Source organism: Malania oleifera, chromosome 1 (assembly GCF_029873635.1).
Source record: "Malania oleifera isolate guangnan ecotype guangnan chromosome 1, ASM2987363v1, whole genome shotgun sequence".
Lineage (NCBI taxonomy): Eukaryota > Viridiplantae > Streptophyta > Magnoliopsida > Santalales > Ximeniaceae > Malania > Malania oleifera.
The window spans coordinates 36652960-36725048 of NC_080417.1; the positions used below are offsets into that span (position 1 = coordinate 36652960).

A 72089-nucleotide genomic window follows, 5' to 3' on the forward strand; every position below is an offset into this window, starting at 1 on the left:
TCATTGCAAAACTCTTGAGCTTGTCTTGTGGTTTTGAAGAAAATATTTTCGACAAGCTTTGTTTTCAAAATATCTCGTGTGCTTGGTTTTTGAAAATCATTTTCAAGATTTTTGATTGTGTGGTTCTGATCAATGATATTGCACGTTGGGATTGAAACTGTTATTTGATTCAAAGATCACTAACATATACACTCTCACACTTTGATTGCATATTGACATTATCTTGAGAGTTGTGATATTGTTTGCACTGAGCTTATAGTTCTTATCATTTTAAAGAGCATTAGTTATTGCTTGTGTGTATAGGTACATATTTGTTTAGTTGAGAAGCATTAGAATTGTACACAAATTTATATTCAATGTTGTATTCCAGGTGTGGCCTGAGGAGGTGTTGATTTAGCCCGTAAGGATCTAGTTGTAAATATTGGGGTCAACCATGTGAATGTGACCAAGGGCCTTCTCCGCCCCATAAGGAGAGTGTGTAAAGGTTGAGATCAGTCCTGGGAATTTGACTTGGTTGTAACCGGTGCCGCTCCACCCATTAAGTGAGCAATAGTGGTAATCCTCAGGCTTGCGAGCTGAGGCGGGGACGTAGGCAGTATTGGTCGAACTCCGATAACATTTTTTGTGTCTTCTTTTAATTTTCGCAATTTAAATTTCAGCACTTGAATGTTTATGATTTATTATTGTGAATGATTGGGTCTATAATTGCATAGACTGAACTGGATGTTAAACCTTGGAGAAAATTTTTTTAATACCCAATTCACCCCCTTTTGGAAATACACCAATTCCAACACAATAAATATATTCAAAATCTTGAACCCTTAAAAATCTTCCCAATAATGATATTCAAATGTTATAACTCAAGGAAAGCAATGGTTAAGCTCAACAAGATTTTTGCAATAAAACAAATATGAGCTTTTGAAGTCTTGCAATGAAAGTGTAAGATTCACTAGCTAGAAATAAGTATCCTCCAAAAATATTTATCAATGAATCTAAATGGAGAAACTTTAGATTTTACTCTCAAAAAGATGATTTAAAAAAACAATGAATAACAATGAGAGTAAATGCTATTTGGAATGAAAGATATGCCCAAAATAAATTTGTCAAAATTAAGTGTAGGAGAGTGTAAGAATGAAAAGGACCAAAAATATTTTTGGGAGGATTTTATCTCTAATCTAGTTCTTAATTTTGAGTAATGAAGGGGTATATATAGAGTTGGGTGAAAAAATAATCGTTGGGGACACAGAGGTCATTATGGAAAAAAATTAATGATGTTTAGTTAAATTTAACCTTAGTTAATTGCGGTAAAAATTGACCAACCCGAGAGGCTCGATCGACCGACGGATAGGGTCGGTCACCCGAGCGCTAACACAATTTTAAGGCTACTTTTTGGGATTGGTTGACTTTGGACATACTCGGTCGGCTGAGCTAGGCGATTTCCTCAGGTCTTCATGGTTTCAGTTGCCCAGTGAGGGTTCGGTTTGCCGAGATTTGAACTTCAGTCGACTGAGGTCAATTTGAACTAACTATTAAGTTGGTTGAGGAAGATGGAAAAAGTCACATCTTAGTTTCGGTCGACCGTGGGCAATATATTCAAACTATGTTCGGTCGGCTGAGGTTAGGTCAACATGTGACTTCTAACTTGTTTGGTCGATCGAGACATTTATAATGCCAAAGGTTCGGTCGCCCGAGGCTTAGTCAAACTTTTGACTTTCTGGCTTACGGTTTGTTCAGTCGACTAAGCTAATTAATACTGGAAGGGATCGATCGACTGGGGTTTTAAATTAAGCCCAAAAATCCAACGTCGGTCAGCCGAAGGTCAGCCAAAGTCTTTGCAAACCCTATTTTTGACCTTAAGTTATTTTAAAAACCTTTGTATGAGTTTTAGATTTTAAGAAAAAGGTTTTGAGATTAGGTTGGGCCCCCTAAGGTCAGGTTTGGATCCCTATGGTCAGATTATGGTCATTTCTGACCTTGCCAATCCATATCATGCATGGCATGCAATTATTATAGACCAAAACCAAAAATGCATTTACAATAGAAATATGTGTCTTCTTCTTCTTCTTCTTCTTCTTTTGCTTTTAACTCTTTATGGAATCTGTCATATGATGTGAGCTTTAAGTTCTGTACGGCCTCCATTCCTTTCCTTTTGTGTGTGTTTGAAAAAAAGATTTGTTCACATGCTGAGTACACACATAAGATACTGGTATTTTGTTAGCATCAAAATAGAGATTGGACTTAAAAAAGCCAACAAAAACTAAGGTATCCAAAGCCTTTGTTATCTTACATTACCTCATTAAAGATTTTGGAAACCCCTAGTACTAAAACATAATTGTAAGGCAAAGAATCATTCCCGCAGACAGTGATACATGATCAATATCCAACAACTTTAATTATTCATTACAATCCCTCAAAACTAATGTATGCGGGCCTTCATAGACTTATGCTTGGAAGATAAGGAAATTGAATTACACAAACAAATTAAACAAAAATATTAATTTCCTCAATAATCTAAAATCTTGCTTCTTGAGCATTAGAATCTTGAAATTTTGAAGATTTGCCCCCAATGAAATCACCATAAATAAATAACTAAAAATATAATGTTAACATTTGTAAGTTAAAATAATCTCTTGGTAATAAATTGCATTATTTCTCCACTATCATAAAGAATTCAACCTCAAATTGTAAAAATGCAAAAGATGAAGAATGAAGACCACAAATAACTTGAAAGAGACCACGACTATTTTCTTCCTCAACTAACTCAACATAGTGTGGGTTGAGCCCCAAATGCAGTGGTTCAACAATTTCAGTAGCAACATCTCTAACTACCCTTTTCTCATTGGTTAACCTCTCTTTGAATAAATTGAAAGGAAGACTTCTCTTCTAACTAACAATGTTTCAGCATATAGAATAATACTCATTCAGAATCACCAAATTTCCACTTTACCTCCCACCGTTCACTAAATTTAAACATCTGGATAGGACCTCCTTCCAACCTCAAAATAACTGTTTTGCGAATTAAGGCACAACTACACTCGTTTTTTACAAACCCACCATCGCCTACTACTCTTGCAAGAACCTTTGTTATTCATTTGTAAACCCAACTCTATAAGCTTATCATTCTAATTTTCTTTTGTCCCCATCCAAGTCTTTATCTCGCTAACTTTTGTAATGAGTATTTTTCTTCAATTTTCAAAAATGAAGGCAAACATTCCCAAATCCATCTAACCACCAAATAAGGGAATCTAACTCCATTAGCTAAAAATCTGGGTTTTCTCCTCCAAGCAAACAAAACACCCTATCCAAACTTTTCTACTTGCAAATTGAAGGGTTCTTTTTCAATCTGACACTATTTTGTAGAAGTTTCGCTTCCATACTATATATGTGTGCTCATTTATTTGAATTCTAATTCCATACATTAAAGAACTTTGATAGTTTGTAACTAAATTTTTCCTTAGCTCATCAACTTAATATACTGGATTATCTTATTAAACAAATGCAAGAATTGTAACTTCCAAATCTGAGATGATTGGCCCGACTGATCATGGGATGAGTCCTAAGACACCTTATGCATCGGACTCTTTTTTGCGTGTTGATATTCCCTTGGGTTTTGCACACCTATGGGCTAGTATTAGAGGATGACAAACCTATGGAGGGAGAAATCAATAAGATATTAGGCTTTGGTGTAGATTGAAGCTTCTACAACTGCTCTACAATAATAGATAATGTAGGCACGGTGGGAGGCGACTCTTCTAATGATGTAGTGTTTGCAGTGTGATAATGCCCAGACTTCAAACTATGTTGTTGTCCCTTAATAATAATGGACATTGAGCTTTCCAATGACCCTTCTGCTTACAAAAATTGCACTCATAAATGGCAACTTTTTGATGTCAATTTTGACCATTAGAAGATTGCTCATATGAGATAGCCAAAACAGCTTGAATAGGAACTGGGAGAAGACCTTACTCACATGTGACTTGAGACGCACTTCCTCTACCATTAGTTCACTAACAACTGAATCAACAACCATCTTCAAATGCAAAGAAATTAATAGTCTCTGGCACCAAGAAGTCTCAATTACTCAAGTTCCTAGAGAAAAAAATGATCAGTAGTTTTAGAAACAAAACATCACTGCAAACATTTATTGATTTCAAGCAACACAAAACAACGATGTTCATAGGAAGAGAAAGAAAGCATGGGAGAACAGATAGGTTACGTTAGGTAGTGAACTCGGTTCAAGGCATTTGTCATTGTTGGCAACAGTAATGGTCATGCACACAGAGATTAAAGTTCGGCAACGATAGAGGATTCATTGAAACGACGGCAAGGTGGCGACAAAATCATCAGTCTTGGCATAAAGTGCAATAAGAGGTGGCTACTACGATTCATGGCGCAATTTTTAGCAAAGCTTTCTGTAATAATTTTGGAATCACGATGGTGTGATGATACTAGATTCAATTTTCAACAGTGCGACGATCTGCAATTTTTTATGGTGCAACGACTATGTGGTGTGACGGTATGCAATTTCTGACAGTGCGGTGCTGGGAGATAGGTGGGGTTGTGTGCGACACTAGGAGGTGGTGCAGCGGCTACGACTCAAAGGAGAAAGAGATTAGGATCGTTTATGCTCTGATACCATGAAAATATTCATGATCCAATGCAAAAAGAGAGAGAAAAAAAAAAAAGAAAGGAAAAGATTTAATTGAAAAAGAGAGAGCGTTGCTGTGCAAGAGGCAAGCTTAATTACATAATTGAATACAATTGGAACTAATAAACATAACTCTAATAATGATACAAAGACTAAAGTATCTCTTAACTAGAATATTACTTAAACATATATATCACCTATAACATACAAGGGATGTAGTGGTGGAAAAAAGTAAAGGGAGAGACGTAAATAATAACCAACAAAGTAATTTTTTGATCATTATTAACCAATAAAGGAAGTTTCAATGTTTTGAAGAGTTCTATTTGAGAGATTGTGCCTTATTTAAAAGTTTATGTATGTTTTGATTAGTTATATTTTGGATTCTTTAAAGTATGAAGATTACTAATAAGGTGAAGGTGAATAAACTTGTATCCAAAGGTATTCTTAAAAAGAAAAAAAATGTATCCACTCTCATTTCTTAATTAGTTATCTTTATGCACACTTTATTATCATTTATTGCACAAATAGTTCACTTGAAGAGTTTTTTGAGAAATTGACTAAATTAATTAGAAGATGATACTTTTTCTTTAGTTAATTTTTTATAAAAAATATTTTATTTTTTTGACCATTGAGATTTTGTATAATTTTTTAGATCACATAATTGGTTTTCGTGTGAATCGTGTGATTATTAAAATCGATATTTGTTAAGAAAATACGTTATAAAAAAATATAAATGATTATATATCATGTATTTAACCGAGTTGAAAGTTAAGGAGTTGTCCCAAGAGGGGGGTGAGTTGGATTATTAAAATTTTTCTTTTAATTATTTTCAAGAATCTTTAATCACTTGTTGATTTATCACACACAACAAAAGTTTAGTTAATTATTCAATCCACAAATCAACACTTCAACATAAATAAACAAAACTCAAACAATCAAACAACCCAAGTAATCAATCAATAAAATACCAAACCAAGATATAGTATGCAACTCTTTGGTAATTTCAGTCTTTGCAAGAACTCAAGATATTTGTTTGTTTGTAGCCCTGTGAATATTTGTAAGCCCTGTATTGATGGATTTGATTTCTCAATATGATGCACAATATGAAATCCAACACTCCTTCCAAGAACTTGGACTTAAAATAAACTTTCAGTTAATGAGTCTTGGGTGTTAACCAATCAACGTACTCTCTTACGGTATCCGCAATTTGTATTGATCAACCAACGTACTTCCTTTCGATTTACGCAAATCCTAATATCAAATTAATCTTTAGTTTATTTAATATCAAATCCACGTAGTGTATATGATCAAAAATTAAATTCAACCAAGCAGTTAATATATGCTGGAATTTAAAGAGAGTAAGGAAAGAGAGTGACACCACGTTTTTTACGAGGTTTGGCTTATCCTCAGCCTACATCGTTGCCTTAGGCCAATACCACCTAGGGATTCCACTAGAACACTCCTTTCCAGACGGAGCAAACTGTTACAAGTGACACCCCACGCTCAGTCATTCCTTCAATAGGCTAGAGCAACACCTCTTCAAGCGATACCCCATGTTCGATCTAATGATCCAACAACCTGGAATCGTCAAAGAAACCACAAGACAAGAACAAATTCTTTGTGTACAAGAGATGCTCTCACATAGAGCTGGTTAGTGCAATTTAAATCTATATACTTCAATCAAAATCACAATATGGAAAGATGAAGCACAAAAAGATATTATTGGAGTTCTTTCTTAGTTGTAAAACTCAATTAAGAACACAAGAACCATGGCCTTTAAATCAGAAAAATATCAATAGTGGAATTTAGAAATTGATTGCACAACAAAGATTTTAGAGAATTGGGAGATTTGAGAGCAAGAAAGCTTGATTGCTATATTTTCTTGGTGTAATTAATCCTTAGCCTTGGGGGATTATTTATAGATGAGAAATCAAGTCTATTTCGTGTTCTCCAAGTGACTTTGAGTGTTTCCCAAGTTTATAAAAAGTTTGGAGCACAAGAAATAAGAATTTGAATTTAAAAATTTTAAAAAATATGTCCGTTAACAGTGTTCAGAAGACTGAAGTGTCGGGTTTAGTCTTTTAAAGTACTTTAAAACACTGAAAAATTCAGTCTGGAAAACAGGGTCAGAAGACTGAAGTGGATTTCAGTCTTTTGAGGTGCTACTGCCTCTTCAGGATTCTCTAGCAAATTCTTCAATAGACTGAACTTATTCTTCAGTATTCTGAATAAATTCTTCAGTCGGCTAAAGTTACACTTCAGTCTTCTAGGCAGATAAAAACTTTGGTTTGCTGACAGCTTCGACCCCCTTCAGTATTTTGATCATAATATTTTCTATATAACTCTAAATTATTCGTTCTTAGTATCAATAGAAAGCTAAGAGAAAATACCACAACTTTTATGTTGAACACTTTTTAAAATAAGGAGTGTTTGATATATAAAAATGCATATCAATATGGATATAGAAAAAATAACAGCATTTGGAAAATCCTAGTTTTGGTGTTTTTCATTCCAAAAATAATTTTAACCTTTTGAAATAATTTTTGACCTTATAAAAATATTTCCTAAGTATTTTAAAAGGTATCTAGATCTAAAAAATTAACCTAAAAATTTCATGCATCCATATTGAAATTATTTGAAGTACTTACATAAAGACTTCTTAACACTTTGACATTCTTAGCACTTAAGTCTTCATGCTTGTCTTTCTTTGGCTCCATCTTGTATTCAAATTTCAATATACTTTAAGTTTTTAGCAAGGTTTCTTTGATATCCATGCTCTCATGATCTTCAAGCTTTATTAGATCATCTTTGAATCCATGCCTTAATATTCTTTAAGCTTCATTTGATTATCTTTCTTTGGAATATAAGTTTTCAATGATCTTTGTGAGCACTTGACCGTGTATTCACATACTTAAGTCCTGAAATATCAACACTTAATCAAATATGCTAAGTTCCTTTAATTTGTTATCATCAAAATAAGATTTTAAACCTTATAAGGCCAACACAAGTGTATATAAAAATTTAACTAAACTCATCAAATTTGTATGTCAATAATAATCAACTCAACCAAACTCAAATTGCTCAACTAATTCATTGGGCTATTTGAATAGTTGTGTTTATGAGAATTCACTTTTATCTAAAATAAAATACATATTTGGGTCACCATTAATTATTATTTTTATAATATATGAAATCAAATAGAGCACCTATGAGTCATATTGAATCGATTTTTTTTTTTTTTGTGAGTAGATTTGATAATAACTTTGAATATGGAATTCAAAGTGATCAATCACATCGCATCGTATTTATAATAGGTAAATGTCTTTTTTTTTTAATCTTAAATTGTCAAAAATATTCATAATGAGAAATTAATTACAACTAAAAAGATCTTATGAGCAAAATTTTCATTGATTCTGAGAAGAGGTGGATAAGTATATGAAATGTAAAATGAACTATCTCATTGAGTAGTCAAACTCAATTTATTTTTAGTGGACCAAAAAACTATATACAATTTGTGACAACCAAATTATATATACCTTCAAACTAAAAATTAGAAAAAAAGTATTAAGTTCAAAAAATTCCTTTCATTATTCTTCATTTATTTTTGCTCCATCTTTTGGTATTTCTTTTCAACTTTAAACTTTAAATTTACTCATTAAGGTGAAAATTATATATACATGCCTATATGTGTAACAAAATTAAAAATATTATTGTGTTGAACCCAAAAGGTATTATTTTAATTTAACTTAAGTTTATCAAATTTATTCAATCATCTAAATTACATGTACAAGTGATATTTGTTTGAGGTATAAAAATAACAACAGTAAATCTCAATAATAATTAGAAATTATTGGAAAAATGCAACACTAATTCTAATTGTTATTTTTATTTTTTACTCTAATCAAAAGACAATGTGATTATTATTATTATTATTTTACATCTTCGTAGACACACACACTCCAATTATGCAAGAAAATTTTTTTCTTACTTGACATTATATGAAAATTTTTAAATCTTATAATTGATTTTTTGTGTAATAAAAATTATATATTCACTAGAAAAGTCCACTATCTAAAGTATAAATGACTGTACAAAATATAATGTATTTGTACAAATAGATATATAAACTTGAACTATTAGAAAGAAATATAGAATTCATTAAAAAAAAAGTGTTGTTATATATTTAAGGTCCTTTGCATATGCTTAATTTTATGAAAAAGAAAATCTTAAATTTAATTAATAATTTGTATTTAGAAATGTTAATTGAATTGGCTTTAGATGTGGGAATTCATAAAAATTCAACCAGAAAAACAACTAAATAAATATACTTAATTTTTCATACTATTGATTATATATAATTTGGTATTCTTTAAATTTGATATACCCCAAATATATCACTTGCCATAAGTCCAGAAGTGTGACGCCCCAATTTTCGTACCAATTTTTTCCCAATAAACAATAATAAATATTTACACGTCATCAACAATATTTATAAATCGGCCACGTCAACAACCCTGTTACTACCCATATGACCTGACCCGCATTGGGTATCTAGTAAATAGTCATTTCATTATACAACCTATCAGCAGAATACAATATATTTATGTAATGACCCGAAGTATAATGGTATTTAAATAATAATTAAGAGAAAGGAAAATGGGAATAGAAAGAGGGCACAGTTCGCGTTTGTCGACGACGCGGCAATTGGGCTCATCGAAGAGGGAATACCTCGTTGACAAGAAAATACTGAGGAGGGTTCTGGAAATTTTGAATTTCATCGATGATGGGTGAAGGTTCGTCGACAAAGCTCTTCAGGGACTCGTCGACAAGGTGACGTGTCTCGTCGACGGATCCAACTCTATAAATAGCCTAAAACTCAGATTAAACGCAGAAAAATCAAAAAATTTCTTACTCTCTCTCTCCTCTACGGTTCCTCTCTCCTCTCTCTTCAATTTCGGCTCTGTCGTTCGCTGGATCGACGATCTGAGGCTACCACGACGCTCCTGGGGAAGTCCTCTCCAAATCTGCCGGAGCGGATCGTTGGTGAGAGCGAGTTGAAATTCATTCCTGATTCAAAGTAAGGCTAAATATTTAGAATTTGATCTTTCCGTAGTTATAGGAAAGGTTATTCACGAAGAAATACTGAAGTTTAGTTATAAGAGTTGTTGAATTCAGGGTGTCGAATGGGAGACCCTGCGGGTGCAGGACGAGTGAAATTTTTAGGGGGTTTCTTTCTAGTATCAGGTAAGGGAATAAACTAAGACAATTATTTTTCATGCAAATTATATTATTATTATTTATCAGCAAAATTATTTTTAGGAAGCATGTGTAATATATAAGAAGAGATTGGTAATAATGCATGTTTGGGAAAATACTACTACTATATTGAAATGCATATATATGTATGAGATGCTAGAAATTATGATTTTAGAATATAATGTATGGTTTTATACAGTAATGTGCGGCATGAATATTTCTTTACGCGGGAAGTATTATGATAAGGCAATTTTATGAATAAAACATGTTTTTCAGAGATTATGAAATAATACAGTACATTATGATTTTAAAGTACATGATAAAGGAAATGGGAGAGAGAACGGAGAGAGACAAGAGATAACCTGAGAAGTACCAGGGGGGCGCTCTGATTACCTTCAGAATTTTGAAAGAAACTTCAGGTAAACATATATATATATATATATATATATAAAATATTTATTTATTATTATTTTTTACATTCTCAAACATATCATTTTTTGGGGCGTTACATTCTCTAAGAGTCTCGTTAAAACCTAGATCCTACACCCCTAATGCCCAAAACTCAAATCCTCCAATTCGCGTTTTCCCAAGATTAAATAATTCATTTCCCAAAATAATACTCATATAACCTTCCCTAGGTTCCATACACTCCAAATTAACATTTAAACTTATATTTAACACCCTTACCTAGTTTTCCTGAATTATGCCTGCAGGGTCCTGAAATTACACCTGCGACGCTTACCCGAACCCTGAATTCAACAACCCAAATTCAACCTCAGAATGCTCAATATTCTAGAATTTCTAAATCTACACTAATTAAATAATAAATAATCCCTTAATAACCCTTTTATCCTAATTTTGGGATTATGCCTACGATGACCTCATGAGAAATCCGCTTCGCTAGACTTGTAGAAAATCATCCTTAGATTCTCGTGGTGATGTCCGATCATCAATTAGGCTTAAGATTTATGAGAAATTAAGGTAAGAGTGGGAATTTAGCTTACCCCAGGAGATATGCCTACGCCGCTCCTATAATAAATATGCTTCGGTAAAAATGACGGTGGCGAAAAAGGGAGTCCAGAAATATATTTTCTGATTTTCGATCGGGCGAAAATCAGTCGAGAAATTGAAAGAAATGGGAGAGAGAACGGAGAGAGATGAGAGAGAACCTGAGAAATACTAGGGGGGTACTCTGCCTACCTTCAAAATTTTGAAATCCTGTAAACATATATATATACTTAATAATATAATAATAATAACTTTTAACCTTTATATATATATATATATATTATTACTTAATTCATAATTCTTATTATTTAATCAATTAATTTATTATTCAATTTAATTTTAAATCTTAAATAATTTATTTATTTATTTTACAATCTAAAACATATCATTTTTTGGGGCGTTACAAGAGGAGACTAGAGCCCAGCATTGATGAGGGCAGTTACCACCTAAGTCAACTACTCGGTCAGAGCAATTGATGCCAGCTCCATGATGACCAGAGCAATCTACGCCAACGCTATAACAACCAGAGCGATTCACGCTTGCGTCATAATTTGCCAATAAATGACACATCACCCTTGGGTCAAACTCCATTACTATAAATGGGGATTCAGAAAAGAGGTTAAGGTATCTCATTCTAAACTCTACTTTACTGTTGCATAAAAAACCTCAGAAGTCAATCCTTGACTTAGGCATCAGAGAGATCCCCCGGAGTACATCTAGGGTCCTACAAGCCTTGCTTAGTTACCTCTTTTCAGGTGGTCGTGATTAGGGATCGTGAAGGTTGTTTAATTTTTGGCTGCAACAGTTGGCACCGTCTGTGGGAACTTCTTGAGAAATTTTCTCTTTCAATCCTTGATCATGACTACATCAAATAATTAGAGGTTGATGCATTGGCTCGATTGAGATCGTCCGAAATGCCATCGTCTGACACCTAGACGTACTCTACGCCGTCCGATCCATCACCGATCGGGACCCTACCCAGCGCAAACTCTTCATTTGTGGCCTTGGATGGGACACTACGATAAAGAACCTCCGCAATCTCTTCTCCACCTATGGGGACCTCGAAGAAGTCGTTGTGCTCCTTGGCAAGGTCACCAGGAAAAATAAAGGGTATGAGTTTATTACGTTCAAGCATGTCAATGATGATTTGCTCGTGTTGAAGAAGCCAAGTAAGAAAATTAATGGACGAATAATCGAGACCCAGCTTGCGATATTGGGAAATTCCGGATCTAATGCGAATCTGACTACAATTGATGTTTCTATGTGCAAGATTTATGTAACCAATGTGCCTATGCTCAAGGTATGATTTTTTCTCCATCTTATAATAATAATTTAAAAAAAAAACAAATAGATGCCACAATTTCAACGCTTGAAGAGTTCCGCCTTAATGACTAATAATAATTAATAAGACGTTCAAGTTATTTAATTGATGGAACAATGACCTATGCATCAAATGCATAGTGGGGTCATGATAGCTGCACTGCCAGTCAAATAAATAAAGCCAACCTTTGAAATTCAAATGGGTTGGCGGAATCACCATGGGATTGGCAATAATGACTCTTACACATTCATGTGCGTTGAAGAGTGCTCTGAATAGTGAATTTGAAATTACAATAGGAAATTTGAGTTGAAATTGTAACGCACATTGAAATTGCACAATTGTAACAACTGCTATCGGCAAAACCCCAAACAGCAAAATCGAGCTCCTTAGTGACATTCTATTGAGTACCTGGAGCTTAACCAGCTGAACAATCCACACCATAATCAAAACAAATAGTAACAAAATCACAATTGCCAATGGTAGACATCTTGTAGATCTCAATCTCAAACTACAATCTGTCACTGCACTCACAACCCCATGTCCAAAAAATCCAACATGGGACTTACAGATCAACTGAGATACAATCGAGTAATCTGAGTTTATAAACCCCACAGATGACATAAACGACACGAAAATAGTCTGCGAAATCTATAACACTGCACGCTCACCTGCAGTTCCCTTTGATCGAACACTTGGTGCATACACGTCCAAACCCGTTGAAACAAATCCATCTCGAACTGATTTCGAATCCTAACTAATATTGAAAATACCAGAACTCACATCTTTAACCCCAATGAAATCAAAACTGTAAGAACCTGTCGAATTGAACAACCATCCTAATATCATAAATTACCAAAATGTTACTAAAGATATAGTCCAAAAAATGAGCACATCTCATTAGACAAAGAAGAATCGGCCCAACTGATGAGCAACGCTCGTGAGGCTAGAAGACTGCCCAAAAAATGAGCACAGCTCATTAGACAAGTAAGAATTGGCCCAACTGACAAACAACGCTCGTGAGGCAAGAAGACTGCCCAAAAAATAAGCACGACTCATTGGGCAAAGAAGATCGGTCCAACTGACGAGCAATGCTCGTGAGGCCAGAAGATTGCCAAAAAAATGAGTACAACTCATTAGGCAAATAAGAATTGGCCAAACTGACGAGCAACGCTCGTGAGGCCAGAAGATTGCCTAAAAAATGAGCAGAACTCATTACGCAAAGAAGAATCAGCCTAACTGACGAGCAATGCTCGTGAGGCCCAGAAACGACCCAAAATATGAGCACAACTCATTAGGCCAGAAACGACAAAAAAGAAGAGCACAACTCATTAAGTTACAAGCAGACCAAAATGCCTCAAGAAGAGCTGCTTGACAAAAAAAAAAAAAAAAACAACTTTCGAACTTTGGAAACAAGCTTCAAAAATTCGAAACTGAAGGGGGCGCGACTGATATACCCCAAATATATCACTTACCATAAGTCCAGAGGATACTAGAGCCCAACATTGATGATGACAGTTACCACTTAAGTTAACTGTTTGGTCAGAGCAATTGATGCCAACTCCATGATGACCAGAGCAATCTACGCCAACACTATAACAATCAGAGCGATTCATGCTTGTGCCATAATTCGCCAATAAATGACACATTATCCTTGGGTCAAACTCCATTACTATAAATGGGGATTCAGAGAAGAGGTTAAGGTATCTCATTCTAAACTTTATTTTACTGTTGCATAAAAAACCTCTCAAGCCAATCCTTAACTTAGGCATTAGAGAGATTCCCTGGAGTACACCCCGAGTCCTCAAAACTTTGCTTATTTATCTCTTTTTAGGTGATCGTGATCATGGATTATGAAGGTCGTTTAATTTTTGGCTACAACAATTTTTTTTTTATAAAATAATTAACAATCTATAGTAGGTTGAATATTTCAATTAGAAAACTATGACAAGTTAAAATTTTCAAATCAATTATAAAAGCAAATCCAATAAAATTTTCGCATCATTTTCTACATATATGAATAACCATGATTTTAAATATAATTTAATATTAATTATAAATTTATCTACATAAATAATACAAATTTTCAATGAAATTCATATTTAAATCTCATCAAGATTTTGTGTTGGACAATGCACATAATATTATGTGCAAGTTACCTAAATTATATAACTCAATATTATATAAAAATATTACTTATATAAATTATTATTTATGATAGTTTTCATTTAAATTAAGTTAGGCACATTATTGAGTTTGAACTTGACTCGTTAAAATATTTAAGTATCTCAAACTTAAGTAGCATTGAATCGAGTTGAGTTTGTAAATGAATTGATTGTGAACAACTTACGAGAAAATTTGATTTATTTATACCTTTGTCACAATCTCATATATGATGTATACTAGGAAGATATTGGATTTAAAAGGACGTTTTAAACTCTAACTATAAGAGACACTTTTTATAGGACAAATTACTCATGTCAAAACAGGTAATATTGCATTAGAGTTTGGTGCAAGACTATTAATACCTTAAAATACTTGACTTGGCTATAAGATGCTAGTATTTAAAATTAGATGGAAGCGTATACTCCTTTCCATATTAGACATGTATTAAGGAGATTTTGAATTTACTGAAATAATTTGGATTTCAAAGATGTGCTCTATTGGATACTTTATTGATTATTGTTGAGGCAGCTCAAGGGCAATCTCGTCATCGTGAGTCGTGAGTCGCCCTCTACGTCGTCGGCGGCGGCGAACCGAGGAAGCCATTTTTTCAGGTAGCACTCTCGTCGTTGTCGCCGAAATGCTTTCGGAAAGTTCCTAATCATAAGCCCAACCACATCTACGTCAGAATCATTCATATAGCTGGTTTATCGGAAAAACACAGTTTTCACTCGACAAATATATCCTTATTTAATCGCGTTTGAGGCTATAAAAAGGGCAAAGCGCGACTGCAATTTTTCCTCTTTCAATTATTGCACCTCTGTTCATTTTCTCTTCAAAATAATGCGATGGAAGCGATGACATTTGTTTCTTCCATTCATCGTTAGTCTTCGTGTTTTGTTGTGCAAGTTGAGTTTATATGATTTTACTGGCACTAGGCAGGACATGCTTGCACTGTAGAAGTAGAGATGCAGAGTTTGAGAAATTCATCGCTGGGGCATCCTCTACATTGGTTGTTATTAAGCGCAGTAGGTAAGGATGTCATTTGCGTTGGTTCTGTTTTCAATCTGCAGCTTTTCATAGCTTCTAATTCTGAGCCTGAACATGTACAGATGCTCTTGCCCTCCAATACAGAATCATTATTATTTTTTAAAATTTTCTTGTCAGCTGTTCTCTTACGGGCGCTTGGGGCTGCTTCAGTCGTGGAACCGAGTTCCAATTGCTATGCATTTGATAATTCCAGTTATATTTATGATTTCGTATCCTACAGTGACGATGTTTCTGATTCTTCCAGTCGTGTGCGTGATCATACATGCATTATGCATACTTGCTCATGAGACTAAATATGGACCATGGAGATCTCAGTGTATCTAACATGGTGATCTTAGGTTACTTTTTGTTGGCAAAATACCTATTTCTTAGGAATAGGTTGGAATACAATGAAAATGTAATAAAAAAAATTGTATAGGGATGCATTAGATTTAAAGGAAGTCACTCATGTAAAAGTTTGTGTTATTCCATCTAACACGGAGTAGGGGAGGAATGGACATTCTCATGGTGAAGTTTAGGAATAGTTATTCCTTGTGTATTCCTTATTATGACGTCATAAATTTTTTTGCATTGTTATTTGCTTTATTATAATAATATATTTTTGTCTAAACTAATTAAATTCTTATAATATAATTACTCTATTCCTAGGAAGAGACATTCTATGAACCAAATGTAACCATATTGATTTGTTGAATAATCATCTAAATTGGATCCATATCTTTTAAGTGTTCATGGTACTAAAGAGTATTTAGACAACATTATTATACCACCAATGCTTCTCATGATCGATATACTTGGGCTATCTTTTTCGGTAACTGTTGCTATGAGTTCAGTCATGCAGCTTCTATTCTTATTTTCCGATGCCAGCTGATGGATAGCTCAAAATTCTTACTAACCTTTATTAAGACTTCTGAATTAAATGTACAATGAAAATGTTCCCTCTTTAGCTGTTTCTCAGAGTAGCTGGATTGGACATGCTTTTGAGTATGAGGGAAAGGTAATGCCCATTCTAGCCCATACATGCACTGATATGCTGATTGAATTTTTCTTATTTATTGCGATCTATGGGGATGCTTATTATGGGGCCTCTTCTTCTTGCAGGATTCTGACTTGGCAGTTCGGTTTTGTAAAGATGTGGAAAGTAGATCTCAGGCGGTACTCCTTATCCCCATTTCCAGTTACTTCGTTTGTGTGTTTTTGTGTGTGTGTGTGTGTGTGTAAAAGAGTTGCTGGAACTATTTGAAACCTATTCAAGTTGAGAATCTCATCTTCATAGTGTCCGTATCATTGACTTTTTCAAGTTGGTAAAATGAGGACGAAACTTATACTTGTGTGAATAAAAACTGCGCCAATGTTTTCATTTGTTTTACATTGAACAGCTATTGTGGGCACTTCTTGATGAGGTTTTAGCATTGCATCTTACCATTAGTCCTTTTTTCTCTTGTGCTTGATCAGTTATCTTTAGAATCTCCTTTGCCTTGTCTTTGGCGCTTCATTATTTTTTATTATCATGTTTGTGAAAAAAATGCGATTTGAATAAACCTTAGGGATTTTGGAAAATTAAAATTGTAGAATGTTACATTCAAATTATAGAGGTGTCTTTATGGATAAGAATATTTGAGGACAAATTAAAAGAGGGATCAAGGCTTTTAATATTATTCCTTTTATAGATACCTGATATAGTCCTTATGAGAAAAATGATTTTTTTTTTTTAGTATGTTAAAATTTGGTGTTTGACGCAAGTAGGGGTGGTGTGCATGAACATAATGGAGTGCAACATGGATGTTTATGGACAATATATTCATATGTATCTGCGTGTTTACATGAAAAACGTGCAAAAGATGTATACCTCTTGCGTTGGTCTCTTTTTGACACAAAGCCTGTAGTTATGGTAGGGGTAAACATTGCATCTTTTTTTTTTGATGTGCCATGACTCTTGATAAGTTTTGCAGTATCCTTGCAATAGAACTTACAAGAGAAATGTGGAGCACTTCGAATATATGCATGCTTTAAGCTATGTTATGGCCTAATTATTTTTTTTACTTCAAACATTTTGAGGAACGACATGCATTTAATAAGAACATGCTCATATTTTTTGCAGGGTTATGTGGATTTTGGTCGGTTTGATAAGTTAAACTATTTCATTGGTGGTTCTAGGCATGTTACATTTGTTCAAGTAAGCTCCTCTTGGCCTCAGCTTTATTTATTTATTTATATTTTTTTCTTGGGTCAATTTGGTATGCATGAAGAGTTGTGAAGTGGATGACACTTTTGGTGCATTTTGATTTCTTTGAAAGTACTTTTTCTGGCCTGGTATAGAACAAAGTTGTGAACCTGTTATTGTTTGCACATGGTCATAAAAACTTTTCTAAAACTTTTCTTTTCTAATTGTTGTCACTGTTAAGGTTGCCTTGTTATGCTACTTAAGATAACTTTAAAAAAAAAAATATAGTAAAAAGGTGATTTGATTGCTGGCAGGGTACCAAGAGGAAGGAAGAAATAAAAAATATCATGTTCAAAATTTGTAAAAAATCTAAGGCCATATGTATATCCAAAATGTACAAGCCTCAAACCAATTAGTAGGTTACTATGCCATCCGTATTTAAGAAGTTTAAAAGAAGCATCTATTTATTTGAAAGCTCTTCTATTTCTCTCCCTACAAACAAAACAAAAAATGATGAGAGGGATCAAAGACAAAGCGTTTTTTTTTTTTTTCCCCTGTATGCACCTGATTAGAGCAGAGTGATCCACAGATTTAGCAGCTTCTTTATACTAGAAACATCTATTTACTAGAAATTCCCCCCTCCTTTGCTAATTATCAATGGTTAAAATTCTGTTAGAGTGACTTTCCAAGCAGAGAGGGCAATGTTGGTTGTTGCCACTGATTTCTAGATAGTCTTCTGAGGAAAGTTTAATCTGCTAATATCTATGTTCATTCTGTCTAGCTCCTTAATCCTTATAAACTGAGTTTACCTTGAAATTAACTATTCTTGCTGGGCTTCCACTGAGGTTCATATTGATTATCCTGGTGCACCTCAATCAACAAAGGTTTCCAACTCCCAGTTTTGAGAATTCCTTTCAAAAGGGATTTTCCACACCACCTCATTGTCTGATAAAGCAATATTCAGACTCAACGAAGTATCTTTAATCTTTATTACAGGCCAAGTTGAAAATTTTTAGTAGGGCATACTGACACCAATTGTCATGCCAACAAAAGATATCGTTGATTCCCATTTCAAATTGAATGAAAGGGAAGAAGCCCTCGAATCCTGGCATTTAGTCCTTATCCATATCTATTCAATTACTACATACAACTCCCTTACCTCTTTAGAGTCCCATTGGTTATGATTGTGCCATATTTTGCGACAATAATCTTACTCCAACTGGCTCACTTGCCATCATGAACCTCCAAAGCCTTTTGTCAAGGATAGGTTTGTTGAATTGATTATTTGCCAACCATCCATTTGACCAAATGATGTTTAAATCCCTTTTTGTGTTGCCCCAAATGAGTCTTTTTGTATTTCTTTGAGCCTTTTGGCCACTGAGCATGGAATTGGAAGGAAGGACATGGAATACACCAGGAGGTTTGAGAGAACACTATCTGTTAAAGCTTGATATACATTGTTGGTCCACAACCTAACAGTTTAAGCTTTTAGGTAAAGTGGTAATCTAACATGGTGTCAAAGTTGGTTACCAAGAGGACTTGGGTTCTAGTCTTGTTGTCCGTGTTTATTGTATGGTGTTTAAAAATTTTCTTTTTGTATTCTCTATAATGGGTGTTATCTATCTTGGAGCGTTAAAGCTTGATATACATTGTTGGTCCACAACCTAACAACTTAAGATTTTAGGTAAAGTGGTAATCTAACACTGTCATTTGGGGTGTCTTCCACTGTTCGAAATACATTGAAGATTTCAGCCAGCAAGCCGTTTCTTGAATCGTTTCACTATATTCTCCCAAACACCTTGCCCTTGAAGATGGCCCTAGAGGAAGCTCTAAGTAGTTTAACAGGAAAAGTCCCCAAATTACATCCTGAGATTCTACCCAAGAACCTGCCATCCACCCCCTCTCAAGTAAGGATTACTTCACTCTTCCACAAATTGGCTTTCCAATCTAGAAACTGCTTCGATGCAAAGAAGAATGCACCCGAGTTAAGAATTTTATGATGATGTTCTCCTTGGAGTGGAGCTGAAAGACTGTCATTTCTTTTCCATTTATCCCAACCTTAAGCCTATTGATGTGTCCTTTTGTGGCTTTTTGAAGCAAAAGGCTCATAACTTCCATCACTCGGATGAAAGAATGAAGCCCTTAATATTGTGTCTTAAGATAAAATTAAAGCCCCTTATAACGTTGGTTCATCAATCTTTTTTAACTTATGAGATAAAGCATTTGGTGTCCCAACTATTCTCTTGAAATTCATTGCTAAGAAACAGCAAGTATGGTCTTTGATGATTCTTATAGAGTGTAGATTTTGGAGTTGACTTTGCTGCTTTATAACAAGTACTTGATATACATCACTATTCAAGCATTCTAGACCTAAACTTGATTTGCAAACTTGAAAATTCTGATCGTGTTATTGTACCAGTCACACACTCACACCCCATCCCTCTTTGATGGAGAACCATTGGTGGAGAATTTTAGCTAGGATTTTTTATTTTAGTTGGGGGAAACTCTGGTTATTTAGTTTAGTTAATTTAAGTTTGTTTTTTATATTTTAAGTACTTTGGTGTTTTAGTTGGGGTTACCAACCCATAACACCACTTCCAATATTAAAGAGTTTGATCAATCTAGATCAATTTTTCCATAGTTACGAGGTATTCCTAGACCCATGTTCAATAGAAAACTCAAACTATTGAGGATAAACAATCAAATATCAGAAGTGTTTGTGCATATTTTTGCGTGAGTATAATGACTACGTAAATGATTTGCATATTATTGGTGCACAATATTTTGATTCTTTAATGGACATGAGTCATGAATCTTCTCAAAATAAGGCCTTAGACTTGTCTTTAGTGACCCTAAACACCATTGGAGCCTTTAGGCTAGTGATGGACCATGACTTGTCACCAACCTTGGTCGGTGAGACTTGCAATGAACTTCAAGATGAGCTGCCAACTACTTGGACATATATGTTTGTCAATGACCTTGCTGTTCAACCTTAATTTTCCATTTCTAATACAAAGATACAAAGAGTGAGGAACATTTGGTTGCTCTGGGGTGTGTTTAAAATTCTTTAATCATGGATCCTTTTGTTGAAAATGCACTTGAGATTATTTCTCCTCTATCTAGTAAATTTGTGTTTCCATCCCTCACATCTTTCTTCTCCACATCTTCTTTAACCAAATCTTGTGAAACATTGTCCATCATTCTAAAATATAGACCAAAAGCCTATTTGCTTGAGCTGCCAATAGATTTGGAATTTTGGATAGTAAAATGATTTCTTGTTTTGAGGATTTGTTATTTTATTAGAGGACATTGCAACCTTCTAGGCTACTTGCAATTTGAGGATTTTTTAGATACTCTCCAATGGTGATTGACAATGCAATGCAGTTCATGCCATCTCTTGATTTGCCTATATGTTTGAATTAGTTCCCACTCATGGAGTTAAAGCTACTATGCCATTTGCAAACTAGAGGTCAATTTTTCTCCAACAAGGGGAGTATGAAGGAGAACTACCGGTTTAGAACTTTAGATGTTTATATTGTAGCTAGGATTTTTTATTTTAGTTTGGGAGAACTCTGGTTATTTTATAAGTTTAGTGAATTTAGGTTTATTTTGTGTATTTCAAGTACTTTGGAGTTGTTTTATAATTATATGTTTTTGAGGTTATTTTGTAGTGTAGATATCTCGAGTGTCTTGGAGTGATTTAGGGGATATTTATGTAGAGAATTGTCTATTATTGAGAGAGATTATTTTAGGGGATTGTTTCCATATTTAGCATAACCAATTGTATTATAAGCATAATGTATCAACTTGTACAAATAATTCATTTAAGAAATAAAGAAAATCTGTTCTGTTTTCATGGTATCAGAGCTAGGGTTTCTATAATCCTAGTTAACTATGGTAGAAGGAGCCGTCAACAGCAGAGGGTCGAGCGCCTTTGAAGCTCTCGACAGCAAGATTGAAGCCACCTCCACCTTGAATTCGAATGGGCTAGACAGCTCGTCCTTCCCACTCTTGGTGGAGAGACTGAACGGAAACAATTTCCGTGAATGGGCTCAGTCAATCAAACTTGTGATTGACAACAAAGGAAAGTTAGGCTACCGTACCGAAGAGAAGAAGAAGCCCGTCTCAACCGACGCTGCAGCTCTGCAGAAGTGGAAGTTCAAGAACTCCATGGTGACTGTGTGGCTGGTGAACTCCATGAAACCTTCAATCGGAAAGATCTATTTGTTCCTACCGTTGGCGAAGGATGTCTGGGATGCTGGCCAAGAGACATACTCAGACGTTGAAAGCTACTCTCAAATATTTAAGATCAAAACTCGGCTATGGCAGATGCGGCAAGGAGAAAGAGAAGTCACAGACTACTATATGGAGGTGACGAATCTCTAGCAAGAACTTGACCTGAGCATTGAGGAAGAATGGGAATGCCCTGGAGATAGTGCCCGATACAAAAAAAGACTCAAGAATGAACAAGTCTTCGAATTTTTGGCTGGACTCAACCAAGACTTGGACGAGGTGCAAGGGAGGATTCTCAGCCGATGTCCTCTGCCTTCAACTCGGGAAGTTTTCTCGGAGGTGAGGCGAGAGGAGAACCGGCGCAAAGTGATGTTGAAGGAGCCGATTCTGATTGGAAACAATGGGCCTGGCCCGAAATGTCTGCCCTCATTTCAAAAGGAACTCTAGCTAGGACAAGCCAAAAAACGCAGAAAGGAAGCCCCTGGTGTGAGCACTGCCGCAAGTCGGGCCACTCAAAAGATAATTGCTGGGAAATACATGGGTAGCCCGCAAATTGGAAGCCGAGACAGAATCCCAAAAATTGTGGCTACCAAGCTACTATTGATAACCCAGCCGAGAAACCACAAGGTGAGAAAAATAATAATTCCACTTCAAGTGGCGCATTCAATCCAGAACAGTTGGAGCAACTTTATAAAATGTTCTCTACCATTCAAGTATTGGGTCAGTCTTCCACACGTATTCCTTCTGGTTCTTTAGCCAATCGAGGTAATTTTTTGACAACCTTAAATATCATCTCTCATTACAAATCACCATGGATAATTGATTCTGGTGCCTCTGATCTATGACCGATTCCTATCATCTATTCTCATCCCATTCACCTTGTGTTGGAAATTTGAAAGTTAAAATTGCAGATGGATCACTCTCACCTGTTGTAGGCAAAGGGAGTATTTGAATCTCCGACTCTATAACTCTAGAATCTGCCCTACACGTCCCTAGGCTGTCTTGCAATTTGTTATCCATTAGCCAGTTGACAAAAGATTCCAATTGCTCTGCTAAATTCGTTTCCTCTCACTGTGTTTTCCAGGGCCTATCATTGGGGAAGACGATTGACAGTGCTAAGGAGTGTGAGGGGCTCTACTACTTTGAGGAGGCGAATATAAGTGAACAATGTCAAACTACTATTTGTGATTCTGCATCTGTTTCTAGGGATAGTGAAATTTTGTTATGGCATTTTAGGATGGGTCATCCAAATTTTCAATACTTAAGATGTTTATTTCCTTCCATTTGTTCAAATAAGACGTCTTCTGATTTTCAGTGTGAGATTTATGAACTTGCAAAACACCAACGTAATTCCTTTCCAAAATCCACATACAAACCATCCAGATTCCAGACCTTTTACTATGATTCACAGTGATTTATAAGGGCCCTCATGCTCTCTTAATCGCACTCACACGAAAGGGTTTGTTACTTTTATTGATGATCACACTCGTATTTGTTGGGTTTACCTGTTGAAAGATAAAACTGAAGTTCATTCTATTTACTCCATGATTCAAACACAATTCCAAACTCACATTCAAATCTTGCATATTGATAATGGTACAAAATATTTCAATAATATCTTGGGAAATTATCTTCAAGAAAATGTGTAGAGAATGAGAATGAATCAATTGTATATTCAATTTTTGTATTCTTTACATACTATGGTTCCTATTTAACATGTACACAGAGAATAAAATATGGAAAAACATAAGAGGACACAACTTGCAGTTGCGATGTGTAGGTGGTGGTGGCTCACCCACCATGGTAGGTGGCCGTCATTCACCAACTGTGACTGTCGTTCACACTGTTGGCTGTCATTCACCAACCGTGGCTGTCATTCACATTGCTGGCCGTCATTCCACACTCCCCCTCAAGTTGGATTATAGATATTGATCATGTCCAACTTGCAAATAAACTCTTCAAAGCTTGATCTCTGTAGTCCCTTAGTGAAAATATCTGCTAATTGTTCTCTTGTAGGGATATAGGTCATGCAAATTGTCCCCTTCTCAATTTTCTCCTTTGTAAAATGCCTGTCCACTTCTATATGTTTAGTCTTGTCGTGCTGAACAGGATTATGAGAAATACTAATGGTGGCTTTGTTGTCACAATAGAGTTTGATGGGGAGCTCTACTGTGATGTGTAGTTCTTCCAAAAGTTTTTGTAACCATAGCCCTTCACACATCCATTGTGCAACAACTCTGAATTCAACCTCGGCACTGCTTCTGGCTACCACACTTTGCTTATTACTCCTCCATGTAGGCCTTCTGTCTTCTGCTGATCCTGCCTAATCCGCATCTGTGTAGATCTCTACCTTCTTACTGTCACCTTTCTTGAAGAATAGTCCTCGCCCTGGAGAGCCTTTCAGATATATGAGAATCTTATATACTGCTTCTAGGTGACTCTCCTTTGGTGAGTGCATGTGTTGACTAACCACACTTACAGCAAAAGCAATGTCAGGTTTAGTGTGAGAGAGGTAGATCAATCAACCTACTAGTCTCTGATATCTCTCTCTATCCACATGCTTTCCTACGTCTTCCGTTCTTTTTTTTGCCTCAATAGGAGTATCGCTTGGTTTACAACCAAGCATGCCAGTCTCGGTCAAAAGGTCAAGTACATACTTTCTCTGGGAGACACTAATTCCCTTCCTTGATCTGGTGACCTCCATTCCCAGGAAAGGTCGCATTTGACCTAGGTCTTTTACCTCAAACTCTGTGGCTAAGATCTTCTTCAATCTCTACACCTCTCCTTTGTCATCTCCAGTGAGAATGATGTCATCGACGTACACAATCAGGATGGTCCTTCTTCCCTCATTGGACTGTTTGAGGAACATAGTGTGATTTGATTGCCCCTGTTGGTATCCTTGATTCTTTATCACCTTTGCAAATCTATCAAACCACACCCTCGGTGATTGCTTGAGTCCATACAGGGATTTCTTCAATTTACACACTCTGGTTTCTTCTCCCTCCTTGCAAAATCCTGGTGGTAGTGTCATGAACACTTCTTCTTCTAGCTCACCATTCAGAAAAGCATTCTTGATGTCAAACTGATGGAGTGGCCAGTCTAGGTTTGTTTCTAGGGACAAGAGAACCCGTATAGTGTTCAGCTTTGCTACTGGTGCAAACGTCTTGGTGTAGTCAATACCATATGTTTGAGTGAACCCCTTTTCCAGGCGGGCTTTGTATCGTTCTACTATGCCATCAGCCTTGTACTTTACTGTAAGCACCCACTTACAGCCCACTGGTTTCCTCCCCCTTGGCAAAGTCATCACCCCCCAAGTTCCATTCTTTTCTAATGCCCGTATCTCTTTCATCACTGCCTCTCTCCACTCTGGAATCTTCAAGGCTTCTTAAATGATTTTAGGAATCTGGATTCTATCAAGGTTAGAAGTAAAAGCTCGACACTTGGCAAAAAGAGCATTGTAAGATACAAATTTTGAGATAGGGTGGAGAGTACATGAATGACGTTGTTTTCTTAGAGCAATGAATAAGTCATGTTTTACCTGGTTGGGATTGGAGTCGGACTCATGAGGAGTTGGAACTATCACCGGTTCTAACTCTTTTGGTGCTTCGGAAGTGAGTGTCTCATTGGACTTCGATTTTGGCCTCCTTGAGTAGACAAGTGTTTCCCTATTTGTTTGTATTTCCGCATCTCCCCCTGAGCTCAAGTTTCCTTCTGTACTAGGCGAAGGAGCGGATATAGGGTATGGAGTGGTCTTGAAAACAACAATATCGAAGTAGTCTAAGTCTAAGGGTCGACTCAAGGACCTCCCCCTGAAGCGAGTAGTAAGGGGTATGTTTGAAGAAGGTGACATCCAGGCTAACATAGAGTTTCTGGGAGATCGAGTCATAGCATTTGTAACCCTTTTGTGTGGGGGAGTAGCCAAGAAAGATACATTTAAGTGCTCTGGGATCCAATTTGTTTCGCTTGGGCGCGTGAATGTGTACAAATACAGTGGACCTAAAGACACAAAGCGGAAGATGTGAGTTGAGCCTAGAATTGGGAAAAGTCTCTTGGAGTTTTTGGAGCGGAGTTGCAAGGGATAGGACTCTACTAGGCATTCGGTTGATGAGGTATGTGGCTGTCAAAATTGAGTCACTCCAAGATTTTGTTGGCATGTGAGATGTGAACAAAAGGGCATGGGCAACTTCAAGGATATGTCAATTTTTCCGTTCAACAACCCCATTTTGTTGAGGGGTGTCAACGCAAAAGCTTTGATAGATAATACCATTCTCTTGAAGATACGTGCCCAAGGAGTGATTGAAATACTTAGTACCATTGTCAATACGAAGGATTTGGATTTTTGTGTGAAACTGGGTTTGTATCATAGAGTGAAAATTCATGAAGACTAATAGAACCTCAGTTTTATTAGTCAATAAATATACCCAACACACCTGAGTGATCATCAATAAAAGTAATAAACCATTTTGTATGGGTCCTATTAGGAGTACGAGAAGGTCCCCATAGATCACAGTGAATCAGACTAAATGACAAGGATGGTTTATACTAAGATCTAGGAAAAGTAGTACAATGGTGTCTGGCAATTTCACACACTTCACACTGAAAATCCAAGGCAATTTTATTCGAACATATTGAAGGAAATAAGTGCTGCAAATACTGAAAACTAGGATGCCCCATCCTTTTGTGCCATAACAAAAGTTTACTTTCCTTAGGACTAGATGCAGAATTACAAATAGTAGGAGGACACGGTCCATTCACATTAGCTTTGTCGAAGTAGTAGAGCCTGTCACATTCCTTAGCACTGCCAATCGTCTTCCCCGATGATAGGTCGTGAAAGACACAATGAGAGGGTAGGAATTTAGTTGAGCTATTAGACTGTTTGGTTAACTGACTAATAGACAGCAAATTGCACGATAAATTAGGAACATGGAGGACAGATTCAAGAGTAATATATTTAGAAATACGAATACTCCCTTTGCCAGCGTTAGGGGATAGAGTCCCATCTGCAATTTTGACTTTTAAATTATTGGCACAGGGTGAGTATGTTGAAAATAAATGATGAGCATCGGTCATATGGTCAGATGCACTAGAGTCAATAATCCAAGGGGTAAAATGAGGAGTGGTACTAAGGGCTGTCAAAAAAGTACCTTTGTGGGCTAAAGAGCCAGATGACATAGTATTAGCGGATTGACCCGAGGCTTGGAAATTGGAAAATAGCTCATATATTTTCGCAAGTTGGTCGGAATTAAATCCCCACTAGAAGCTGTCGGGCCATGGGCTTCTGTGGGTATTTTTTTTTTGCCTGGGTTTCGGTGGAGGACTGATGACCATGGGCTTTATTGGGCTGTCTGGGCTTCCAATCCGTGGGCTTGCCATGTAAGGTCCAACAAGTGTCTTTAGTATGGCCCATTTTTTTTTGCAATGCTCACAATAGGGCCTTTTGGACTATTTTGGGCTGGATCCAGTATGAGGCCCACAGGTTATAAGAGTGGATGCCTCGGGCCCAGACTTGTTTTGCTCCTTCAACATCACATTCCTCCTACTTTCCTCACGCCGAACTTCAGAGAAGACTTCTCGGATGAAGGGCAGCGGCCAGCGACCTAGAATCCTGCTCCTCATTTCATCAAGCTCTCGGTTCAGCCCTGCTAGAAACTCGAATACTCTCTCGTTCTCCATCTTCTTCTTGAAATGTACACTGTCACCCATGCATTCCCATTCCTCTTCGCAGCTAAGATCGAGTTCTTGCCAAAGTTCGAGCATCTCGGTGTACTTCCCGATCTCCTTGCTTCATCTGCCATAGCCGCGTCTTCAACTCGAAAATTTGGGAAGCATTTTCAGTATTGGAATATGTCTCACGCACCGCATCCCACATGTCCTTTGCTGTCGGGAGAAACAGGTACGTTTTGCCAATGGCTGGCTTCATAGAGTTTATCAAGCATGACATTATCAAGGAGTTCTCGGACCGCCATTTCTGGGATGCCACTGCATCGCTAGGAGGTGATCGCCGAGTCTCGCCGGTAAGAAAGTCGAGCTTTCCCTTAACGTCGATAACGAGCTTGATTGACTGTGCCCATTCTCTGTAATTCTTACCCTTGAATTTTTCAACAGTAAGATGGAGTGAGGAATTCTCGAATACGTGGCCGAGCCCATGGAGGAGGTTATCTCCGACTCTCCTTCCTGGGTTGCTGACTGGTTGGACTCATGGCTGTCTCCTTTTTGGGAAGCCATGGATTGCTTAGGGTTTTAGAGTAATTCGAGCTTTGATACCATGGAGAGAATGTGAATGAATCAATTGTATATTCAATTGTGTATTCTTTACATACTCGGGTCCCTATTTAACATGTACACTGAGAATAAAATATGGAAAAACAGAAAACGACACAACTTGCAGTTGAGATGTGTAGTTTAGCTTTGGTGGGGGGTCTCAGTTTATAGCCTCCAGCTTGTGGCAAGATCTCATGGTAGGTGGTGTTGGCTCACCCACCATGGTAGGTGGCCGTCATCCACCAACCGTGGTTGTTGTTCACACAGCTGGCTGTCATTCACCAACCGTGGTCGTTGTTCATACTGCTGGCCGTCATTCCACAAAATGGAATCATCCATCAAAGTTCTTGTGTGGATACCCCTTAACAAAATGGGACAAATGCAGTACTTTTTAGGAATGGAAGTTGCTAGATCAAAAAAGGGTATCAGTGTCTCTCAGCGAAAGTATATCCTTGATCTCCTAACCGAAATTGGCATGCTTGGATGCAAACCTAGTGAAACCCCCATTGAAGCAGTAAAGAGAGTTGAAGACTGCGGAATATTGGTTGAAAAGGAGAGGCATCAGAGATTGGTTGGTAAACTAATCTATCACATAGTAGACCCTACATCGCATTTGCTGTAAGTGTGGTAAGCCAACACATGCATTCACCAAAGGAGACTCACCTAAAGGCTGTGTACAAGATTCTCAGGTATCTCAAGGGTTCTCCAAGCAAAGGACTCTTCTTCAAGAAGTGTGAAAGCAGGGAAGTAGAAGTTTTCATAGACGCTGATTAGGCAGGATCAACGAAAGATAGAAGGTCTACCACCGGATATTGCACCTTTGTATGGGGAAATTTGGTGACTTGGAGGTGTAAAAAATAGAATGTAGTGGCTTGAAGTAGTGCTGAAGCTGAGTTCAGGGTAGTTGCACAAGGGATATGTGAAGGACTGTGGTTATGGAAACTTTTGGAAGAACTATAGATCACGGTGAAATTTCCTATCAAACTCTACTGTGATAACAAAGCAGCCATCAGTAGCTCTCTATTCCAGTTCAACATGACAGGACTAAACATGTAGAAGTGGACTGACACTTTATCAAAGAAAAGGTTGAAGAAGGAACCATTTGTATGGCTTATGTTCCTACCAAGGAACAAACAGCAGACATCTTTACCAAAGGGTTAGCCCAATAGAGTTTTGATGATTTCATCTGCAAGTTGGATATGATCAATATCTATGATCCAACTTGAGGGGGAGTGTAGAAATCCCGAGTGTCTTGGAGTGATTTAGGGGATATTTATGTAGAGAATTGTCTATTATTGAGAGAGATTATTTTAGGAGTTTGTTTCCATATTTAGCATACTTGATTGTATTATAAGTATAATGTATCGGCTTGTACAAATAATTCATTCAAGAAATACAGAAAATCTATTCTGATTTCATTTAGTTATTTGCGTTAGTTGTAGTATTGGGTGTATGAGCAGCATGATTGTGTATTGTCTGGAACAGTTGTCTCTTATTGTTTGAACAGATTGCAATTTCAGTCTCTCTCTCTCTCTCCCCTCGTGCAGCCTTCCCTCTCCTCCCCTTACTCCTTTTCCTCCTCCCTTCTTTTTCTCTTTATGTTCTTCTCTGTTCTATAACTAACTCTTCTTCTGTCTTTCTGTTCTGATCCCCTGTGTTACTGTTATGTCCTTTGCCACCCAGCAGCCTTCTGTCTCCACTCTTCTTCTTCTCTTCTTTTCTTTAATTCTGTCGTTCTCTCTGATTTCTGAATTTCTGTGGCTGTGCTACATCACTCTTGGTCCCACCTAACCAGGGTAGAGTGGACTTTAGGAGAATTGGGGGCTCAAAGCCAATATAAATAATCGAGGAAATTTTATGCATATACTGGTGGAATGCAAGTCAATGCAGAACCCAGAATATCACAACTTCACAATTTACAAATTGTTCTAGTGGCAACACCAAGCTCATGATGGTCTAATAAAAAAGAATATTGCAAATCAAGATCCATAAAAAAAAAATTATGGTGGGACAGATGCAAGTAGATTATGTGGTGTCAATGTGGTCTGATCCCACTACTGGTCCCAAAAATGGTAGAATAAATTACATACAAATTCTGTGCTAATTAAAGTGAATGGTGTGAGATAGTGCGTAATGGATGGACAATAAAGGGTTACAAGATCCGCACAAATTTTCATAACCTAGCCTGGAAAAATTTCATAGAAATCAAATTCTTTCTATCATAAATAGGGCACCAAAATCTAAGAATCACGTGTATCAAAACAGAGTCATTAGAAAATGCGTACACAATAATGGTCATAAATTTGGAGATGTGGGACACGACACAACAAGGTGGTCCTTGAACTTTGAATATGCATATTAGCATGATAGATATTCAGATGTTTCTTCAGAGAAAATAATAAATTTTTCATAAAAGGGATGTAGCTCTTGTTGATTTTCTGTGAACTCATAAACTAGAGTGAGTTTAATTCCAAATGACTGACTATCATGTAACATCAAATATCAAGAAATAAACCTTTGGATAAATCCATACAAAAAATAATCAGATTTTTAAGCGTAAAAATAATTCAATTAGACAACTTTATTATTCTCTCACTGCAAATGCCAGATGGAGAGAGTAGGGAGAGCTATTTTCGCTGGGATCACTGGCAGAAGCATAAACAATAATCAGATTTTTAAGCATAAAAATAATTCAATTAGGCAACTTTATTATTCACTCACTGCAAATGTCAGATGGAGAGAGTAGGGGGAGCTATTTTCGCTGGGATCACTGGCAGAAGTATCACCTGCATCTGAAGATGGTAAGAGTCGTAAGACGTATAGGTCAATAATTGTGTGAAGGACTTGATATGAATGCATTTGCTGGTACATGATTAAACTTCCTTGCAAATGTTAAGGATGTAGTATTAACTGTAAGTATTTCTTTATTAGTCCCCAATTTTCTAGCAGTATAGATTTCATTTTATTACAACTAACAAAGACCGAAATTTTGATTTGGGCAACTAAATGAAAATTTTAATTTGTCAATAAAAGAAAGTATATAGGAAACTGAAGAATCCATAGTCAACAAAACTTTGGCATACACATTACTTCCAGAAAAACTTGAAATGAATAACAATTAATTATAATGAGCATAGAATTAATAGTTTAGATAGAAATCCTCAATGATTGCCCATGCTTTTCATTGAACTAACTCAGTAGGAAATATAAGACTAAACTATTACATGATTTGTTGGAAATATTACATGATATACTTACCTTTTCCATGTTTGGAACAAACAAGATGAATTCCAGACTGGATCCTTGTTGGGGAGAGATGAAGAAATTAGAACTAGATAGGCGATCGTTATATAGGAGGTTGTCACACAAATACTTCTTTCTCTCTCTTCCTCTGGTAGCTGGTCTATATGTCTTAGTTTAAAAATATATATAGGAGATTGGGGTTAAGTTGGTGCAAAAAAAAAAATCTCAAAGTAGGAGGCTTGTTACCCAAGCCATGCATGTGGGTTGGTTACAAGATGCAGGGTTACACGTCTAGCGTAGGATGGGGCTCTTTTGCTGTGAGACATGTAGTAGAATTAAATAGACATGCCCTTAAAAGAATATTTTAGTCATATGTATGTATGTACATATTATGTCCTGGGGTTAATATGCCATAATAATGAAATGAAGTGCAGATAATTTTCCAAATCACAAACTTGTGCTGCAAAATGACAGTTTTACTGTATTATTTTACAGTATTTAATTGAACTTGTGTTCAGGAATTTAACAATGGCGACCTGATGAATTGTGAGCAGAGTTATGATAAACTGGGACGCACAGCGCAGGTCAGTTGTATGATTTCCCTTTGCTCCCCCCCGCCCCAACCCAACACACACACACACACACACGCACAAAACAATTGAACCTTTGCCACTGTATTATTAATTATCCTTGTACATGTTTTTTATGTACTATTTCAGGTAAATATGATATGTGGAAGTTGTTTAAATGGACGATGTAAAGGTTTGTGAGATCCTTGATTTCTGAGTTCCTGTGCCTACTTCCTTCATATGATAGGATTTAATATGACCCAAGACCTATTTGAACATGCGGACATATGTCAGTCTAAACTATGTTTCAGAGGATTAGAGCCCAATGCTGGTTGTTTTGGAAGTGGAGCTGATGTATGAAAGTTCAAAAAGTCTTTGGGCATAAACATTCTGAATTCTGTAAGGCCTTACATCAAGTTGAAATTCATGATGAAATTTTCAGAAATGAAAAATATTGAAGGTTCAATACTTGAGGTACAAAAGTGTCATACAGCAAATTAGAATTTTAGGCAAGATGATGTAGCTGGTGCACAATTTTAAACTTGTAATGTGGAAGACTGTCATAGAAAATTTATTGCTTACATTGTTGTTAGTTTTCTAGCGATTATATGTCAAACAATTGTCATCTTCTTCAAAAGATGCATCTGCTCTTGTTTTCTATGTAGACCTTTAATTCATGACCTCTCTCTTTATTGTCACATATTTCAGGTGAGCTTGGATGCATATGCAATGTTACTTATGAGTCAACTTGCAGGTGTTACTATACTTCCAATTTCCTTTGTATCAAAATTTACTTTGCCTATTGCTATACGAGGTTTATTCAGTTTTGGAAATTGCTGCTTAAATATTATATGTGAGATTTTTTTCAGCTTATATTTTGATGATGCACCGATGCATTGTGCTACCATGTATCTCTTAATAATGTTGTGTAGGAGCATCTTATCTTTTCCCTGTTATAAAAAAAACTTATTACATTTAGCGTGGAGAAATATATGGGACCACCCCATTATGGATCCTCAATGGAAGATTTTGTGCAAATAATGTTCAAGTTATCACAATCTTATTGCAGAAAGTAAGACAATGATATTTTATTGCAATGTGTAAAATATGGAAAAACAGGTAACAGGGAGAGAAAAGTCTAATTGCAGTTCCGGATTTTTAAGCTACAAGATCACTTCATCATAATCATTCTGTTGCTTTGAGATTGACTAAATCTTGTCATATTCACATCTAGCTTTTTCCTATAATGAGTTATATTTCAATGTTTCAGTTTCTCTAAGCATCTGGTCGTTTCTTTATTTCAATCCAGAGTCCTTGTTGAACTTGCAATTCCTTGCGGGAAACAGGGTGTGAGGGTATTTGAAGGCTTCACTGTTGGCTTTCATCCGCGGTCATGGGAATTAGTAAGCAATCTTTTTTATTTTCACTGTTAGTTTTGGATTTATTGGTGTACAATCAATTTTATAGGAAACAATTGCTTCTATGAACCTGTAGGTTTACAATGGCATGACTCGGTTTGGGTTTGAGAAATCTCAGAGTGAGTTCAGGTATCATTTGTATTGCAAGTTGTTTTGCTTAATGTCTACCCTTCTTTGTGTCTATCATTAGCAGAGATTAAGATTTTTGCTTCATATCTTGAAACATGTTACTATGGGAAACTTTGTCATTGATTTTCTTCTTTTTGAAAATATATGCACTTCATTTTCTGTTTATTGGTTCTCAGCTTATCGATTCTTATAGTATTTATTACATTGTTTTGTGTTTAGTTATTGGCAAAGATGGTTCTAGGTTTATGTTTTAATTTTATGTTGTGCTCATCATGGTGAAGATTGTTTTGTCTTTGGAATGCTTTCTTTTATGATTGGAAAAGCATGAAAGCATAATTTAATTGAATGAATATTTACCTTTTTGAGTTTTGAATTTTTTCATGGAACTCTCTATTGAAAGACGGTGATGAAACTGCACTACATGTCCTAAATATTTTGTACCACTGCAGCGCATGTGGATTTTTCAGTTACGCATAAATTTCAGGAGCATATGCTATTATTTATTCTTTTCAATATTTCATGATTGGAGGCGATTAGAGAATCAAAATCTCTTGCTGCTGTTCCCTGTAGCGTAACATGTTTCCATGTAGTTCAAAGAATAAGAAGAAACAGAAACATGCAATTAACTTATTTTTTCAGCTGTTCCCTGTAGAGTCACAATTGACATGGAGCTTCCATGTAGTTCAAAGAATAGGAAGAACATAGATCTTAAGCTGATGTTGCTTTAATTATACTATTTGACTTACTCTTGATTTGCTTTTGGTTAATGAGAGGCAAACTAGCAATTTTCATGATGATGTGGATTTTCTGAATTTTGCTTTTTGAATTAGTTGAGCAATCTTGCATGCTTCAAGAGATTCAGCTGAAATGCAACTTTATGCTGTTTAATTGGTTAAGAGTGACTTAAGACCAGTGTGAGATCAGTATGCATTACTGGCGGTCTCTTTTTTGGAATTTACTTGAGTTTTTGGTCTATCCTTTAACAAATTCTATTTTTTATTACTCTCTCTCTCTCTCTCTCTCCTTCTTCCTTTTTTTTTTTGGTATAGAACTATGGATAAATTAAGTAGGAAAAATCAGATGGGCTTGGCCCATCAGATCCTGTTTATTTTGTTTTCCCTGAAATATTTCTCATATCAAAATTTACCTCTGCCTATGGTCAAACATACCCAAAATCTGCCAAGTCTTTACTTTCCCTACATACTTCTGGACTTGGCCAGCAAGAAAGCATGCCTAACTACCATTGCTTCTGGTTTAGTTGTTAAGGCTTGATATACATTATTGGCCCACAACCTAACAGCATAAGTTTTTAGGTAAAGTGGTAATCGAACATGGTATTAGAGCAAGGTTACCTGATCCTTTGTTTTAGTATTTTTGCCTGCATCTATTGTGTGGTGTTTAAAAAAAATTATTGTATTCCCTGTAATGGGTGTTATTTATTGTTTTTTTTATCTTTCCACATGCTAATGGGCTGCGTGTGTGGGGGAGTATTGAAGCTTGATATACATTGTTGGCCCACAACCTAACAGCATATGCTTATAGGTAAAGTGGTAATCTAATAGTAGTGAACGATGTTCGCACACAAGCCAAATAGAATGAGCGAAATCTGGATGATCAGTGGATTTCTACTGTGAAGCACAACATTCTGCTTCATCGCTCCTGAGGTAGAGAAAAGAACTTAGAATTTATCATTTGTGGATGTCTAAATTGGGTAAGCTGCATATGTCAAAAAATGCACTTGCTGGTTTAGATTCCACAATTCCATTAATAGTAAAAATGAAAAGTCTACAATACCCTTTGGTATAAAAATACCATTTTCAGAAAAAGACATTAAAATCTCTCTCTCTCTGTAATTTCTTTGGCGAGGCAAAGGGCCATAAAATCACTTTAAAATCGATGTTTCTTTTAGAATACGAGTCTAGCATGAGCTAGTTTTTATTTTTCATTTGTGTTCATGCTTGGCAACAAATATAATAACAATAACAAGCCTGAAGTCCTGCTAAGTGGGGTCAGCTACATGAATCATTTTCCACTAATTCACGCGATTTGAGGGCATTTTCTTCAACTCACTAATGAGCTATTAAATCTTTCCTCACTACCTCATTACAACTTATTTTAGATCTACCCGTTCTTGATTCCTCTTGTGGTACCATTTATAATTTACTAGGTTGCTCCTCCTCATTGGTGCATTAATTGGCCTATGTTTCAAATGTCCAAACCATCATATCTTCTACCGGTGCTATGCATAACTTATCTCGAATATGTTCATTCCTTAATTTTTCCTTTAATTTTATACCACTCATCCACCCTAGCATGTACATTTCAGCCACTTTAACCTTTTGAATGTATTGTTTCTTAGTTGCCCAGCATTTTGATCCATAAAGCATGGATGGTCTAATAGCTATCTTATAGAACTCTCCTTTTAATTTTAATGGTATTTTACGATCGCTCAGCAACCCGATGCAGTCCTCCATTTTACCCAACCTGCTTTGATTCTATGTATTTCATCATCTTCAATTTCTCCCTCTGCTTGCATAATAAATACATATCTATGCCTATCAGCGCTAGTGATTTCTTGATTATCTAGTTTAATCTTGCCTTTAATATTCCTCCTTTACATGGCTGAAATTACTACAGCCACTTTGTTCATGCTTGACATGTAAATTAAAACTGTGCATCTACTATACAATCAATGACAAACTATGTCAAACTACCTTATTAGCAGTTAACTAATGGGAAGGGGCATCGCTGCAGATAATATAATAAAACTACGAGGAGTGTTAATCATTTTTCTATTGAGGGAGGTGAGTGCAGATATCAGAAACCTTGGGGGAGTTAGTTTTCTGTAATTTGCCCTTTAATGTTTACATAGCTTTAGGCATTGTTTTTATGTGTTTCAAAATGATCAATGAATGTAAAAATTCCTGTATTCTCAAAACTGGTTGTGTCATCCCTTCTGCAGAGACTGAAGAGTTACATAGATGCCGCTGTTATTTTGTGGAATCCGCCTAATGTTTACAAATATATTGATGTACTCAACTGGACACTAGGCCATAAGCCTTGATTTCTTCCTGTATCCTTGCCTTACCTGCTTCCTTGTGAGCATGCTAAATCTTCTATCACGTGCTTTTTTTCGCTGATTATATCATCATCACTTTCTACATGGCACTCTACCATCCCAGGATTGCTCAAAATAACTTCTGAAAATTAATATTGTATCAACATTGAAGTGATCTTTACAATAAATAAATTCATTCATTATTTTCTAGAAGCAATCTTAAGAGTTTCAATTTTCAGCTTCAGCACCGAACAGACTCATGTAGCACTGTATATGACAGCAATTGCTTCCCTTTCCAATTTGGTGCAAAAGCCCAATATTAAGGTAGTATAGTCTCTCTGTTTAGTTGGCTGGAAACTGTTAGTGTTGGATGATTTTTCTCAATTTCTGCTCTTTATTTGATCTAGTGCCTTCTAGAATCATACTTTTCTTTCTTCTTCCTAGGTTTTCCCAGAAAATGGTTTAGAAGTTAGGTTGTCAGGCTCTGCGGCAGCTGGAAGCCCACCAACAACTTTGTCGCCCGCAATTTTAATTGTTAATTGGAGATGTAAGGATGGTTCAGTCTGCTTTTTTCTTCTTTCTTTCTGCTTTTTCATGATATTCTTAATTTTTATTTGTTATTCTTTCAGGTGAGAAGGCTCATGATACTCCGTATGAAGTTGATTTTACCATCCCAATAGAGGGTTATGAGACCATTCAGTTTACGCTTACAAAAATATGTGGTAAGCCTGCCCATAATGTTGCTAAAACTAAATGCATGCTCTTGGCTCTCTCACATACCTCTAGCGGCCTAGCCCCTTCCTTTTTGAAGATTTTAGGAGCAGTTGACTAATATTTAAACTGAGGAACTGTTTCTGTTCAAACAACCAGATCTGGAAATGAGATGCAATTGTAGATGTTTTGGGAAACTTAGGGCCTGTTTGGTTGTGGAAAACAGTTTTTATTTTCCATTTTGGTTTTCCAAAGAACTACAAAAAGGTTAGCTAATTTATTTATATGCAATAAATGAAAATCTTTTAAAAATTTTTTTTGCCACTATTTGCTTGTGGAAGGAGTTTTATTTTTAATTTTCTATTTTTCACATAATTAGAAAAATGCCACCTTGTTCCCCAATTTTCTAAATTTGTATAGAAAAGTTGGAAAACATATTTTTATTGTTTTCTAGTTTTTTGATTTCTTTGTATCTGGGAGCATGGAATTTGGATCTTGGATGATTTGGGTTTGTGTGGATTATGCCAAAATATTTATAAAATTGTATTTTCTTCCAAATCTACAAAAATTCAAATCCAAGTCCCAATATCCATGATCCCAAATACTACCTTATATAATTTTTTAGAAAATTGAAAACTAAGTTATCTCTTTCGTAATTATTTAGAAATTTAGAAATAAAAATTAATTAAAAATTGTTTTTGTACAACTAAACAAACTCTTTATTTTCTGCATTTTTTATAAGAATGTCGAAAGACTAAAAAATTAGTTGGAGTTTTGTATTTCTTTGAAAAACTAAAAAATGGAAAATGAAAAATATTTTCCACGACTAAGCAGGCCCTTAGATTTTGCTAAAGAACTAAGCAAAAAATCATTCTACAAACTCATGTTTACAGCCTAACCGGCAAGTGTTCTCCCTGCTTATGTTGATTCTGCCATTTGATATGTTCTTGGTCTTGGTAAAGCACCAACACGTGCGAACAAGTCCCTAGATTTTATTTTCTAATTTCCTGATGTTTTGAACTCTGTAATTTTGCTGGTGGTTATGGGCATCTATTTAGGGAAGGGAAAGAAGAAAGCCAAAATTTAATGTTGGTTGAGTAACCTGAGAATTTGACATAAGCTTAATGATGAATGGACTTGCTTTGATCAGGCAGACTTGAAGAATTGAGGAAAATGGATAAGATTTGTTGGGGCTGGTGCTGATAATAGGTTATTTGATCAGGCAAACTGGAGAAGTTAAGGAAAAACAATAATACTCGTTGGGACTGGTGCTGATAATATGTTGTGCATTGAGCAAAAAACTCATAGCCTGTTTCATACTTCATTTCAGTTTTTGATCAATGTCCTTGCATGATATGAGGCCTGGTTCTATTGGAAACCCTACTCTGGTTTGTTCAAATTTTGCAGAATATCGACAAGAAGGTGGAGACACCACAAGTGGATGGGCAATATTTGGAGTGTTATCTTGCATGTAGGTTATCACTATCACTACTACTTACGACTGCACCGCTGCTGCTACCATTTAGGCCGTTGCATTATTTACAGACTTAGTGATACATCATTAAATTCTTTAGTCATGTTCTTTAATTTCTTTTTTTTTTTTTTGAGTAAAGTCACATGCTGTAATTGTTTCAGATTAATACATCTCATGCTTGTGCATCACGAAATGAATGATCTACACTTATCATGAATGAAATAGATAGCACTGCCTTTCAGTCCAATTGAGTGGCCATGCTTGTATTTTTAATTTTATGGTTTTTTTTTTCTGATTTTATGGTTTTGAAAAAACTATTTTTGGAGCAGATTTGTTGTTCTATCGACACTATTCTGTTGTGGAGGATTTGTTTACAAGACACGAATGGAACGCCAGGTAGGCTAAACTTCTGCCCACTGGCATTGGAATCTGTGTTATTAGCTTTGTTATCATGAAAAATATATGGATGTGGCTGTATTAGTCTGTAATTATTTATGTGTCATTGTGTTAAATGCAGCGGGGACTGGATGCATTGCCAGGCATGACAATTTTATCTGCTTGTTTGGAAACTGTAAGTGAAGTTTAAAGCACATTGTGAGTTTGGGATGCTTGGAAATCTGTTGCAGTTGTTCAGGGACTCGAGGTTGAATTGATTGTTTTCCAAAACTAATTTGCAGTGATGAGAGATTTTTGGAAATTATATAATTTTTTCTTATAATTGTGGCAATATGACACATTTTTGGATATGTTGAATATAACAGCAGAGCCTTAAGTCCCATTATGTGGGATTGGCTAACGTTGAGTATCATGATATTTATATAAAATTTCTTCAGTGCTGTCGACCCCCATATTTCTGCCATGATATTGAAGTCTATTAATTTTCTTTTATCATTTGCATGATATAATCCACACTAGCCAGATTTGGCAGTTGGTTTTCTGTCTTCTGTGTTGCTCAAATTATTATAATTATAACATAAGAGTTCGAAGCATGTTTCATTTTAAAATAGTGTTCCAATAGAAGTGAAGCAACCTAGTTCTATTTGTCCAGTTTTAATTTGTCGCCTTTGATTAGTATTGGGCATTATGTTCAGTCTCACTATAATTTGAATTTCTTGGTGACAAAAATAGGTGAGTGGAGGGAACGACTACTCCCGAGCAGAAGACTTCAACAGTGGTTTTGTTAATCAAGCCTCTTTGGAGCGCCAGCCTGTTTCTACTCCAGGATCATGGAATACAAGTGACAGAAAATATGGTGCAATTTGAACTCTGGGTAGCCTAACATTCTCAGATCCACTTTCGAGTATTTTTGTATTTTGATACATGTTTAGAAAATGTCACCCATTGAATTAAATATATTTACTGTATATCATGTGGCAACGTAGGTGATGTAGATGGTTTGATGAGTTTTCCTGCATTCGATGCATTATTATATAATAAATGGATATTGAAATTTCTATTACTGTATGTGACATCTTTTCTTGTCAATAGACTCTCGTGTGTGGTGTAAAATTTGATGCTAATCTTGAATTTGAAGCAGGCTATATTGCTAACTGTTGCTTAATCTAACAAGGAAGCTGCAGGATCCCATCAATGGGTTAAGCACACTTTTAAGTGCACTATGGACCTCTGTGGCTTTCAGGTTAGGATGCCAGGAGCTTTTGGAAGAATTCAAGGGTGCTGCTGCAGCCCATGCTGGGTCTTCATATGTGGCATCATGTAGAATAAAAATGAAAAGGTATTAATGCTGGAACAATTAGTCGGTGTTTTGAATTAATTCTAGTGTTTTCTATGAACCAGGGATGACACAAGCTGAAGTTTTTTTGTTGAATTTTTGAAAATTCAGCCAACAGCATTGAGAGGCTATTTATTGTCTAAATTTTTTTAGAAATTTAATATTTTTGCTGAAGAGCTAAAGGAATCATGGAAAAACGAAAATAAGACTGAAATTACAAAGTAAAATCACTCTTAAAACATATTTTCATGACAATTACAAATGCAAATTTTGCAGAAAAGGGAAGTTGTACAAAAATGACAAAATATGTTGATAGGTTGCTGAAGTAGCTATCAGATGTAAAAGTTGCCGAGATGAGAATGCTTAGATTAACATTAAAAGATAAATTAAGGAATGAACATATTTGTGGTAAGTTAGGTGTAGCTTTTATAGAAGATAAGATAAGGGAGAGACGATTTAGATGGTATGGATACTTGTAACGTAGGCTTTATAGTGCACCTGTGAGGAAGAGTGACTGCTACTGTGGAGGTAATAGAAGAGGTAGGGGTAGACCTAAAATAACTTGGGAGGAAATGGTGAGTAAGATTCATATAAACAATCTCATTTAATGGACTAATGGACTAAGGCTTGATTTTTTTGTTATTGTTAGGTTGCTGAAGTAGCTATATTTAGGGCTGTGCAGATCAACCCTCTGTAGGGCTTGTTTGGGCTTTCTACACCACTTGGATGTCTTATTTTAAATCAAAACCATTTAAAGTTGGATGGATTCATAACCTAACTATTGTTTGAAAAGATCTTTGCAGCAGTCCACAAAACCCTACAGCAGCCAGTTCTAGTTCAGCATGGGCCAGGCCCTGCGATTTTTAATTGGATTTACATCGTTTGCTTCACTGGGTAGACTACTTCTTTGTCACTTTTTTTTTTTTTTTTTTTCCGATCCCATTGCTCTTTCCTTCTGTAGCACTCATTGTGTCGTACCCCCCTATGTACTGCGTGCAGGGGAATCTATTCATATATTCAAACCAATAGAAGTTGAGGCAGGTGAGCGCTCATTGTGTCGTACCCCCCTATGTACTGCGTGCAGGGGAATCTATTCATATATTCAAATCAATAGAGGTTGAGGCTGGTGATGTTAATTTAGGAGACAATTTCTCTTTCTGGCATCCTTGAATCTTTCCCTATCAGACGGCAATGGCATGGACATGCACGCAGGCAGGTCACTTGCGCAAAATCGCTTGTATCGCTTTTAGGTGAAAGGTTGGCACCAACGAGGAGCCCATCACATTTGGGCAAATTTTCCATATGTAGCTTTTTAGGTGAAAGGTCGGCACCCATAATATATATATATATATATATTATGATGCCATCCACACACTCTCCTTCTATTTTTCGTAAGATATATAGTTCTCTCGTCTATTTCAGTGCCAAAAGGTTTATCCTCCTAATAATGACAACCATAAATGTATGCCCTCTTCCCATATCAGGATTCTTTGTGTGTGGCTTGGGATAATGAAAAACAACAAAATATATATATATATTTCTTTGTCCTCTTTTCTCAAAATGTAATCGTTGAGACACATATAAAGATTATTTATTTATTTTGTTTTATGAGATTCGATTATAAATTAATTATCATTTGAAAACTTAGTGCAACAATTATTTTAGTACGAATGCATAAATATAGGTTTAATCTTGCTAGAAATTGTACTTGAAGTGCTCGAATTGACAACTTATCTTTACTGTTAAACTATCTAGTGACGGATTAAAAGTATCAACCAAAAAAAAAAAAAACATTGTTCATCAAGAAAAAATATAAAACAATTCATGCCATTAGCTAAAATATGCAAGCAAGCATGACAATTTTGATGAAAAGGATGCTTTATTCCCCACATGTTACACCTTTCACAATCAATAATGTCACAAAAAGCAATGTTGTGGTTATAATATGTTGATCCGACCTTCAAGAATCAATCTGAAAAAAAAAGAAAAGAAAAAGTAATCTACTGTATTTATGGCTTTAGTCAGGCTTAGTTTGTGTTCGAATTGGATTTTTCATTCTCTTTGCACATGAATAGAAAATTATTTTTTAAATAAAAATATTCTGCCAAAAGAAAATCCTCTTTTTTCAAAGTTTTTTTACAAAATATTACAAAAAAAATTAAAAACACATAAATAGTGGAAATGGAAAAAAATTATACAAATATACAATCATTTTTGAAAAGTCAGTTTTAGGTTTTTTTTTTTTTTTTTAAAATTAGACGACTCTGAGTAGTGCATGGCCCCCAACAGCTCTTAGCGCAAGGGGAAGAGAGAGAGGAGAGGGGAGTGGGGGTCACATCTGCCAGCCAAAAAAAAGGGCAGGGGTAGATGAGAGGGCTGTGTGAACGAGAGGGAGAGGGAGAGGGATAGGAGGGGGAGTTCATTCGCCAGGGGCCCAGAAAAAAAGGTGTTCGTTTTTTTTTTATTTTTAAATTGACCAAATCAACATTTCAAAAGTTAGTTTGGTGTTAAATTTTTTTTTTTTTTTTGGTTCTGCAGGCATGCAAATACGTGAATTAAATAATAATAATTAATAAATTTAATTATTATTATTTTATATAAAATTAGTTATTTTTTATTCAAAATTTATAATGCATAATTTTTTAAAAATTATGTTATTAGTAGTTTTAAATTTATTTAAAAAATAAATAAACACATGTTAAATTTTATAATTTTCTAAATTAAAATTTTCTTATTTATTCAAAATCAGTAATACATAATTTTTTAAAATTTTTTATTGGTAGTTTTAAATTTATTTAAACAATAAATAAACACATGTCAAATTTTATAATTTTATAAATTAAATTTTTGTACAAAAAATATAAATTTGATTACTATCTTCACGGTGTCAGTACTTCCTAGATCATCACTCGTCCAATGCTGATAATCGCCAATCACTTCCCGTACGAATCCTTGACCACTGCTTGGCTGTGCCTAGGCTGGCCATTCTCCTGTGAACCGTACATCAAACCGTACCCGATATCGAAAAACATGCATTTAATGACGCTGGAGACTATTGGTGTTTTTCCAACTCACATGACTCGAGTCAGTTACATGAAAAGTTAAATCAAATTATATATTTATCTAAAAAATTTTTATCCAATTTATGACTCTTAATTTATCAATTTTACTACCTACAATTATCTAATAAATAATGACAAAAAAGGTGGAGAGATGAACATGTGAGGTTTTCTCTCACGTATCACCGATGTGATTTACAATTATCAACCCACATCGGTGATGCATGAGAGAAAACCTCAATTTGATTTAACTTTTCGTGCAGTTCACTAAGGTCATATGGGTTGGAAAAACATCAATAGTTTTCAGCATCATTAAACGCATGTTTTCTGATATTGGGTACGATTCGATATACAGTTCACAGGCGAATGGCCGGCCTGGGCACAGGCAAGCGGTGGTCAAGGATTCGTACGGAAAGTGATCGGCGATGATCAACATTAGACGAGTGATGATTTGGGAAGTACCGGCACCGTGAAGATAGTAATCATATTTATATTTTTTGTAGGAAAAATTAATTTATAAAATTATAAAATTTATAATTATAAAATTTGACCTGTATTTATTTATTTTTTAATTAAATTTAAAACTAACAATAAAAAAATTCAAAAAAAAATTATGTATTACAGATTTTAAATAAATAGGAAAATTTTAATTTATAAAATTATAAAATTTGACATGTGTTATTTATTTTTTAAATAAATATAAAACTACTAATAAAAAATTTTAAAAAAAATTATGCATTGCAAATTTTGAATAAAAAATAGCTAATTTTATATAAAATAATAATAATAATAATTAAATTTATTAATTATTATAATTTAATTCACATATTTGCATGCGTGTAGAACCCAAAAAAAAAACACTAAACCAACTTTTCAAAAGTCGGTTTGATCACTTTTACAAGAAAAAATTCGGACACCTTTTTTTCAGCGCCCTCGACGAATTGACACCCTCTCTCGGCCCCTCCCCGTTGACCCCCCCTCCCCTCTCTCTTCCCCCTGCGCTAACAGCCGTTGGGGGCCCTGCACCAATCAAAGCTGTCCGATCTTTTTTTTTTTTTTTTTTAAGCTAATATCGACTTTCCAAAAGTCGATTCAGTATATTTGTGTAATTTTTTCCTATTTCCTTTATTTATATGTTTTTTTTAATAATATTTTTGTAAAAAATTCCTTTTTTTCAAGAAGAAAGAGACTTTTTTTGTTTTTTTTTGAGAACAAAACATCCAAGAAGTAGAATGGCAGTTGCCAACTCCAATCCTAACCATAGTTTTGAAAAATTGAGAGTTCAGACGGACCTAATATTCGCCTGCTCCCCACACTTCAAACACCCAAACCAGACAAATTCTAATTTACGTCAGTTGAAGTTTGAGCCTTCTATTCTATGGCTTCTGATTTGTGAACAGAAGTCAATCCCAAAATTACAAAAGGATAAAAAGATTTCTACCCATCTACCCTATGCATCCTTTTTAATTGCTAATTCATATATAATGTTATATTATATTTTATATACAATAATTTTAAACATTCTAGAAAATACAAAAGACCCGTTTAGTTGCGAAAAAGAAGTAGTTTAGGATTTTTATTTATTTTTCAGTTTTCGAAGACTTGTATTAAAAAAGTAGAAAATATTTGTTCCGGTACTAATTTTTATTTTTATTTTTTAAAATTTAAATATTAAGAAAAAAACACCTTATTTTTATTTTTTAAAAAAATTAATAAATTAAAATTGATAAAGCAATAAAAAATTGTAGGGTTTGTCTCAAAGACCAAGGATGCCATTCAAGAAAATTTATTGAAGATTTAAAAAGATGATCCTCATAAATGCAGGATGCTATTTTAGGAAAAAAGTTGTATGAAGGTTACACAAGGAGATGAAATATGAATGTGGAGAGCAGTCTTTGTTCAATTGCCGACATTAATTTTTATGTTTTAAAACATTTTTAAATAATTACCAAGCAGGACCTTATTTTTTTAATTTTTTTTAAAAATATGTAAGAAATTAAAATTGATAAAACAATAAAAAAAATATTTTCTAGTTTCCATTTACAAATTTTAAAAATTAAATAACAACAAAATCTAGTCTTAGTCCTACTGGTCGATTATATGAATCATTTTTTGTCAATTCATGCGATCATGAACCATTTCTTTTGATAGATTCATACCATCTAAATCTTCTCTTCCTTATTTTATCTTCTATAGGAATTACACTTAACTTATCACAAATATATTTATTCCTTAATTTACCTTTCAATGTTATATCACTTATCCACGTAAACATTCTCATCTTGATAACTTTTACTTTTTGGATATTATGTTTTTTCGTCGCCCAACATTTTGATCCATATAGCATAGGTAGTCATATCCATACTAGATACAAAAAATAATTAATATTTTTTAAACTTTCAAAAGAAACCGATGATAAATCAAGATTTAGGTCATTGTAAAAATTATTCAGTCTCCTAAAGAGAAAAAAAATATGTAGAAAGAAAAATTAATCTCGAGTATTTGATGAAAAATTCTAAAATAATTCAAAATATTAAAATAAGACTATTTGGAAATACAATTAATAGGCACCCAAATCACATTTCATTTTTATTTGAAAAAAAAAAAAAAAAAAACCAAAGCCAAACCAAATTCACTTAAATACTAGTTGGGAATATAATTTTAGGATTTGAACATAAATTTATGTGATTTTTTTATTAAAAAAAGTATAAATTATGGCTTACTAAAAATATGCCCAAATTTAAATGGGAATTAACTGTTTTTTCCCCTTGAATTATCTTTAATTTTTATCATAAACTTGGTTTAAAGAGTAGAACTAGGGGTGAGCATCCAGTCGGTTCGGTGAATTCAGTTAATTAATCAAAAAATTTCGATTAAAAAATTTTATTAACCGAACTAGCTGAAATTTCATGTTTAAGTGAACTCAAAACCGATTGAACTAAATTTCGATTAAATCGACTAACAAATTTAATATCTTAATATATATAATATATAATATATAAAAAATTAATAAAATTTAGTATATATATAATATATAAAATATTTTAATATATAATATATATAATTATTTATTATTCTGTTAATTCGATTAAACGAATTAATCGAACTCAAAAATCGAATTAAAAATTAAAAATTAAAAATTAATAAAAAATAAAATATAAATTAAAATAAATAAATATTTAACTGATTGAATTTTTTCAATTTTAACTTAATTATGGTCTGATTAGGGCACATCAATCTTGGAAAACCTTGACTTTTGTGTCCTAGGCCCCCTACCCTACGCACAATTATTTTGTCCCATCTAATCACACAACAGCCCATATCTAAATCTCCTATTATATTTTTTTATCTGTCTTTTCTATTCTTTCAGGCGACGACCAAAGGGATAAGCCGCCGACCAATGAGCTGTTCAACTCATTGCACAATTATTGAAAACCAACCGTGCAGTTAAGGCTAACTTGTTTGTTTTTTGTGCAGTACTTTCGTTTTATCTTTCAGAAAAGAAGTGTCGTACTTTTATATAATTGAAATAAGATTGACGCTCTCATTATGTTATACAGCTTTATGATGGTAGTAAATATGTACCGTGTGTCGCAAGGCGATTGAAATATATTATTTTAATGAATATATTTAACTAATTTCTAGTATATTTAAATAAATTTAATATGACTTAAATATTTTAAAATGAATAAGATATAATATGTTGTCTTAATTCATTCAAAATTATATGTAGAATTGATAGTATTCTTTGAATTTTATTAGATATCATTGCGGTGCAATATAAATATATGCGAACAACAAATCTTAGAAGCAAGAGAAAGATTTGAAGGAAGCCCCTGGGCATATGCTCGGGTGGTAAGGACGGAGTCTCACAGGCCGCTTGATGGAGAGGTTGAGGGTTCGAACCCTGTCAGTCCGAGTGCACATCCGCGATTTACTCCTACACGTGTGGAGGGTGTTGTGCGTGTAGGCATGAGATTAGTCTCTCTCGCTGGTCCCGTTAAGTTGTGTGCCCCAAAGGGGAGTGTCCGCTCGTGGTTATGGGGATGAGAGGAACTCGACATAATCAAAAAAGAAAAAAGAGAGAGAAAGATTTGAAGGGCCCGCGGGTATAAGCTCAAGTGGTAAGGAGGTTTATCAGACAGCCTTGGACAAAGGTGAAGTCTAGGATTCAAATTTTACCGCCTATAGTACACATCCGCGATTTACCTCCTACGTGTTGGCTAAGGGCACGACTAGAGTAGGCGTGGGATTAGTTTGGCGCGTAAGCCCAAGAAACCGGGTGTATCAAAAAAAAAAAAAAAAAGGAAGAAAGATTGAAGGTAATGCAGTAATTATAATAACTATATACAGACCCAGTTGGGTCAGTTCAACTGATAAGGGCGACTTGTGACTTTGATGACCTTAAGGTCACGAGTTCGATTCTCCCTTGAGGCATTATCTCGGTAAATTACCAGAGGTACGTCAATGAGCGGACGACTTTCATCCCCCAGATTTGGTGACATACCATAATGTCCAAAGTGACGTGATGGTTACTGGCATCCTCGAGTTATTAAAAAATAAATAATTATATACAGTATTGCTTTGCACTTTTTTTTTAAAGGATTTTCTTAATGGTTACTCTATGTATTTATAGCATATAATTTCAATGAATTTGGCAATCTAACAGGTGCTCTTATGTTTATGATTTTTTTTTTTTGAAAAATAAAAGTGGATATAGGCGCAAAGAAGAGAAATATTTAAGTTTCCTAAAAAACAAATATCAAAGAATATATGTGAAAGTTTTAAAACCTTAAAGGATTTGTGTGTGTGTGTGTGTGTGTGTTGTTAGATTTTAATCTAATATTCTGCTGTAATTTTACTGAAATAGGATGTTTAATTATCATGATATTCACATATATATTACCTTTGATGCGTAAAAATAAAGAAAGTCATAAATTAACATATCGGGATCATTCATGATATATATCAATCGGGAAGAACAATTGAAGAAATCGTTTCTCTCGCTTCATCCCGATCTCTTTCGGTATTTCACCAGATCTTATAGGAGTAGGACTGATGATAAGAGAGCAAAGATAGAGAGAGGACAATTTCTATATATCCCTTTCTTTTCACTCCATTAGATTACTATCTCCCCATAACAATAGATATATAGGAAAACCTTTCCACTCCCAACCATTAATCCTCACATTATTTTCAAAACAAAACTCTTTAGTTAACCCAAAAATGTGACCTTTCATTATCCTCATCATATGTCATTACCCTTATCATATGGGACACATATGAGACATATTCTTACATTCTCCCACTTGGCCCATATGAATGACCTTAATACGGATTAACAAGATAACTATAATTTGCACAGAACATTAGCTTATTCATATGTTAGTGAGATTTCCATAATATCATAATTAAATAACTCACTAACATGAGTCATGACGATAAATATCAATAAAACGACATCTTCCCTTCTGTGTACTACAATGCTAGCAAATCACTTAACTATAATCCCTAATAGGAAGTAACCATAATGTCCCCATAATGTGTTCGTCAAAGACCATTCCTGTTATCAATAATCCATTTCTATAATTACGAAATTGATGGTAAATAAGAAAAAAATTGTTTAGAAACACCATTAGTGATATCATTATACATACTATAAAACAAAAACATAAAGATCCACATTCATATATCAGAGATTACAATAAAGACTCATATAATTAGCATGTTCCTTAAATGTCTTTGGTGTTAACCCTTTAGTTAAAGGATCTACTATCATGAGTTCAGTCCTAATATGTTTTATAACCACTGTTTGTTTCCAAACTTCCTCCTTAATAGTCGAATATTTGAGCTCCATGTGCTTAGTGCCAGTAGAATATTTGTCGTTCTTGGAGAAGAAGACTGTTGCAGAATTATCACAATAAATTCTCAGCGGCCTGACAATATTGTCGACAATTCCAAATCCCGAGATAAAATTCTGCAACCACAAAGCATGAATTGTGGCCTTAAAGCATGCCACAAATTCAGCTTCCATAGTAGATGCTGCTATGATAGTCAGTTTGACGCTTTTCCATGATATTGCTCCTCCAGCTAATAGGAACAAATAACCAAAAGTTGACTTTCAACTATCAACACAACTAGTAAAATCTGAGTCAGAGTAACCAATCACCTCCAACTGATCTGTCCTTCGATACGTGAGCATACAGTGTTTTGTTCCTTTCAAATATCTCAAAACCTTCTTTGCAGATTTCCAATGCTCATGCCAACTGCAATGCTAATATCCGGTCTCGTACAGGTCTGCACATACATCAAACTTCCAACAACATATGCAAAAAGAATATTTTCTATTCTTTTCTTTTCTAATTCATTTTGTGGACAATCCTTTTCACTGAACTTGTCCCCTTTACAAATAGGACCAGGAGTGGCCTTACATTTAGCTATATGAAATATTTCTAAAACTTTATTGATATATCCCTTCTGAGACAACCCTAACAATCCATGTGATCTATCACGAAATATTTTAATTCCTATAACGTAAGTCGCCTCACCCATATCTTTCATTTCAAAGTTCAGAGAAGTAAATTTCTTGGTGTCATTCAGTAAATCAAGATCATTACTGGCAAGCAATTTATCGTCAATATACAGAATCAAGAAAATAAACTTGCTCCCACTGACCTTTAAATATATACACCTATCAATGGTATTTTCTTTAAATCCAAAGGTTGTGATGGTATCATTAAACTTAAGATACCATTGTCTAGAAGCTTGTTTAAGTCCATAAATTGACTTCTTTAATTTGCATATCATATGCTCCTTTTCTTTAATCAAGAAGCCTTCAGGTATATCCATATAAAAATCTTCATCTAAATTCTCATTTAGAAAAGTAGTTTTCACATCCATTTGGTGTAACTCCAAATAAAAATGAGCCACCAGAGCCATTATTGTAACGTCCCTCAATTTCTTAACATAAAATATCACATAATAAATAAAAATGGTCAACCCGAACCCGTGGGTAGCGGGGACACCTGTCAAACACAGCGGAAAACCTAGCAGCAGTAAACATAAAATCTCAAACATCCAATCATAAAACATAATACCAGAGCATTCTATACATCCTCACATACATCCAAATATCTCTAGGGTCAAACACAAAATAACTCTGACTCTATTACAAAATCTTACCCTTCTCACAGGGCAATCTCACTAGCTCAACGGCGGCCCTGACCCGCCAGTCTCTCAGGAGCTCCTGAAAAATTAATTAAGTTTGGGGGTGAGACACTTCTTAGTAAGGGAAAATAAACTAAATACAGCTGTGTGGCAACATGAATATTTAATGCATTTGTACGTATACAGTACATTTCATAATTCTATAAACATAATCATATCGTACTGGGTAAACATATATTTTCACATCTGTTAATAAATCATATCATACATAAAATCATCTGTTATAACTGTAGTACTGAAAACAGACCCAGGATGACTAGCTAGCTGGTGTCATGCATTCCCCCCCATGACGGGTTGTGCAGCCCGAATGCGGGACCCGACAATGGTTGGCCGACCACTGCCGAATCAAATATGTCTGTAAGTACGATGAGCCTGCCACACCCTGGTCCGGACTGCCAGGTGGACGTCCACACTTTACTGAAAGCCACATCGACTATCCATCTCCCATCTCCTCGTGGGACGGTAGCACTAATAAGGCCTCATGCCAAAATGAACCCATAGCTATGGTACCGAGCTCCTGGTCTGAACTAAATTAACATCCTGGTTGTGAAAACATATAATACATGATCACACGTAACATCATTACGGCCTCGTGCCGAAAACATAGATACAACCTCGTGCCGATAACATAAATATATGGCCTCGCGCCAAAATCGTTTCAGGTATATATATATTGAAAATACAACATTTATCACATAATTGTCAAAACCATCACAACATAACTCATATTTTCATAATACCTGAAATCATGTTTTGTTCGTAAAATATTTCACATCATAATACATTTCACACAAAATAATATTCATGCCACACATATGCTGTTAAAAGTCATACTTCATATTCTAAAATCGTGAATTACTTACATCTCATACATACATATACATTTTAATCATCATAACAGTATTTTCCTAATCGTACATTTTATTCGTAATACACAATATAACATATGCTTTTCTAAAAATAAATTTAGAAATAATCAATAATAATTTGTATAAAAAATTATTGCTTTAGTTTATTCCCTTACCTGACTATTGAGAAATTCCTTAGAACCCAAAATTTCATGCCCTTGGCGCCCGAAATTTAATTCCTGCAATTTACATTTTCCCCAGATTAATTAATTTATTTCTCCAAAATAATACTCATCTCGCCTTCCCTAGGCTCCATATACCTCAAATTAATATTTAACTATTATTTAACATCCCCACTTAATTTTCCAAGTTTTGCCTGCGGGTCCCAAAATTACACCCGCGGCACTCACCCGGACCCTAAATTTCAGAAATTCTACTTCAGTCCTAGATGTTTAATATTTTAGCATTTCTAAATTAATGCTAATTAATTAAAAATAAGCCCCTTAATAATCGCCGCATCCCAAATTTGGGGTTTTGGCCCGACACCCCCACGAGAATTCCGTCCCACTAGACTTGTAAAGAATCATCCCTAGATTCTCGTGGTGGTGTCCGTTCGTCAATTGGGCTTATATTTTGCAAGAAATTAAAGAAAAAGAGAAAAATGGCTTACCCCAGGGAATATGCTTACGCTGCTCCTACCACCGATCCGCTCCGGTAGAAATGACGGCAACGGCGAATGGAGTCCAGTGGTATTTTCGGATTTTCGATCGGGCAAAAATCCGTCACGAAATCGAGGAGAGAGGGAGAGAGAACGTGAGAAGAGAGAGAGAGAGATTGCAGGTTGCAGGTAAAATAAATAAATAAATAAATAAAGAAGAAGAAGAAGATAGAAGAAGAGGGGGGGGGGGCGTGAATCTTACTAAACAAATCACCTTAAGCTTCTTTGAAGCTTCAGGTGATTTAATATAATAATAATAATAATAATAATAATATATTTAATTAATAATAATAATAATATATTTTATAAAAATAACTAAATAAATTTTAATTAATTTTTTTTCTTTTTCTTTTAAATCCGATTAATTAATTAATTAATTATTATTATTATTTTTTTATTTTTTTATTTTTTTATTTTTTTATTTTTTTTTTAAAATCAATTCACTAATCTTTTATATCTCTTTTTGGGGTTTTTACATTCTCCTCTCCTTATAAAAATTTCGTCCTCGAAATCTGCCATTCCCCTATTTCCCTTTCTTAGTCAAAATATTTTCAATTTTTATTGATTACCCTTACTTATGGCAGAGGAATACCGTGGTTACAACGAGAGTTCTGGGAGATTACAACTATTCAAAATTCTCCCAAAATCATTCACGTTTTAAAACTAAAAACTCTATCTATCTTATGTTATACTATACAAATAAAAACTACAATACTATTCCATTTACTTGATTGGCTTAGCTTTAAACTCCACTGAATAAGTGCGGATATCTCTGGCGCATCTGATCCTCTAGTTCCCACGAAACCTCCTCAATGGCATGGTTGCGCCACAGAACTTTTACTAGTGGAATCTTCTTCGTGCGTAGCTCTTGTTCCTTCCAGTCAAGAATCTGCAATGGTACTTCCTCATAAGCTAAAGTATCGCCCAACTCCAGTGCTTTATATCTAATCACATGGGAGGGGTCTGGAAAGTATTTCCTCAACATAGAAACGTGGAATACGTCATGGATCTTAGATAGTACCGGTGGTAATGCCAAACGATAGGCAACTGGACCCACTCTCTCAAGAATCTCGAATGGTCCAATATACCTAGGGCTCAGCTTACCCTTCCTCCCAAACCTCATAACACCCTTTAGCGGTGCCACCTTCAGGAACACGTGATCTCCTGTGTCAAACTCCAATTCTCGCCGACGAGTATCAACATAACTCTTCTGCCGGCTCTGCGCTGTCCGGATCCTGTCTCTGATGAGTCTGACTTTATCCCGAGTCTGCTGTATCAGCTCTGGCCCCAATACCTGTCTCTCTCCAACCTCATCCCGGTACAACGGGGATCAGCACCTCCTGCCATACAGTGCCTCATACGGTGCCATCCCAATGTTGGCCTGGTAGCTGTTGTTATATGCAAACTCAACCAGTGGCAAATACTGCATCCAACGACCTCCAAAATCTAGCACACATGCTCGCAGCATATCCTCCAAAATCTGTATCGTCCTCTCTGTCTATCCATCTTTCTGAGGATGAAAAGCTGTGCTGAACGACAACTGAGAACCCATGGCCCCTTGCAGACCCTTCCAAAAACGAGATGTAAACCGTGAGTCTCTATCTGAAACTATGGACACTGGGACGCCGTGGAGTCTAACCATCTCTTGGATGTATAACTCAGCCAATCTGTCCATGGAGTAGCTAACTCTGATCGGCAAAAAGTGGGCAGTCTTCGTCAATCAATCCACCACTACCCAAATAGCGTCCTGTCCATGCAATGCTGGCGGTAATCCTGAGACGAAATCCATCGCTATATGCTCCCACTTCCACTCAGGAATGTGGAGTGGCTGCAACGATCCCACCGGTCTCTGATGCTCAGCCTTCACTTGCTGGCACGTCAAACACTGACCCACAAATTGAACTATCTCCCTCTTCATGTTGCTCCACCAGAAGGACTCTCGGAGATCCCTGTACATTTTAGTGCTACCCGGATGTACAGTATATAGGGATCGATGTGCTTCCTCCAGAATGACTTTCTTGATCTCAGGATCAGTAGAAACACATAACCTGGTATGGAACCTCAGGGCTCCATCATCTGAAATGCTGAACTCTGATTCCTGACCATCCTATACCTTTCTCATAAGCTCTACTAGTTCTGCATCATTCCTCTGAGCTGCTTTAATCCTCTCCTATAGATTCGGTTGCAAAACCAAGTCAGCAATGAACGTCTGGTGATCGCCCTTTACCAGCTCCACACCGATTCTCTCCAGATCCATTTGAATCGGATGTTGAATCTCCACTGTAGATACAGATGATTCCACTGATTTCTGACTCAAAGCATCAGCAACCACATTAGCCTTTCCTGGGTGGTAGCTAATAGTGCAGTCGTAATCCTTTATTAGCTCCAACCATCTCCTCTGCCTCATATTCAATTCCTTCTGCGTGAAAAAATACTTTAAACTCTTATGGTCAGTAAATATCTCACACCTACCCCCATATAAATAGTGCCTCCAAATCTTCAGCGCGTAAACAACTGTCGCCAACTCCAGATCGTGGGTAGGGTAATTCTTCTCATATTCTTTCAACTGTCGTGAGGCATAGGTTATCACTCTCCCCCGCTGCATCAACACGCATCCGAGCCCTTTATGGGACGCATCACTGTAAATTACGAACCCCTCTTCTCCTGAAGGAATCGTCAACACAGGCGCAGTGATGAGTCGCTACTTCAACTCCTGGAAGCTTTATTCACATTCATCAGACCACTCAAACTTCGCTCTTTTCTTGGTCAATCTGGTCAACGGGCCTGACAATCGAGAAAAGCCCTCCACAAACCTGCGGTAGTACCCAGCCAATCCCAAGAAACTTCTGATCTCATGCACGTTCTTTGGTTGTACCCAATCAACTACCGCCTCAATTTTACTCGAATCAACAGAAATACCACCCTTGGATATAACGTGTCCAAGGAAGGTAACCTGTTCCAGCCAAAACTCACACTTCTTGAGCTTTGCATATAGCTTCTTCTCTCGCAATACCTGCAACACTATACTCAGATGCTCCTCATGCTCCTCTAGACTCTTCGAATACACCAGTATATCATCAATAAATACTACCACAAACCGATCCAAGTACTGGTGAAAAACCCTGTTCATAAGATCCATAAACAACGTAGGAGCATTCGTCAACCCAAACGGCATAACTAGAAATTCATAGTGACCATACCGTGTTCTAAATGCCGTCTTCAGAACATCTTCGGCCCTGACTTTCACCTGATGGTACCCGGAGCGTAAATCTATCTTCGAAAAGATCTGTGTCCCCTATAACTGGTCAAACAAATCATCAATACGCGGGAGCAGGTATTTATTCTTGATAGTTACTTTATTGATTTCTCGATAGTCGATGCATAATCTCATCGAGCCATCCTTCTTCCTCACAAACAAAACTGGTGCTCCCTAGGGTGACACACTGGGCCGAATGAACCCTTTATCTAACAGCTCCTGCAACTGCTCTTTCAATTCTTTCAGCTCTGCCGGTGCCATTCTATATAGCGCCCTCGAAATCGGTTCTGTCCCCGAAACCAGATCAATAACGAACTCTACCTCACGATCAAGAGGTAGTCCTGGCAAATCGTCTGGAAATACATCAGGAAAATCTTTCACGACTGGGATATCCTCCACCCTCAGTTCCTCTTCTGATATAGACTTCACATAGGCTAAATATCCCTGACAACCTTCTAATAGCAATTTACACGTCTGAATAGCAGATAATAACGGAGGTGGGGTGCGCACACGTGATCCCACAAATCTGTACTCCTGTCCCTCTGGAGGTCTAAACACTACCACTCTCTGATGGCAATCAATGCTAGCATAGTGGGCAGCTAGCCAATCCATGCCTAAGATTACCTCAAACCCATGCATGTCTAAAACCACCAGATTAGCTAACAAAGACCTCCCCTGAATATCCACTGGACAGTCCCTGAGTACCTTCCTACATACCCCTACGGTCCCAGTTGGCGTAGTAACAGACAAACTAATTTCTAACTGCTGAGGCTCAAACCCACACAATTTAACATAATCCCTGGCGATAAATGAATGCGTCGCCCCATAATCAAACAAAATAGTAGCTTTAAAGGACAGTATTGAAACAGTACCTGTCACCACATCTCCTGCCGCCTCAGCATCGCCTGGTGTCAACGCAAAAACTTTGGCTGGGGCTGTATTCCTCTGCTGGCCTCCCCGTGGTGCCTGGTAACCTCCTCGTGCAGGTCTAGGAACAATACCAATCTGTGTTGGACACTCCCTCATCATATGTCCTGGCTCCCCGCACCTGTAGCAGACACCTCTCCCAGCACGACACTCTCCCAGGTGTCTCTTCACGCAAGATGGGCAAGCGGGAGATGGCTGTGCACCCTGGAAACCATGATTCCCGGTTTTCTGTCTCTGGTTCCTATAATAGCCACCTCTCTTCCATGTGGCACGGCCAACTCCCTGCTGGAAACTAGAAGGTATGGATCTCTTCTTCTGCCTCTGCTCCTCAGCCTCCAATCGCTCTCCAGTCTCTGCTATAGTGGCTCTATCCACTAGTTCAGTAAAATCCTGCAACTTCAGAATCGATACCTGCTTATAAATTTCTCTCCTCAAGCCTCTTTCAAACTGTCGTACCTTCTTCGCCTCATCTGGAATAATGTACGGGGCGAAGTGAGATAGCTCGATGAACCTCGCCTCGTACTGCTGTACCGACAGCTGTCCCTGCTTCAGATTCAGGAACTCCGTAATCTTAGCCTCCCTGGAAGAGGCTGGAAAATACCTGTCGAAGAATATCTCTCTAAATCGCTCCCAAGTCATCTCTACAGGTATAGTCCTCTGCTGCTCTAACAATCTCACTGCTGACCACCATCTCTCGGCCTCTCCAGTCAGTCTGTAGGTGGCAAACAGCACCTTCTGCTCCTCTAAACACTGCAGTACTGCAAATATTTTCTCCATCTCCTGCACCCAATTCTCAGCGACTGCAGGATCCGTTCCTCTTGAGAAAGCTGGAGGATTCATCTTTATGAACTTCTCGATCGTACAACCGTGGCCTACAGACGGACCACCTTGTTCTCTCGAACTCCTGGCAATTTCTGCCATAACCTGCTGTGCAACACTACGCAAGACTGCATCTGAATCACTACCCGCAGCGCCTGAGAGTCCAACACCCTCACTCCCACTGGCGTGGGCACTATTGCCACCAAGGTCCATCCTGAAAGAAGAAATAACTTAACTCAAAACCTCATTCTCTATACATATCACTTAACTCATATGATTTTTTTTTTCTAATTAACTCGTCACTCTTGATCTTAATTTAAGGTTCAATCCTGAAATCTAGATACCCAACCCGATGATAGTTTATAATGAATTTCCTGAAATCGTCACCCCAGGAAAATCATACAAACCACCACGGAGGTCCTGCATCTAGACTACAAAACCAGACCTCAAATCCTCTTATCCTATACTCTGGTATTATTACTGCTGCACTCTAGAGTCTACAGAACCTAGTATCCTAGGCTCTGATACCAAATGTAACGTCCCTCAATTTCTTAACATAAAATATCACATAATAAATAAAAATGATCAACCCGAACCCGTGGGTAGCGGGGACACCTATCAAACACAGCGGAAAACCTAGCAGCAGTAAACATAAAATCTCAAACATCCAATCATAAAACATAATACCAGAACATTCTATACATCCTCACATAAATCCAAATATCTTTAGGGTCAAACACAAAATAACTCTGACGCTATTACAAAATCTTACCCTTCTCGCACGGTAATCTCACTAGCTCAACGGCGGCCCTGACCCGCCAGTGTCTCAGGAGCTCCTGAAAAATTAATTAAGTTTGGGGGTGAGACACTTCTCAGTAAGGGAAAATAAACTAAATACAGCTGTGTGGCAGCATGAATATTTAATGCATTTGTACGTATACAGTACATTTCATAATTCTATAAACATAATCATATCGTACTAGGTAAACATATATTTTCACATCTGTTAATAAATCATATCATACATAAAATCATCTGTTATAACTGTAGTACTGAAAACAGACCCAGGATGACTATCTAGCTGGTGTCATGCATTACCCCCCATGACGGGTTGTGCAGCCCGAAGGCGGGACCCGATAATGGTTGGCTGACCACTGCCGAATCAAATATGTTTGTAAGTACGATGAGCCTGCCACACCCTGGTCCGGACTTCCAGGTGGACGTCCACACTTTACTGAAAGCCACATCGACTATCCATCTCCCATCCCCTCGTGGGACGGTAGCACTAATAAGGTTTCGTGCCAAAATGAACCCATAGCTACGGTACCGAGCTCCTCGTCTGAACTAAACTAACATCCTGGTTGTGAAAACATATAATACATGATCACACGTAACATCATTACGACCTCGTGCCGAAAACATAGATACGGCCTCGCGCCGAAATCATACATATGGCCTTGCGCCAAAATCATAGTAAATATGGCCTCGCGCCAATAACATAGATACGGCCTCGTGCCGATAACATAAATATATGGCCTTGCGCCAAAATCGTTTCAGGTATATATATACTGAAAATACAACATTTATCACATAATCGTCAAAACCATCACAACATAACTCATATTTTCATAATACCTGAAATCATGCTTTGTTCGTAAAATCTTTCACATCATAATACATTTCACACAAAATAATATTCATGCCACACATATGCTGTTAAAAGTCATACTTCATATTCTAAAATCGTGAATTACTTACATCTCATACATACATATACATTTTAATCATCATAGCAGTATTTTCCTAATCGTACATTTTATTCGTAATACACAATATAACATATGCTTTTCTAAAAATAAATTTAGAAATAATCAATAATAATTTGTATGAAAAATTACTGCTTTAGTTTATTCCCTTACCTGATTATTGAGAAATTCCTTATGACCCAAAATTTCACGCCCTTGGCGCCCGAAATTTAATTCCTGCAATTTACATTTTCCCCAGATTAATTAATTTATTTCTCCAAAATAATACTCATCTAGCCTTCCCTAGGCTCCATATACCTCAAATTAATATTTAACTATTATTTAACATCCCCACTTAATTTTCCAAGTTTTGCCTGCGGGTCCCAAAATTACACCCGCGGCGCTCACCCGGACCCTAAATTTCAGAAATTCTACTTCAGCCCTAGATGTTTAAAATTTTAGCATTTCTAAATTAATGCTAATTAATTAAAAATAAGCCCCTTAATAATCGGCGCACCCCACCCCAAATTTGGGGTTTTGGCCCGACACCCCCACGAGAATTCCGTCCCACTAGACTTGTAGAGAATCATCCCTAGATTCTCGTGGTGGTGTCCGTTTGTCAATTGGGCTTATATTTTGCAAGAAATTAAAGAAAAAGGGAAAAATGGCTTACCTCAGGGAATATGCTTATGCCGCTCCTACCACCGATTCGCTCTGGTAGAAATGACGGCAATGGCAAATGGAGTCCAGTGGTATTTTCGGATTTTCAATTGGGCGAAAATCCGTCACGAAATCGAGGAGAGAGGGAGAGAGAACGTGAGGAGAGAGAGAGAGAGATTGTAGGTTGTAGGTAAAATAAATAAATAAATAAATAAAGAAGAAGAAGATAGAAGAAGAGGGGGGGGGGGGGCGTGAATCTTACTAAAGAAATCACCTGAAGCTTTTAATAATAATAATAATAAAAATATATTTAATTAATAATAATAATAATATATTTTATAAAAATAAATAAATAAATTTTAATTAATTTTTTTTCTTTTTCTTTTAAATTCGATTAATTAATTAATTAATTTATTATTATTATTATTATTTATTATTTTATTTTTTTTTTGAAAATCAATTCACTAATCTTTTATATCTCTTTTTGGGGTTTTTACAATTATGATCCTAAAAGAGTCCTTTTTCGATACATTAGAGAACGTCTCTTTGTAATCAATACCTTCCTTTTGAGTGAATTCCTTTGCAACAAGTCTAACTTTATATTGTTCAATATTGCCATTACAGTCGTGTTTTGTCTTAACAACCCACTTACACCCAAATCTTTTAAAACCTTTAGGCAAATCAACGATGTCCCAGACTTAATTTTGTTTCACTGATTTCAACTCATCATTTATAACATTGATTCACTTTTCAGAATCATTACTTTCAATGGCTTGTGAAAGTGTAACTGGATCTTTTCTTGTTCCTAAATCATAATCAAATTCTTGCAAATACACCAAATAATCATCTGAAATAGTTGATTTCCTTTCTCTTTGAGATCTCCTTAATGTTATTCCTTGTGATTGTTCTACAATTGGTTCATTGGTGACATTCTCATTACGAAGTGACTGATAACTAGTTTGTTGTTCAAAGTTATCATACTGTTCAATAACTAGAGAAACAACAATTTCTGTTAAAGGTCTAGTTATCGACATAGGAACCTGAATTTCTTTAATGACCACATTATGTGATACATAACTCCTACTAATTTCACCATTCTCAAGGAATTTGGCATTTCTGGTTACAACAATTCTTATACTCTGGTTAGGACAGTAAAACCTATACCCTTTGGACTTCTATGGGTAACCAATAAAGTACCCATTTATAGTTCTAGAATCCAACTTTTTTTTCAGGAGAATTATAGATTCTGGCCTCTACTGGACAACCCCAAATATGAAAGTGCCTTAAACTCGGTTTCCTTCCCATCTATAATTTAAAAAGAGTTTTTTGAACTGCCTTACTAGGAACCCGATTAAGCACATACACGACTGTCTTAAGGGCATCCATCCACAATGAAACAGGTACCGAGGAGTTACTTAACATACTCCTAACCATTTCCATAAGAGTACGATTATGCCTTTCAGCCACACCATTTTGCTGAGGAGTATCAGGCATTGTGTATTGTACACAAATACCATGCTCTTCTAGGAATTTAGCAAACGGTCCTGGATATTGTCTTATTCCATCATACCTTCCATAATACTCACCACCTCTATATGATCTAATGATTTTCACCTTTCTATCTAATGGTCGCTCAACTTCAACAATATATGTTTTTAAAGCATCTATTGCTTGAGACTTTTCATGCAACAAATAGATATAACCATAACGTGAGAAATCATCAATAAAAGTGATAAAGTACTTTTCTCCACCAAAATTGGTGAGTTAAAAGGTCCACAAATATCAGTATGGACAATCGCCAGAAGTTTTTCATTTCTTGTGGTTCCTTTCTTCGATGTTTGGTTTGCTTTCCTTTAATTCAATTGACACATACATCGAAATAAGTAAAATCAAGGTTTGAAAGAATCTCATCTTTTACTAATCTCTCAAATATTTCTCTGGATATATGACCCAGTCTTTTATGCCATAAGAAAGAGGACTTTTCATTAACTCTGCTACGTTTAATTCTAACATTATGATGCAACATGAGGAGTGATTTAGCAAAATTTCATTTAGATTAAATTTATACAACCCCTAAGACAAAACACTAGAACCAACCCACAAGCCACTTTTCATAAGACAAAAACCTTTATGTTCAAAATACAAATCATAACCGTCATTTTCAAGTCTTGACATGGAAATTAAATTTTTGAAAATAGTTGGAACATGAAAGGTATTAAACAGGTCTAAACAATGACCTGACTCTAAAAACAAACAGAAGGTTCCAACACCAACAATTAGTACTTGATTTCCATTCCCCAAGACTATAAAGTGCTCATTTTCTTTTATGTTATGGATTGTAAGGTATCCCTACATTGAATTTGAAACATGAATAGTAGAACTAGAGTCAATTCACCATGTGTTAGAAGGAACTTGTGTCATGTTTGATTTGAAATGTTGCAACATTCCCGATGCGAATTTGGACAAGGTGGTTTTAAAAATTATTTTCGTGGAAAATAAGGTGTGATGGAGTCGCCACTAACCTTTTAGAGTGTGGTTAGAACACTTGATTACTACCTAATTAAGGGTAGAATCGGTCTGCGTTACTAGAGTCGGGTTCGGGAGTTTGGTTACACGAGGGGAAGGTACTAGCACCCCCTACATGCCCGTTCTACGAATGATACCTAATTAATTGAATATTATCCCAAAAATTAAATTCAATAAGCTTTCGAAATTACTCTCTTTCAAAAATTGTGAAAAAAAAAAAGCACAAAATGAATACTATATAATTATTCCCTCAGAATTGGGGCATACTGTACTCCGAAGAGCTCATGCCTCCCTTTAAAATCATTAGGATTGAAAATCGAGAAAATATGCTAGAAAAGTACGCTCCCAAGATTTTTGAAATTTGTAGGGTTTTTCTAAGTAAGGAAAAGTACTTTTTTTTTTAACCTTAGGAGGTTTTTGGACTTATTCGTGATGAGAAGTTTACAAAAATGATTTTTTGACCTCGAAATATTTTTTTTTTGGATTTTCCCCTAATTTTTCTAATTTTTTTTTTTTGTGAATTTTGTAAGTGTAAAAACAATTTTTAGTGATTTTTGTAATTTTTATGAATTTTTTTTTTTTTGTAATTTTCCAATGTTTTTCTTGAATTTTTAATAACAAAAAGTTAATTAAAGAAAATATTGAAAGCCAAGTTGAAAATATATATTTTTTAGAATTTTCTCCTACTTTTTATATTTTTCTTTTTTCAAATTTCGAAATAATGATATGATACAAAAAAACTATTTTTAAGAAAGAAATAATGAAAAACTGAGTCAACAACATTTTTAGAATTTTTTTCCTAATTTTTATTAAATTTTTATGAATTTTTACAATTTTTTTCTTGAATTTTTATGGATTATTAAAAGTTTTAAATAATATAATATGATAATAATATAAGCTAAACTAGTTCAACACTGGTTTAGAGGACCCAAATAGTCCGGGGAAAAACCGGTCAAGGGGGAACGGTCAACCTGTTTTAGGCTTGGTCAGGGCCACGCCACGTGTCGCCTCCTAGATGGATGGGCGAGTGCGGGTGAGGACTAATGATGTGGCTTGATTATGAATGTCAATTAAAGGCGGGGATCCAACGGTTGAGATGAGGCCGCTTCAAGCATTAATGGTGATGGGGACAGGGTGCCACGTGTTGGTTGACGCGTGAAGGGAACGGACATCAACGGGACACTATATGGTTTGATCATAGCCATTGATGGGATGCAAAGATCCGACGATGGAGGCTTGATCCACGCGGATCACTGTCGTGGCTCCCTCTCAACCATCCCACACAAACATAGATCGGGCAGTGGGGAGCAGGGAACACTCGGATCGGTGATGTGGCTCCATCCGAGATGTATACACAAGACATTAATCCAACAGTTTTGAGAGAATCGTGTTGCTTTTAGTGCGTGTGGAGGATTGGACGTCCACGCATTGTTCATCTGTGAGGATCGGACACCACGTGTCATGATCCTAACGTCCCAAGGCATTGGGATACTTAAACCGGAATTTTTGAGTTTCTTTCATTTTTACATTTTTCAATCCCTCAACATTTTGTCTCTCTCTCTTTCTCTTTCGTTCTCTCCTCTGTTCTCCTTTGCAACTCAGAAACCATAACGTTCCTGCAATTTTTTCTTCAAGCTTTTCCCTCTCTCTCTGATTCCTAGACTTAAAATCCTTTCAATATCTTGCCCACCTCTCTAATCTCACTTGAAACCCTACGTTTCTTCCATCTCTGCTTTCTTCACTTCCTTTGAACACTCACTCTCTCTACAACCTGCAACCCTAAGCATGAAACCTCAGGGGTTCATGTTCTTCTTCCTCTAAGCTTGAACCCCCAAAAACCTTAGGGTTTCTTTATCTTCTCAATCTTTCTCGATCTTATTCCTTCTCTGCCTTTTCTATTTTCTACTAAACTCCTAGCAAAACCCTAATTCCCTTGGTTCTCAAGCTCTGTAACTTTCATCTGAAAACCCTAAAGGCTGTTGTAAAACAGATTCTCTTAGTCCTTCTTCTCTTGATCTTACTCTATGTCCTACAATCCCCGAAACCCTAAACTCATCTCTCTCAAGCTCATCATTTCTCTCTAAAACTCCTTTTTCCCTGAGGATTTCCTTTCAAAGACTTCACCTTCTCTAGGGACTCAACCTCTTCAGAAGCTTCAAACGAAGTCCTAGTTCTCTCAACTTTAGTTTCTGTCGCCATGGCGACTAGAAAACACCTGGGGTGTGCTCTGGAGGTGAAGATTAGTCTAGAGTTTGAGGGAGGGTCTTCTTCAGACACCCGAAGCTAGCTCAAAAAAGGATAAGTGCCCTTTTACGTTTTTTTCTTTCAAAGTTTTGTTTGAAATCTGTTGTGGTTTTGGTTCTTTTATGATTTGGAATATTGCCTAGACATTGATTGTGTTGCCTGTTGTGAGTGTTGATGTATGGATCTGTCCAAATTTAGGGTTTCTTATTTCGATCAAGGTCTCAGGTTGAAGACGAGTTAACTTGTCTTCAACTTGGAGAATTAGGATGAGGGTTGACTCATTATTTCGATCAAGGTCTCAGGTTGAAGACGAGTTAACTTGTCTTCAACTTGGAGAATTAGGATGAGGGTTGACTCGCATGAGTCAACCCAGGGTGAGTCATAAGAGCTCGGGTGGACTTGAGAGAGTCACGTGCTTGCAAGCACGTGTGGGGGGAGTTGCATGCAGGGGTTTAGGTTCTTTGCTTTTGGGTTAAATGGGCTTGAGGTAATTTTTAAAAGAGGCTTGAGTTTTTTTTGGGTTAAATGGGCTTGGAGTTTTGAAAAATAGATGGGCTTTGGTATTTAAAAAAAAAAACAATTGGGCTTGGGGTTTTGAAAAACAGACGAGCTTTGAGTTAAAAAAAAAAAGAAAAAACTTGGGCCTGGGATTTTGAAAAAAAGATACGCTTTGAGTTATTTTTAAAAGTTCTGGGCTAGGTAGCTTGACAATGGGCTTGAGCTTTGTTTTTTTTTTTTTTTAAAGGTATGGTTTGGGTGTATTTTGAAAACAGAAAAGGCCCTATTGATTTTAAAATTGGCCTCGGGGATGGGTTAAAATGGCTTGGGCTTGGCTTAAAATGGGAATGGACTTGTTTAAAACAGAATGGGCTTCAAGTTAAAGTTTAAAAACAGGTTTGGGTTACTTTTTTAAAACAGGCTTGGTTTGAATTTTAAAATGGGCCGGAGTTAGTTTCAAAAATAGGCCCGGGTTAATGTTTTGAAAGCTAGGCCTCGGGGTGAGTTTAAAAACAGGCACAAGTTAATATTTTGAAAACTGGGCCTCAGGGTGAGTTAAAAATAGGCCCAGGTTAATATTTTGAAAGCTAGGGTGAGTTTAAAAACAAGCCCAGCTTAGTATTTTGAAAGTTGTGCCTTGGGGTGAGTTTAAAAACAGACTCGGGTTAGTAGTTTGAAAGCTGTGCCTCGGGGTGAGTTTAAAAACAGGCCCAGTCATTTTAAGAAAGAGGTTGGGCCTTGAGGAATTCAAAAGGGAATGTGGGCTTTTGTTTAAAAATGGGCTCGCATTTCGGGTTAAAATAGGTTCTTCTGGGCTGATAGTTAGGCCTTGGGTTGGGTCAAAGGGGATTATTTCAATTTGGTTTCGGTCGGGGAAGTATGAAATGGGTCAGGGGTCTGAATCTGAGTTCAAGTTTAGGTACAATCACTGTTGAATCAAAGCTCAGGTTCATGCATGAACCTGAAGCCTGAGAGATATTATTCTTGCATCACCTTCACACACAATTACCAGATGAATTGAATAACCTAAGAAGGGTAGTCACATATTTTAACCTTCTCCTTTTTCTCCTTTGGTCTTCTTCTCCTCCTCTTTGGGTGCCTGTTTGAGTGTGTATGATCGGGTTTCTCGGATAAGTGGTGTGCCTTGACTTAGTTTGGCAGAGCTTAGTTTGCTTTCCCCTCTCTCTGGTTTTTTCTCTCTTAATTTCTGCAGAATCTCTCTCCTCTAATTCTCTCTTCTCTCAATTTATGCAGAGGTTTTCTAATGCTTTGAATGTCCCTTGCTATAGTGCGAGCCTCCCTATTCGTAGGGAGGCTCGAGGTCTGATTGGCACCAAAGCTCTTCCAGCGTGGCTCTCCTCCAACAAAATTCTCCTCCAATCAACCTATCAGGGAATAATTCCTCCTTTTTAACAAACTTCATTTTTTTGAGCACATGTGATTTTCTATTGACAAGCTGACATGCTTCTTTCTTGGTGCACAGGTGAGTGTGCCATCAGCTTCTCCAGGTGGCAGAAGGGAGTGGAGGGCTTCAAATTTTCCTTTTTATTTTTATTTTATTTTTTGTAATTTCTGCATGTATGTACCCCATGTTTTCCCTGTACTGCAACATTTATTTGCATCATTCCTTGTATTTTGTGTTTTCCCCTTTTTTGTAAAATTTTTGCATGTACCCCCAACCCTTTGTACTGCAACTTTTGTTTGTACATGCTTTTCTTTTTTCCTGTATGCATTTCATTTTTGTATTTTCTCTTTGTTCCTCTGTACTTTGTATTATTTTCCTTGCTGTACGCGTGTACAAGGCACCTTGCCACGTCCCACTCCCCATTTTTCAATAAAAAGAGACACCATGCATGTATTTTAATTTTGACCAATGTCCCACATCAGCGTTGACCAATCTTCACCCTAGAAGCAAAATGGCAATAAAACTGACCTTAAGACTCAAAAGCATACCCAGTTTTAAAAGACTCAATTTAAAAATTATAAGCCTCCATTTGGAAATTACATGACTCAATCCAAAAATTACAAGACTCAATTCAAAAATATTGAAAGACTCAATTTAAGGTTTGAAAATTTGATTTCAAAATTTAAGATCCAGGACTCAAATCAAGAAACTCAACTTTCAAAATGAAAATAAATAAAGGACTCGATTTCAACATTTAGGGAATTCAAACTAAAAGAACTCAATTTTGAAAACACAAGACTTACTTCACCCAACCTATCCTAATAAAAGAAATTGGTTTTGAGATTACGGGACATTAACTAAAGCTAGAGAAGAAAACTCATTTCAAACTAGAAATTAAAAGCACTCAACATATTCCTATATTAACAGGACTCAAACTCGAAATAGGAAGACTCTATAACTGGGACTTCAAAACAGGACTCTAATTTTGAAAAGGACTTAATTGAAAACAAACCGAGACTCTGATTTGCAATAGAACAATCAGTGCTCGATCGAACTTAAAAGTCAAACTTTATTACATTAGGTCTTCTTAGGAGGGTCTGGTTAAAATTGGGGTATCTACACGAAACATACATAAACTAATAGCTTACCTTTCTTTTCAAATTTAACTTTACGTTTCGGGCAGTTTTTCTTTATATGCTCATAGCCACGACAGAAATAACATTTTGGGCCATTATGGTCCTTCTTGCGAGCCTCATTTCCATGAGAAGTACCCGCAACCTTTAATAGATCTTTCTTGAAACTCTTCTTTGACTTCTTTCCTTTACTCCCAACTCCATGACGCATGACATTAATTGAATGTTGTTCTTGTTGCCTAAGTCTTGTCTCTTCTTGAATTAACATACTTGCCAATTCATTCACGTTTCATTTTTTCTTAATAGTGTTATAGTGAATCTGAAATGAACCATACTGAGGAGGCCAAGAATTTAGAATAAATTGAATAATGAAACTTTCATCAACATTCATACCCAAAGATTTGAGTATGGTAGTTAGATTAGTCATATCAAGGACACGTTCATTCATTCCTTGGCTACCATCAAACTTCATGGTGGTAAGTTTAGCCATTAATCTCCCTGCAAGGGACTTGTCTGTTGAATGAAACCGATCTTCCACAAATTTAAGATATTTCTTTGCATTTTCAATTAGAGGAAGCGTTGACTTAATATTGTTTGCTATACACATTCGCATAAACATAATGCTTAATATGTTCGATCTTTCCCATGACCTAGACAAAGCTTGTTGCTCCGAACTGCTTGTTTCAGCAATAGCAGCCGGTTTATCAATTTGCAGTGCAAAGTCAAGATCCATAACACCAAGTTGAAGCTGAATATGTTCGTTCCAGTCAGAGAAATTAGTCCCATTAAAGATCGGAATAGAAGAAGCTAGCAAATGAAGTGAAACAGGAACTGGCATTGTAATAAAATGATCACAAGCATTAATGCTTTGAGAAAAAAACATTTCCATTCGTAAATTGCGTTCAATCTTTGGATTAACTTATGCAATATACTAATATTCACATTTAATGGTGTGTAAGAACCCAAAATATGAAAAATGGGTTTAAATATTAAGAGAGGGGTAAAATTTGAAATTGCCCGGGTCAAAGGGCTATAAAAGGAAATTCTCATTTCTTCTAAGCTAAGCAAACTTAGATTTTTATCTCTCTCTCTCTCTAAACCTCTCCCTACTCCTTCTCTCTAGAATTCTTCGCTGATCGTTGACGGAATCGGAAAATGGAAGCTAACACGAGGATCGTGGAAGGATTCTCTACAACTTCTACGGATCGGAATCTCGTTTCGGAGATTTTTGGGTTTCGGCGTAAAATCGAGGTAAGGCTCGGTTTTCAATTCTGATCCGGTAGATTTGTAGGTAACTGTCTTGTGAACATATTCTGTACTGTGATTTGTAGGTTTTGAAACTCGGTTCGCTGTTTAGGGACCTTGGAGTTCGGGATTTGCTTACGGGGTTAAGGTAAGGGGAACTATGTTTATATTGGTTATATTTAAAACAGACTCGGTGGAACTGTGGTCCACGGTCCTATGTGTGTTTTGGCTACTCATTTGGGGGGATCTAACAGGGAAAACTATGGGTTTTTCATTATTACAGTTTTGGGAAAAAAGGGGCGACGGGCTGAATCCTGGGTTTTGTTGAAAACCGAGTATATGTGTGATTTATACTATGATATTGGGATGGCCGTACCTTGACTTTGTTTAAACTATATTTTTTTGGAAAACCATGATTTAGATTACCAAATGAGTGTGGTTTGTTTGGTTATATGAGCATGCATGTGTGTGTGATATGTTGAAATGCTAGTAGGAACGCGGTTCCGAAATTGTCCCAGGTACTGAGAGTATCCGGCTCTATATCCGAGGGCATGTTATGCCTGCCATGTAGGCAAGAGTGTCCGGCTCTATGTCCTAGGGCGTGACCCTATTCCGGCAGATCAGGTCGAAGGGTGTGGATCCACTAGTTTAGCGCCAGTATGATGCCATGGGAGTCGAGGACTAGTCATGTGCCGGTGGCGCCGTGTTCGCGGGTTGGCTACAGGCCAACTCCGTATGTCGCGGGCCGGATTTGGGCCGAAGAGTGTGACAACACTGAGGATTACTGATCATGTGTATGTATTGTGACGTGGCTGCGTATAAATGGCTGCCGTATGTGTGCGTGTATGCACTGTGTAAATTAGTATTGAAATGCATTTAACTGCGTGTATGTTGTATCATGATAACACACAAATGCCACACACCGATATAACCTGTGTTCTTCCTTACTGAGAGGTGTCTCATCCCTGCTGTACATATATTTTTACAAATCCTTCGAGTAATCGGAACTAGCGTCTTGGTATAAGGAGCATAGTGGCCGGTGTACTGCGTTTAGCGCTGGGTAAGTGCTAGGACTATAATTTTGTTAGGTTGCCATTTTGAGTTGTATTTGGGCACCCGGTTGTACGTTTTGATAGAGCTGTGTTTGGCTCGTGTATAGAATCTGGTATGGTACTGCATCTGTATATAGATGACCTTTTGCCGTTGCGTATATGATTATGATTGGATATGTTTAGGGTGCCTGGAAACCTCACGGGGTCGGACCCTCATCCTTTGTACTGTATATGTGATGATTTGTATGATACAAGGACATGTTAGGTTACAATCTCACCCCTGGGTCCCATTTCCGGGTTCGGGGCGTGACAATGATTTTCACCCACCTAGACATAATTGATAACCCTTTAAAGTTCAACTAGTTGTCACATTTGGGCATACAATCCATTCTCTCTTTCATTCTATCAATTATCCTAATTAATTTAATGATTACTTGAAAGTTGGTACACCTTTGGGTCAACCATAATAATCAAATAATCATTCTGTAATAATTTTTTTTTGCAAAATCACATTAATTTCAATTCAACGTTTATAATTTTTCCTAAGAAGATCACTTTGATGACAACATGCTAACTATAATATAAACATTGATTGATTCCTTACTCAGCAAAAAATTATCCAAGTTTTAAAACAGATAAATAGATTCCCACAGTGAGAATTTTACTTGGATTAAATTTTTTTTTTTTATGTAAAATCCGGTAGCCCATATATTCATGCATGCGTAAATATATTTATTGATCCAATTAAATATGTAAGTGGCCCAAAGCCAAGAACCATGCATCTCTTTTTCTGAAATTCTCGCATTAAAGCATATGATTCAACAATAAGACTGTACTGAGCAATTGATCATACCTTTTGTTCAATTCACAACTAAATCAATTTACTCTCCAAATACTAGTAGAATCCATCCGTAAGTATTGAAGTTACTACAAATTAAAAATTTAAATCTGCCAAAAAATAAAAACCATACCCACTAAGCCTTATGCAGAGCATATCCATGAAAAGTAAACAAAGAGCCGGCAATCACTTTACATCTCGGGTAGCGAGATTCACAATTTTAGAACATGATATTTCAAACAAATAAAATCCCAATAAATCTAGCAAATATCATGATCACAAACTTCTCGTGTAAAACAATAACGAGATCAAAAGGGGTTAACGGAAATGATCTTTATATTGAAAGGATGATCACGATAATTTCAACCAATAGCTCGATATCATATGTTAGATTTTAATCTAAAATTCTACTGTAATTTTACTGAAATAGGATGTTTAATTATCATGATATTCACATATATATTACCTTTGATGCGAAAAAATAAAGAAAGCCATAAATTAACATACCGAGATTGTTCATGATACATATCAATTGGGAAGAACAATTGAAGAAATCGTTTCTCTTGCTTCACCCCCGTCTCTTTCGGTACTTCACCAGATCTTATGGGAGTAGGGCTGATGATAAGAGAACAAAGGTAGAGAGAGGACAATTTCTATATATCCTTTTCTTTTCATTCCATTAGATTACTATATATTAGCTACTCCCCATAATAGTAGATATTTAGGAACCAACCATTAATCCTCACATTATTTTCAAAGTTAAACTCTTTAGTTAACCCATAAATGTGACCTTTCATTTTCCTCATCATATGTCATTACCCTTATCATATGGGACACATATGGAACATAGTCTTACATTTGTGCGTTTTTTTTTTTAAAACCCGAGTTATGAAAAATTACCAAAATACTTCCCAAGGTTTAATTTTATTGATAAAATGAACCTTCCATTAGTTAATCATTAATCAACCATACGTTAAGTGTATGTGAAAAATAAATTTTATCCTTAATAAAATAATATTTTAAAATGGCATCAATTTAATAAATTAAATTGAGAAAATTAGTTAGTTGAAGATTAAATAAGTGAATTGGAGACCTGGCCAATTCTCCTCTTATCGAACGATCTAATCGATCAAATTGCTTTGAGTCAACCAATTGATATCAGCATGATAAAATAATTTTATTATTATCCAATTTTTTAAAACATGAAAAATAAGAATTACTAATAAATCATAAAAATACCCTAATAATTATAAAGTTTCAAAATATTTGTTAGATTTAATTTTCATAAAAAATTAATGACTACACACAACATAAAATAAAAATAAAATAAAAAAATCAATCATTTTGTTTAAAATACCTAGAATTTAAAAATTCATGTTTCATAAATTAAAATTATAAAGCTGGATGTTAGTTATTCTTTGTACAATAAATGGAAAAATAGATAAAAAAAAAAA

At 36.0% G+C, this 72089-nt stretch overlaps 2 protein-coding genes across 2 annotated transcripts; one reads left to right on the forward strand and one right to left on the reverse strand.

The window, feature by feature from the left end:
• The first annotated feature begins 14814 nt into the window (after nt 1-14814).
• Nucleotides 14815-40162, forward strand: LOC131146879 (uncharacterized). The gene is made up of 18 exons (XM_058096714.1): nt 14815-15007; nt 15332-15425; nt 15561-15652; nt 16402-16440; nt 16545-16598; nt 17545-17619; nt 31863-31928; nt 32064-32106; nt 32622-32667; nt 33223-33316; nt 33408-33460; nt 36758-36842; nt 36963-37065; nt 37148-37240; nt 38637-38700; nt 39033-39099; nt 39221-39274; nt 39832-40162. The coding sequence occupies exons 2-18, from the start codon at nt 15362-15364 to the stop codon at nt 39964-39966; spliced, it is 1227 nt and encodes a 408-aa protein (XP_057952697.1). The 5' UTR covers nt 14815-15007; nt 15332-15361; the 3' UTR covers nt 39967-40162.
• A 27627-nt stretch (nt 40163-67789) lies between these two features.
• Nucleotides 67790-68389, reverse strand: LOC131157739 (uncharacterized). The gene has a single exon (XM_058112126.1). It carries the CDS (start codon nt 68387-68389, stop codon nt 67790-67792), a length of 600 nt encoding a protein of 199 aa, XP_057968109.1.
• Nucleotides 68390-72089: the final 3700 nt, after the last annotated feature.

Excerpts from the sequence above, each read along its gene's own strand:
- LOC131157739 (XM_058112126.1), bottom strand. The coding sequence starts at position 68,389 with ATGGAAATGTTTTTTTCTCAAAGCATTAATGCTTGTGATCATTTTATT.
- LOC131146879 (XM_058096714.1), top strand. The coding sequence starts at position 15,362 with ATGCAGAGTTTGAGAAATTCATCGCTGGGGCATCCTCTACATTGGTTG. Across the intron at positions 31,929-32,063 it reads AACTGGGACGCACAGCGCAG|GTAAATATGATATGTGGAAG; the intron begins GTCAGTTGTATG and ends GTACTATTTCAG. Across the intron at positions 39,100-39,220 it reads AGACACGAATGGAACGCCAG|CGGGGACTGGATGCATTGCC; the intron begins GTAGGCTAAACT and ends TGTTAAATGCAG.